This window comes from Procambarus clarkii, chromosome 7 (assembly GCF_040958095.1).
Source record: "Procambarus clarkii isolate CNS0578487 chromosome 7, FALCON_Pclarkii_2.0, whole genome shotgun sequence".
NCBI classification, from domain to species: domain Eukaryota; kingdom Metazoa; phylum Arthropoda; class Malacostraca; order Decapoda; family Cambaridae; genus Procambarus; species Procambarus clarkii.
Genome location: NC_091156.1, coordinates 6,779,020 through 6,851,108, shown reverse-complemented (window position 1 = coordinate 6,851,108; position 72,089 = coordinate 6,779,020). Strand labels below are relative to the sequence as shown.

General features: G+C 37.9%; 1 protein-coding gene across 1 annotated transcript; it reads right to left on the bottom strand.

Annotated features, from left to right (window-relative positions):
• Window positions 1-14,661: 14,661 nt before the first annotated feature.
• Window positions 14,662-59,638, bottom strand: LOC123761326 (homeotic protein deformed). The gene is made up of 3 exons (XM_045747282.2): window positions 59,146-59,638; window positions 21,449-21,469; window positions 14,662-19,512 (listed from the first exon to the last, which is right to left on the bottom strand). The coding sequence occupies exons 1-3, from the start codon at window positions 59,636-59,638 to the stop codon at window positions 18,983-18,985; spliced, it is 1,044 nt and encodes a 347-aa protein (XP_045603238.2). The 3' UTR covers window positions 14,662-18,982.
• Between the last annotated feature and the right edge of the window lie 12,451 nt (window positions 59,639-72,089).

Below are 72,089 nucleotides of genomic sequence, written 5' to 3'. Positions count from 1 at the left end.
CTTTCCATCTCTCAATTTTAATTTTTTCTCAGATAATATTGAACATCTTCACTAATTTGGGTTTCCTGTCCACGTAGTTATGTAAAGTTGATAGACAGAAGTTTTGACAGGGCCGCGCAGGTAGTTAGAATTATGTAAATTATCGCGCTCCGAAAACACTCGGTCTACTCCTCGCGAATCTTGGGTTCGAATCCTGACCAGGGAAAATTGACTGGGCAGCAGTCCTTAACCATTCGAACCCGTTCACCCAGCAGTAATTGAATACCTGGTTGTTAACCGATAGGAGTGTCATGCTTCAGGGAAAAAGACTGGAAGATGAAGCTTACCATTAACAATAGTTAAAGAAAACCGCTCAGCCTGTTAGCAGTAGTTGGAAGTCTTTTGCTTTTATACCAACCTGTTTAAAAAAGAATAGAAATGTGGCTGCTCTCAGTCCTCAAAAGGCATACTCCATATTCCTTCCTTCAAGAATATTCGTCCAAGCATGAGACGAGACATTCCTCTACCAGGCAGATGTTCTCTTTACATGAACAAGAGTAATTTCAATGTTTCTTTTGGCTTCATGTTAGCAACCAGAACATATTCACTTAAATTATTTTCCAGTTAATTTTAAACTGTTAACAGTTCTACAAGGAATTATCATAACCATGTAATAGACAAGTGATTTAAAAGCCATATAAAATATTAATAACAATAATAATAATTCAAATAGTAATAATAAAATACTTAAAATAATAATAATAATTATTATTATTGTTTACAAATGTTGAGTGCCCAAACAAGGCAAACCATGGTAGCATATGTGACACGACACCTTGATGATTGACGTTACACGAGGCCATGGTGGAGGTCACGCGGGGTCATGGTGGTTTGTTAAACAGGACATTGACGTCACACACCACCAAGGTAGTTAACGTCACAGCGTTATGGAGTTTGACATCACAAAATATCATGGTAGTGTACGTCACGATAGACCACGATTGCTACCTGATGACTACCTTGTGATGGCTCTGGGGATCAATGTACCATCGACCCGGTTTCTGACCTGGTCGCATGGTTGATGGTCTGATCAACCAGGCTTGTAGACGCAGCTGCTCGCAGCTTGACATACGAATAACAGCTGTGACTGGTTAACCAGGTATCGTTTGCAGGTGTTAAAGTTCATTTTTGAACACCATGAGCTGTCGGCTAGTTATGCCTCACATATTTAGTGGAAGGGTTTTTGAAAGTCTTGGATTTTAAATTGTTACAGTTGTCAATTAGCCGTGCCAATTACACCTGTGCCTTTTAACGGGTCTATTTTGCACTTCCTGCAATGCCTCCTGGTCTCATTAGAAGTTATTTCCGTGTACTGATTTGCAACCAGTCTCTCTAATATTTTCAAAGAATAAATTATAATGTATCTCTCTCTCACCTGTGCTCTAGGGAATACAAATTCAGGAATTTAGCAGTAAAATTTATTTGCATGTTTTCCATGTAGCTGTTGACGTCATACGAGACCATGGTAGTTGGCGTCAAGCAAGACAATAGTTGCTGGCGTAAAACGAGACCATAGCGGATGGCGTCACATGGGAGTATGGTAGCTAACGTCACATGGGATAACCATAGTGGTTGAAGTCACACGGGACCTTGGTGGTTGACATCACAGGACCTCGGCGGTTGACATCACAGGGAGCGCAGCTAGTACATGTGATCAAGGACAGGTGTGGAAGCTCCCGCCAGGTGTTCCTCGCATCGACCAAATGTTAAGTCCTCGTCACTCCACCCCCTCCTCTTCCCCCTTCCTACCTCCCCTGCTCTTTACCCTTCCCCCTTCCTCCCGCTCTTCTCTTTTCCCTCTACATTAGTTTGTGTATAAAAGACACCGCCTCACTACTCTTCCGGTTTTGTGTACTGTGCCGCACTCAAGCTGATTTCTATGTTTCATCAATTTTGTGTGCGTCATGGGACGTTTTTCTGTACTTCATGACGACATTTGTTGTGCTTCATGAAGCCTTTTTTCCTTAATTAGACCATTTTCCGCGATATATATGGCTTCGTTTTTACTTCGGGATGTCTTTTCTGTGCTTCGGGAGGCCATTTTATTTACTTTACGAGGCTATTTTCTGTGCTTTAAGAATTAATTTTCTGTGCCTAAATAGTCTATTTTCTATGCTTCAATCGCATGTTCTCTGGCTTTAATGAGCCGTTTGCTTTAAGAGAAAGTTTTCTGTGATTTACGAGGCCGATTTCTGTGATTTAATAGGTCATTTTCTGCGTTTCATGAGGCGTTTTCCCCCGCTATTAATGAGGAATTTAGATGTGCCTCATGAGGCCAGTTTGTGTGATCCATGTGACTGTTTCATGTGTTTTATGACCCCCGTGCTGAGCTTTACATATTGCCATACATAATATGACTGCCATAAGCGTATGCTAACATAGATTTTACGAGAGTTGTAACGTCATATGGAGGAAAAAACATCACTACCACCATAACCATTACAAGAAACACCACAATAATCCCCAGTAACACCAGTACCACCATAGCAACCACTACTACAACTACTGAAGGTAATGAGGAGAGCAGAAAGTTACGGGAAAACCTTAGGAAACTTCAGGAGAGGGCAAATAAATGGTTACTAGAATTCAGTCTCAATAAGCGTAAGGTAATGCAGGGGAGAAAGGAAGAAAAGAGACCAAAAGGTATTTATTCCCTATGAGAAAGGTAACTGCATGAACCAGAGAGATAAAATTACTTGGGGTTCATGTAATTCCAAAACTAACACCTAAAGCACTTATAAGCAGGATCTTATTGACAAAATGTGGGAAGCTGGCAAAGATTAGATCGTTATTTAAATAACAAATTAAGGTCTCAAAGACATCTAGACCGACTATGTTACACCAATCCCCTGAAATATGCACCACCGGCCTTGAATTCACACCTTTTGAAGCACAAAAACCTAAATTGAATAGGTGCAAAGGATTACAACATGATTATTGTCAGACCTAAATGAGTTAAGCTACTGGAATAGGCTAAGGGAACCAAATCACACAAACCAGCAGGACAGAAGTAAGAGAGGAGATAAGGTCACAACTTTCAAAATATTTAGAGGAATAGATAAGGTAGGCATTTGGGAGCTACTATATATTGATAGAACTTTTTTCAATATTGAATATTCGGAAATTGGAAACGTAAATGCATCGAAGAAATGTAAGTAAATAGTCTTAACCTGTACGGGTGGCCACCACCATGAACACCGCCACCATTACCATCGCCACCAATACCATCACCACCACTGCCACCACTATCAAGACCACCCCCCACCCACGCCACTACTTCCACTTTCAACTTCACCATCACATTCACACCCACCACCACCACCGCCACCATCACCCTTCACCATTCTCATCATCTTCATATCACCACTCTCCACCATTCACCCCATTCTCACCATCTTCACTACCACAATAACCACCATCAACACCACCACCACTTCCATCAATCTAACCACCACCACTACCACGACCACCACCACCAGTACCAACTCCATCACCACCTTCACAACCACCACCGCCACCATCACCACCACCCTTCACCATTCTCATCATCTTAATATCACCACTCTCCACCATTCACCCCATTCTCACCATCTTCACTACCACAATAACCACCATCAACACCACCACCACTTCCATCAATCTAACCACCACCACTACCACGACCACCACCTCCAGTACCAACTCCATCACCACCTTCACAACGACCACCACCTCAGACCCCCAGCCTCCAGAAGGCATTTGTCAGAGGGGCGCGCCGGGCCAATCTTGTCGACATCTTGTGGGATTAGCGAGCGTAATGCGGGCCGTGGTCCCCTCCCTCACCTCCACACGTATTAGTCGCAGCCTCCCTGGAATTCTAAGGTCCTGGAAAAAGAAGGGAAAAAATAATCCTTGAAGGACTTTCTGAAAGTCTTCTGTGGATTGATTGTTCTATAAAAGGGTGCGGATAGTAATGGTTAGTAACGTATTAACAAGAGTACTAGTTGGAAATACTCCAAGTACTCGTGAGAGTACTAGTGAAAATACTAGTGATAGTATTAGTTAGATTACTAGCGATGAAAAACTTGTAAAGTGTCTGGTATGAGATTAGCAGGTCAAATTTAATATTTTTAATTCATAGGAAGAGTATTCTCAAAAATTTTATTGCTATTCAGAAATAAACTTTTCTTATTTAGATTGCATTAATGTTATTAACTGATTTATAAATATAAAATACCATATTTCTGTCACAATAATTTCCTCATTTACTAAAGACACGCAATAATGCTTTGAGAGTTCTACTTGTAATCAATAAGGTTATTACGAACAAGATGAGAAACATAATGTAGAAAATACATTGCCTTAAAATTCTGTTTTAAATAATTTATCTATATTGATCATTCCAAGAAACTACAAGTCGATTGGCTTTTCTTGAGAGCGCTGGGGTTAAAGGTTACATTAAATTCAGTTCCATATTCTCCACATACATCAAGCATTAATGTCAAGGCCCTTCAGGGGAGTGAAAATATTGACAGATGATCTACATACCTGAACTCATCTACACGTGTATTGCCAACATGACTGCCAACTCAGCGAGACCAATTTATTTAAATTAAGGAGGCTAATGTAAGCAAAGAATGAAATAGGACTGAAACTTTCTTATATGTTTCACTCCAATACAAAACAAGAAGATCTGTGTTACTTACAATTCAATTATTCTTAAACGAGATTGAACTTCAATTCGCTCATGCTTAAGTCAACTAGAACTTTAAATTAGGGAGTCTTGAATTACTTCTGATATAATTCAATCTTAGGAAATAAAATATTCGTGCGGCAAAGGAATTTTCTCCATTAAAATTTACTTGAACGATGTAACTGAAACCATAGTACATATATGCATATATGTACTAATCATATATTTACTTATATATGCATTCCTTCTTAGGTAATATACTTATCAAAATTTTGGAGGGAAGAGTTTGGTGAAGGGTAGTCGAGGATTGGTGAGGGGAGAGATCAATGGTTGGTGATAGGAGCGATCAATGGTTGCTGATAGGAGCGATCAATGGTTGGTGATAGGAGCGATCAATGGTTGGTGAGAGGAGCGATCAATGGTTGGTGAGAGAAGCGATCAATGATTGGTGATGGGAGCGATCGAGGGATGAAGAGAGGGGAGGCGTCAGCAACAAGGGGAGAGAGATGATAAGTAATAGTCACAGACTCCTGGAGTGCAGTACGGGCCTCAGTAGTCGACGAATGCTATGTATATGAACCTGAAATCTTGTGGATCTATTAAGCTAATACAACAATGAGTATAATTGGGAATCACTGAACTAACGTGGAACTAGTTTAAAGAACGCTTGAGATCTAAGGCAATAGGGAATATCCTCTAACAAGACAAGTAACGAGAATAAACCATGTGAATTTTATTTTATAATTAAACACCACCTATCCTGTCTTCAGCTTGGAGCCAAACTAACTTCAAGAGCTACAGACCTCTGATCTATATTTACCTCTGATGTGAACTCGTGTAAACTTCTTTTAAATTAAAAGAACGTTCCATATTAGGAGGGTAATATGTTAATTTCACAGCATGACACATCCTATTCTGTCACTTGAAGGAGTTTTCATCATCAGTAACTTCAGCTCTCTTCTAACCCATGCATTAAATAACAGTAAAACCCTCAGGCCTGGATACAAAGTCTTCAACGTCAACACAATGCTGCTCGGGCTCAGTAGTTCGTATCCCAGTAAACTGGGGTACGGTTCCCTGGTATAAATTTAATCTTACTTAACGGAGAAGCTAATGAAATTAATGATGTATGAATAACGAAGTTATTCATACATAATTAATTCCCTCCTTTTAACCCAATATTAAATTACCCCTTTTACTATATTTTAATCTAGTTTTTAAACTAAATTATGCATAACTATGAATTTACTCTAATTCCCATAAACTCAAACAATCTAATAATTTTAATGATAAACTCTTCAATCACTTCTCATATGATTTACTTCAAGTGAAGAAAATTATTTTTTTTTTACTTAAATTTACTCAAACATGTTAACTAAAACGCCAAGCATTTATTGCGGATAAAACCTAAATAGTTACACAATCTCAAATGAATTTCCTACTTCATAAATGGCACTAAATAAATATATATTTTTTAATTTATTTTATCTGACTTAGGGTTGTGATGTGAGTGCAGAGATGAGGAGAGGAAAAAGGGGAAGTGAGAGGTTAACGAGATAAAAGGTTGATTAGTGAAACATTTGATAGAAAGCGAGAGGCTACGAGGGGAGAGATAGCACATCAAGTAACCAGTACAAAACATGCTAAACAACTACTACTAGACACCATTTATCCGGTTGAGACATAAGACAGCATTATCCTCCATAACAAGTCAACAGACGACGGACAATAGGCCGTCCCCGTCAAACTGACGTACCTGTGGACGATTTCAATCGTTCTTCTCCCATCTCATCCTGATCTGGGTCCAGCCTCCCTGGTGACTGCCTGCTCGATAAGAATGTCTTTTGTAGTATGCTGAGACATATGGCCTCCAGGTAGGATCCATCACCTCCAGGCTGATCCAGTATATCCAGCAATACTGCTTCTGTCGTTCAAGCTTTATTTCCTTTATGTATTGGCAGAAGGTTGAAGAGTCATGGACCTTTAATGTCTACGTTGTGTTATCTACGGAGCCCCGACCTTTCCATTGGATATATTTTACATTTCCTGTCATACCTCTCATTCCAATACGTTTTAATTTCATTGTGTACGTTTGGGTCCAAACTTTCAAGCATTTTCTATTTCCATAACACAAGATATCTCTTTCGCCTTCTTTCCAAGGAATACAATTTACGAGCTTTCATGCGGTACCAGTATTTTAAGTGTTTCAATGCAAGCCGTCATCATCAACAAATACCAAATGTTCTTTAATCCACCCTCTACAACCTCTGTTTATGGATGAAACACACATTACAAATGATTTATAACTTATGACGTACTTTTCTCAGACTGTTCCGTTCACATCCTCTGCTCGAATCGCACCTCTCTGAGTGGGAATACAAATAAATGCCAATAGAACTTTACAACCTAACTTAACCTAAGTTAACCCTAACTATTCAACACATTCTAGTATATAACAGTATTATATCTGAGAAAAATACCAATTTTAAATTCGTCTTTGGGGTCTGCCGCCTCTTTAACGAGCCTAGCATGAGGACAGGTTGTTTACTTATTATGTGCGGGCAATCAAGGATCTTTGTATACTTTCTAGCTCTGATGCCTTGAAAGGGAGGTTACCTTGAGGCTATCTTGAGATGATTTCGGGGTTTAGCATCCCCGCGTCCCGGTCCTCGACCAGGCCTCCTATTTGTTACACACCCCGGTCGAAAGGGAGCCGGTCGGCCGAGCGGACAGCACGCTGGACTTGTGATCCTGTGGTCCTGGGTTCGATCCCAGGCGCCGGCGAGAAACAATGGGCAGAGATTCTTTTACCCTATGCCCCTGTTATCTAGCAGTAAAATAGGTACCTGGGTGTTAGTCAGCTGTCACGGGCTGCTTCCTGGGGGGTGGAGGCCTGGTCGAGGACCGGGCCGCGGGGACACTAAAAGCCCCGAAATCATCTCAAGATAACCTCAAGATAACCCCCAGGAAGCAACCCGTAGCAGTTGTGTAATCTCACAATCCAGCATGTTCTTCTTTCCTCTCCATACCTCACAAAATCATCCAACACGGCATTACATTCATATCAAAATTGCCCACCACATTATTAAAACAAAGGAAACATGTAAGCTCTGAGAGCTTTGGAAACAGAGTATCAAAGATGAACCTCGTGATCCGGTATATCAATATCGGTTTAATCACAAGAAAGATGTATGGAAACAGGAAGTATCAGTTAAAAACCTATTAGATGATTGAAAAGTTTGAAATCAAAATTACGGAGGTGCTCTTTATTGCAATATGTACTGGGAAAACAAGATTAGCTCTCACGATAAAAAGAAATAAATATGTTTAGAATATTGCAGATAATACAGATAGTTACATGGATTCGATCAATAAAAGACTAACAGTAAATGGAGAGAAGATAGTTGCTGCAGTATTATAACCTATATCCACCTAACAAACAACAAGGAACCTTGGCAGAGTCTTCAGAGAGGAGCAGTAATAAAAAATAAACTGAGTGCAAAATTACTAACCGTGTGGACCTTGTTCATTGATAGATAAACTGAAAATCGAAAATCTCAGTGGATGAAGAAGAAATTTGTGGAACATAGTTGGTAGAAGTTATGGAGGGAAAACAAACAAAATGTATAAGATAGCACAAAGGAAAGGAGGAACAGATATATCTTGCCAACTAGACTTAATCTTCACCCAAAATGAAGAGGACATTGAGAACTTCAAGTATAAAACTCCACTAGGAGTCATTGACCATTGACTCCTTGTCATTGACCGCATTAAAGAACTGACGTCAAAGATAAGGAGTAATGATATCAAGGAAAGTAGACAACACTATAGAAAAATAATTCAATAATTCATTGTGTCGCGGGACAGGCAGCCAGAATGTATACACGTTAAGCTTGTATCCGGGGGGGGGGGGGGGGGGCAAGTAATTCGACCATTGGGGGTGCAGGAGGACCTGGAGGATCCCCACCAGGTCCAGTGATGGTGGGTGGGGGTGGGGGGTCAAATCTTACCTTTCCTCCTTGACCTGCCTCCCACACTTGAGTGGTCACGTGGCAGACAGCAGGAAGAAGGTGATGGCTTCTCACACGGTCGGATTACCTAGTCATAAAAGTATTTGTATGTACGTCTGGTACCATACTACATGTGTAAAGGAAGAAATGTAAACGTTTATCACTCAGAATGTTAGGTAATATGTTTTTTTTGTGATGTGTCTATTTATGTATGAACATGTGGTACTGAACGGGGTGAGAATAGCTTGAGCTACCTCATCCCTTTGTGTGTATTTTACCTCAATAAACTTATTTCAATTTCATATCAATTACTGACTCCCCAGGATGAAACCCCACAGCATGCTGACTAACTCATGGGTACCTACTTTCTACTAGGTGAACAGTTGCATTAGGTGATAGGAAATACGCTCAACCGTTTCTGTCCCGTCCGGGATGCAAACCGGAAATTCTCGATTGTGAGTCGAGAACGAACCCGACTGTACTACCGAGACCCTTATGAATTACATAATAAATTATATGTCACCCGAGAATAAGAAAGCATCTAGGGAAAGTGCAACATAAGGAAGAGCAGAGGGACAGATAGTTAAAAAAAAATGAAGATGCACCAAGATTGCAATGATATCTTAGTGCATATCTTGATGATATCTTTATCATCATTGGAGGATAAATTGATGAATGAAATTAACTTTTTTTTATATATAACAAATGGCATACTTATCTTGACAAAGGGAAATAACACTATTTAAACATTTCTGTGATAAAAAAATCTGTTCATCTCCCCATTCCTTATAATAGCAAAAGCAAAAGTATAAAATACAAGTTTAACAGGTGTTGTATTGAATTGGTGGCAGTCTACAAAGGAAAGCTCTGTCACTGAATGAAATCTCAACAATCAGTATTCATCATGGAAGATAGCTGCAGGTGGAGGAGTGACAAGGTGAACAAGTCACCGCTGAGGCCGGAGATCCGGGTGGTTAGATACAAGACTGGAACTTGATCTCCTTCGCTCCTTCCCACTCGCCCTTAATATTTAACATTCTTTGTTAAGAGGCAGAGAAAAATTGTTAACCACTATGTTCCACAGTTTCAAGAACTTTAATTCGTAGGCAAATATTTGGAATATGGCACCGGACATCTTACCACTGAAGTGCAGTTAAAATTTTAACATGCTATATTTAATGGTGACTAATTGTGGACACAAGATATTTTTTCAAAGAAAAGCATTATTAGACAAGGTTTGTAATACATCTTTTCACTCCTAAAATCATTTTCCTGCTTGAGGAAAATAGAGCAGGGGAGCGATACTTTTTGGAGCTTCATTGCTGTCAACCATTTCTTATAAAAGTAAAATTTATTATGTACAGTGAACTTATTTTCCAATTATCTCCATATCAGGAAAGGGGAATGAATCTACTCATTCCATTCTCGTAACAAAATAAAGTCAGTATATGGGATTACAAGCACATCGTGAGACTTCAATAATTTAGTTGCTCAGATGCAAACCAGGGATCAGTTGTCACGTCACACATGAGGGCCTATTGCCAATATAAGCTTAGTGGCTTATTATTTGCTCCGGAGCCTTTCTAGACTTTATTCTAACCCAAAAGGCAGACTTACAGGTTACTAGCTCGAGTGATCTGACCCTATCCAAGCATAGTTAGTGTTTCAGATACCTAGACGTCTTGCTCATTTTTTTTATAGATATAATTTCTCAGCCACATTTCCTTTTTTGCAATTTTTCGAAATTTTAGCGTACCTCAAGTTAATATTCCAAATAAGTTGTTTGACATCTTGTACTGAATGTATATACACTTTGGCCATAAATTTATTTTCCTCGTGTCAATTATAAGGTTAAATATTTCGTGCAGGTTGTTTACATTACGTTTATTTATTTATATATATATATATATATATATATATATATATATATATATATATATATATATATATATATATATACACACATATATATATATATACACACACACATATATATATATATATATATATATATATATATATATATATATATATATATATATATATATATATATATATATATATATATATATATATATATATATATATATATATATATATATATATATATGAGGAGGGGTACCACCTCTGGTGCAAGTGTAGGGACCCATAGCCTCGGAGAAGAAAATAAAGAGTACTCAGAGAAGACCTTGTGGATCCTCACTGAACTTAAATATATATATATATATATATATATTTAATTTTAAGCTACTTGTTCAGTGTGCTGTGATAAGCAAAAAGAATGGAAATCTCTTTTTCTAGTGGGTGGATAAGGGCATGATCTGTACCACTCTGATAATCAGGTTCATTGTACCTCAGACGACCCACTGTATAAACAAATTAAATAATCTTTGTTGTTTGCGTAATATTTGGATGGAACTAATTCCTCAGTTTCTTCCGGTCAGATTTCATAATAAACACATTTAGCATAATTTTCATAAATACTTTGCCATAAGCTCTGCAAGCATAATTTTCTTTCATTTATTATGCGTCTAAAATAGTTCCTTATGTATGATTAATCTTCATACAGAGAGGTAAGGGGAAATACAGAATAAATAATATTTAATCTTGGACAATAAATAATAATTAAAATGAATTTCTCTAGCGCTTTATTCAAAACTTTACAATAATTGAACTATGTTGATTCACACACTATCTACAAATGTATCTCAATGAAAATCCTAACATTTATTATGTCAGTGTTCAATATATTCATCATTTACTCAGTGTGGGTATTATGAAGCGGTGCTGGGGCCTGTAGGACTCATCTCCTTCAGTAATAAATGGCATAATATCAATCACAAAGTTTTCTTAAGATTTACAATATGAACATAAATAGTTAAAAAAGATATAATTTGAAGAAATGAAAAAATATACAAAATCATATATATATATATATATATATATATATATATATATATATATATATATATATATATATATATATATATATATATATATATATATATATATTGAGGAGGGAAAGTAAAAACTATATACATAAATATAAACTAAAATTAATTTAACTCACAGGGCAATGAAAACCAATGCATTATCTGTCTGTTATCACTGAAGGACTTTGATCTGACAGCCTTGGCCACCACGAAACACGGCATGTTGAGCATAGTGTTACAATAAGACCCCCGTTCAATTACAAGTGTTCCCTCTCTCCCTCTCGCCTCACACACGCCTACTGGGTATAAGACACAGCCTGCGTCGAACATCACTAGATACAAAAATTCAGAATGTGTCATGCAGGCTAATAACTCAACACTCGTTTTTATTTGCAAGTATATACATCAAAGCCAAGTACCAAACTGGACCCAGTAAAGGAGCGAGTTTTCAGGGAAAGAGAGACAAACATACAGACTCTTAATGCAAATCCCGATTCACGGGAGTTTGGAAACACAGTTCTCATATACAGGTATAAAAAATTGTTGTGGGGGGATTCATGTCAGAATTTCCCACATACGCCTCTCGTTCAACATATTAGACATTTTCAATGTTAGGCCTCTTTATTTATTACTGTTACATTATTGATCATATATATATCAGGGGTTCTACTGAAATAATTCATATACTTTTTTGTGGACAGCACCGCCATCGTAAAGTTCTGAACCAATATTATATATTAAAAAAAGAAAATGCACACCAATATGTAAATGATCAAATAATCAGAAGATGACAATAATAAAACTGTTATATTAAATAAAAATAATAATAATAATAATATTAATAAACTAAAATAATAATGATAAAAAATGATGATAATCAATAGTAATAATAATAATTATTATATTTAAAATAAAAAAGTATAAATTATAATGGTTTGTCTCTCTCTAAAACATTTATATCATAAATAGTTAACATCAATTTCTCTACACTGTGATGCATGATTAAATTGAATAAGGAACGGAGGCAAACAGAATTATAATGGTATGATGCAAAGGTTCTTATTGGTAATGAATGAGCAATGATGAAATAAATTAAAATAAGAGATATGCCAATTATAATGAATTCGTTGAAAAAAAAACGAATAAATAGGAATAAGGAAAAGGACCGATAAAAACTTTGTCAGAAAGAACCCGTAAAAATTTACCAATATAAGACTGAAATGTATTTTGATTACAGCAGTTTGATGCTATGCTTCATAATATATCAAGCAATCTACACACGCACGCTTAAAAGACAGCTACACCCACACGCTTATACCGTCGCTACACTCACACGCTTAAACCGCCGCTACACTCACACGCTTAAACCACAGCTACACTCATACACTTATAGTATAAATATACCACCACAATACTCGCAGACTTATATCACCGCTACCCTCGCACGCTTATACCGCTGATACACTCACACGCTTTCACCGTCACTACACTCACACTTATTCCACCGCTACACTCACACTTATAACCCCGCTACACTCACACTTATAACCCCGCTACACTCACACTTATAACCCCGCTACACTCACACTTATACCCCCACTTCACTCACACTTACATCCCCACTACACTCACACTAGGGAGTGTTGTCATCTCGAGTCAGTTTCCGGCTTTCTCTTTACTGAATTTTGTACATTGACACGAGGAAGAGTTTTGTTAGGATTTTTTGTCGTCCAATATATATATATATATATATATATATATATATATATATATATATATATATATATATATATATATATATATATATATATATATATATTTATATATATAAATATATATATATATATATATATATATATATATATATATATATGTCGTACCTAATAGCCAGAACGCACTTTTCAGCCTACTATTCAAGGCCCGATTTGCCTAATAAGCCAAGTTTTCCTGAATTAATATATTTACTATAATTTTTTTCTTATGAAATGATAAAGCAACCCTTTTCTCTATGTATGAGGTCAATTTTTTTTTATTGGAGTTAAAATTAACGTAGATATATGACCGAACCTAACCAACCCTACCTAACCTAACCTAACCTATATTTATAGGTAAGGTTAGGTTAGGTAGCCAAAAAAAGCTAGGTTAGGTTAGGTTAGGTAGGTTAGGTAGACGAAAAAACATTAATTCATGAAAACTTGGCTTATTAGGCAAATCGGGCCTTGAATAGTAGGCTGAAAAGTGCGTTCTGGCTATTAGGTACGACATATATATATATATATATATATATATATATATATATATATATTTATATATATACATAAGCTTCGTAAATATTCAAGAGATGACATGACTTTATGAGCACAACCAATATGTTGTCCAGAGCCTATTGATAGTGAAATCAGCCATAGACCTTCACCTTTTGATTTTCTGTGATAAACATTGATAGGACACACATTTTTAGAATTAGTATCTTGTGGTTGAAAAATAAGGAAGAATTTATAATGAGGCGCACATTAGTTTTACTTTTTCATGCAAACGTAAATAAAATTCATGAAATTCATTATATTTGCAGTATCAATGTTGTATTTATATATCTTTATCATAAAAAGTTATTTAATTTAACAATCTGATATCTGTACATTAATAGATTGGTTTAAAACACCTAATAATGTTGGATATAATTTTTTTGGAGACAATGGGAGGGGGGGGGGGGGGGGAAGAAACACCCTGACAATCTAAAACTATGTAATGAGATATAATATAAGACCATTTAATAATACTTTTTTTCCAATGTGTGTGTCTTATGAGTCTCGAGTCATGTAAAAATTTGGGATAGTCCTCAGAAAAATGTTATATAATAATCTATTATTTAAAGATTTAAATTTGAATCCTTTTGAATTAAATATAGTAGTCAATGTTATCAAGATATAAGTACCCTGAATATATATATATATATATATATATATATATATATATATATATATATATATATATATATATATATATATATATGTTAAATAATTAGTAGAAATTGCGAGAAATTCCAGGACACGCATCAAGTTATCCAATAATGCAAGTCACATATTTCTTGAATCATGTCATCTCCTTTTGTCATATCATTTCTTAGAACTTATATTGATGTTGCTTCGTCTGTCAGATTTTGTGTGTATATCCTCACCATCTTTCATTTCTGACAACGATATAATGGGATGTTTTAATACACAAAAGCGATTAGATTTTGAGCTTCTCCTTCCTTGGGGTTTCTTATGCATGGCTTTTAATTAATTATCGTTGGGTTGACTAGCCCTGCTTTTGTAGACTGAGCTTCAGCTCTTTGGTCCCGCCTTTCAACCTATGGCTTGTGTCGTATCTGCATTTGAAGCTGTTTGTGGAATTGGAGTATCCATCTACCTTTTCCCTTCTCAAGTCTGAAATAAGTCTGGTAGCACAACTCCATACTTTTGCCAATTTTGTTTTATATATAAAGAGCCAAGGATTATATGCTGGGGGCAGCAAATTTAGGAATTGGTTACATATATGTGACATACAAGCGAATAATGACATAAAATAATTTACTAAATGAAGTTCTTAAGTTGACCGAACTTGCATCATTCATATGTGTGTGTGCGTGTGAGTTTGCGCGTGTGTGTGTGTGTGTGTGTGTGTGTGTGTGTGTGTGTGTGTGTGTGTGTGTGCGTGTGTGTGTGTGTGTTTGTGTGTGTGTGTGTGTGTGTGTGTGTGTGTGTGTGTGTGTGTGTGTGTGTGTGTGTGTGTGTACTCGCCTGTTTGTACTCGCCTATTTGTGCTTGCAGGATCGAACACTGACTCTTGGATTCCGCCATGTGTGTGCGTGTGTGTAGTGTGTGTGTGTGGTGAAGGGGGTTGATGTGTGTTTGTGTAAGTGTATGCGCGCGTTTCCATATTAAATACCATACATGGTAACAACGCAGCCACTAGGGTCAGTAGAACATTTTTTTTCTGTTGATGCCTAATATATATTTTACCGTGTCCTAACTTTTGTTCTTGGATCAACCACTGCCTTGCCGTATCTAGATAATAGAACAGTCCCATTCTGTATGTTTTACATATTTCCTAATCCGTATTTATAAGATATTTCTAATTCCGTATTTTTAACATATATCTAATTCCATATTTAAACTTACTTCCAATTCTGTATTTTTAACATATTTTCAACTCACCATTTTAATGCACGTTTAAGATTTTATTTTCTTGAATACTGTGAGTAACCGCACTCTGTAAATTTCATTGTTATTGCAAATAACTTCTTATAAAATAACCATTCATTCGTGACTAATGTAATTAAACAAGGACTCGTTACAGCAAAGAAATATACAACAATCTATATATAAATATAAAAAATAGATTTAAATAAAAATAATACAAATCTAAATAATCTTAATTATAATAATAGTAATCATGAAAATAGCAAAAAGATAATAGTTTTAATTATAAACAATTATAATTATAAACAATAAAGTAAAGAATAAAGTCATTTAAATTATCTTTGCACTTCTCATTAAGAGATGGTGAGGTGCTGTTACATGAGAACCTTGGCGGCATACCCTGTGTTCCGAGTCTTAACCTATACCCTCCTACGATCGTCCTCACATTTAGTCTTGCAATATCTTATCTTGCTATATTACAGCAGAGAACGCAAACCTTGCGATATTTTTGTGTATATGTATTCTATGGTGTGCGTGTGGTGGTATATTGTTCTGAAAATGCATGTATATATATATTTTGGTGTTTTTTTTCATGCAAGACTCAATACAATCAACCTCTTCAATAGTTTTGATATGAAAATGGCAATAAAAATACAGTTCCCATCAACCGATCCCTAACGTGGCGTGTCCGGTCCAGGTCACAAAGAGATAGCTCACAGGCCGGAGTCAAATGCCCTCGCGGGAGCAATAAACAGGGACCCCACCGGCTGTAAACCCTAAACTCCTTTTACAAGCAAGGAGGGAGGGACAGAGGTCATGTCAGGTCAGTGGGACCGCCGCCCAGTCAGGTCGAAGACTCAACAGGTCGTCATAAACAACATTAACTCCAGCGACGCCCCCCTTCTTTTTTTTAGTCTATAAACTGCTTGCTTTGTGAACCAACGTGGTGCGAAATCGAGGAATTACTGCAGTGGAACTTGAAAGACGACGGAGTTCTGGAGTTTATATTTCTCTTTCTCCTCTGGCGGGGAAGGAGAAGGATTATGCTGTATCGATATCGTATAGAAACTGAAAGAGATGTAGATGTACATGTATTGTTGAAGAAAGGAAGGGCTGGCAACAAAAGCGGGAGGAGTAGGGTGATATATGCAATATGAAACTACCTTCCTCTCCTTTTCAGACTTAAGACAATCACCTCTTTGATGTAGGATTAAACACAAGTTCGTTTCAGTAGAGCACACGTAAGAGCCTGCCGGTAGAGTCATGTTATGAGTACACTTACAATATGTGTCGTGTGTGTGTACTCATCTAGGTGTACTCACCTAGTTGTGCTAGTGGGGGTTGAGCTTTGGCTCTTTGGTCCTGCCTCTCAACTGTCAATCAACTGGTGTACAGATTCCTGAGCCTACTGGGATCTATCAAATCTACATTTGAAACTGTGTATGGAGTCTGCCTCCACCACATCACTATTTAATGCATTCCAATTGTTAACTACTCTGACACTGAAAAATATCTTTCTAATGTCTCTGTGGCTCATTTGGGCACTAAATGTGTTCCACCTGTGTTCCCTTGTTTGTTTTCCACCCATGCTTAAGAATTTGTCTGTGTCCACCCTGTTCATTCCATGAGAATTTTGTAGGTGATTATCATATCTTCCCTTACTCTTCTGTTTTCCAGGGATGTGAGGTTCAGCTCCCGTAGCCTTTCCTCGTAGCTCATACCTCTCAGTTCTGGGACTAGTCTGGTGGCATACCTCTGAATATTCTCTAACTTTGTCTTGTGTTTAACCAGGTATGGACTCCATGCTGTAGCTGCATACTCCACAGTGTGTGTGTGTGTGTGTGTGTGTGTGTGTGTGTGTGTGTGTGTGTGTGTGTGTGTGTGTGTGTGTGTGTGTGTGTGTGTGTGTGTGTGTGTAAATATACGTGTGCGTGCAAATATGAATGCATGTATGCAAATATTTGTGCGCGTGCGTGAAAATGTGTGTGAGTGTGCGTGCGTGTACATATGAATGCGTTCTCCGGTTTGACATATCCGGAATATTATATATTATGATCCAACGAGTATGCACAAACTAAACACTTCTGTGTTCTTATCAGGACCAAACACATGCCACATGTGTCGTGCGTGTATACACGTAAGCTTCGTATATATAATGTATACACAATACACAACTCTCAACTCTACAATCAAATAATAGAAAAATTATCTCCTCAAAATTTGCCAGTGCTTGAACTGACAAATAGTTCAAGACTATTTAAAAGTAACTAACTTTTAGTTAGTTAACTACTTTTAACTAACTTACTAACAAGTTAGTTAACACTTTAGTTAAAAGTAACCAACTCTTCTCTCTTCCACCGTTTCCTTACAACTCCTACGTTGTCAATCAGCCACACATAATATAATATTACTTCAGTTTCGCCATATTTCCTTGTCTAATATTCAATTTCATTATGTAGTCACTATGTACTACGGGATAATCCGTAACTGACTCTGAGATAAGCACACTCCACTACATGCGATTATTATAATGTTTTTTGTTTGAGTTTCTTTGGAAAACTACACGCACGATACGCTCGAGAGTTAACACACTATTGCTATCGCTCCGAAAGCGGACTCACTATAAGTATCACTTTATGTAGTTTTAATCGTTGAAAATATCCCTACATACCAATGTCTTTTCCGGGAACAAAATAGGGAGAGTTCAAATGTCGGTGACCACAGCGGGGCGATCCATGAGGCTTGTGTATAATCTAGGCAGCACAAACACACACAACCCTGAGATAAGTATCATTTCTTTCACAATCTTGGGCGGCGACTCATCAGCCAGGGGGTTGATGGGTGGGGAATGGGGGATTAATGGGGTGTTGGGGGGTCAGCACCCGGGCATCGAGGCTCCACCGGCAGGTAGGGCGGGCTGACCTTCGTTATTTGTACACCACAACACCGGGGCCGCCGAGTGGCCAGCGCCGCACCTACAGGAGCAGGAAATCGTGTTCCAGGGTCATCACCACCATCGTCGTTTGCATGTTGTGGACTAAACCGGTCGATTTGGGGAAGATTTGGGTTTACACTAGAGCGGGTAAAGCTACTTGGAGGGGGAGGTGCAGGGCGGGCACCCCACGCGGGCGGCTCTGGCCAGCCTTATAGCGTAGTGAGGCCGTAGTCGGGCTTCATGGCACCGTGTGGATACGGTGCCGAGATGGGCGTCAGGCCTGGCGGCATCATTCCCCCTCCCATGTGTGGATAACCCGGGGGGTGGCCGGCCCCCGGGTGCGGGGTCCCCTGTTGCTGCGCCGCCTGCTGCTGGGCTGCCTGTTGTTGCTGTTGTTGGTCTTGCGTGGCGGGGTTTTGCGTTGTGTTCTGTGTTTGGTTCTGGTTCTGCTGTTGGTTCTTGGGCGTGACGGTGGTGGTCACGCCAGCCGGATTAGTCTTTCTCCGAACGTTCTTGGTGTTAGGCAGTTTGTTGTCTTTTTTCCACTTCATCCTCCGGTTCTGGAACCAGATTTTGATCTGTCGCTCGGAGAGACAGAGCGAGTGGGCGATTTCTATCCTTCGTCGCCTCGTCAGGTAACGGTTGAAGTGGAACTCCTTCTCCAGCTCCAGTATCTGGTGTCTGGTGTAGGCCGTCCGCTGCCGCTTGGGCTCGCACCCCGGCTGGAACTGACCATTCGCTGGAAAGAATAAAAATTAACTACCTTAATTATACGCTGAGGCATAAGCATCAAAAAACACTGTCAGTTAAATTACAATTCGTTCCAATGAAAGTCATTTATCCATAATATCGACCACATGCCTGTTACCATAGCGACTGTGATGGACCCCCTCTCTCCTCCAACTCAGCCCCTCCCCTTCCCGAGCCCTCCACCTACATAATAACAAAAGCCATAATATCCAGGAGTTCCCTCCAGGGAATATGAGACACAGGGCGGCCATTACAGGACTCAAGGCAGGAATCCTTGCTCCCCATGAGGCCAGCGGCAGGACTCTTTCTGCCTCTCCCTGAGACTGTGATCCCTAGACATTAATGGGCAAGTCTTGTGAAAACCACTAATTGGACAGGCTTTCCCTGGACGGCGGCTGTAAGTGTCTGTCATCATTGGTCAGGTCTCCGGTCATCTGTTCCTTTATCCTTACACTTCCCTTCTTATTCTATAAGAACTACTGATCTGGACTCCTGGCTTGTTACCTTAAATCATTTGTGTCGATGCATATATATACATATATATATATATATATATATATATATATATATATATATATATATATATATATATATATATATATATATATATATATATATATATATATATATATATAATATATTTGAGTGCATGTATTTATGTACTCACCTAGTTGTGCTAGCGGAGGTTGAGCTTTGGCTCTTTGGTCCTGCCTCTCAACTGTCAATCAACTGGTGTACGGATTCTTGAGCCTACTGGGCTCTATCATGTCTACATTTGAATCTGTGAATGGAGTCAGCCTCCACAACATCACTGCTTAATGAATTCCGTTTGTTAACTACTCTGATAGTGAAAAAATTGTTTCTAATGTCAAAAAATGTCTTAATGTTTGTGTGTGTGTGTGTGCATCATTTTAGTTGCCGAAAAAGCCAACAAATTCCATAATAATATTTGTTTTCGATAAGTTTTTCTATCACATAATCATTCATTAGATTCAACTAATGATATGTATTTCGTGTATTCTAAACCAAAACTAACTTAACAACCTCACCTGATCTAAATTGGTCATTTATTCCTCAGTACTATATTACGAAAGTAAAATTCGACCAATACTTAATAATATCTTAATAATTCATACATATATATATAAATGTCCGTATAACATATATGAGTATATTTGTAAAAATTCCCGCGAATATACAGCGAAAAGAAATACAAGAATCTTCTTAATCGGAAGTTTTGAGTTTAAGTAGTACGGCTCAAAATGTGCCGTGCATTTATATTATTTTTATATTATTATATATTATAATATATATATATATAATATGTATGTCTTGAACTGATTCTATTATTTACTAATATATTTTGGGACAGATTTATTTTTGTTAGGCAGAGATATCGAATGAAAGTAACATAATTCGTTTTGTCGGACGACAGGCAACTTTTGTTTGTACAATATATATTACGCTTAAATCAAGGTCTTCCCAAGGTTGAATTACTGACCCTTCCCAGGATGCAACACCATAACAGTTGACTAACTAACAGGTACCTATTTACTGGCAAGTGATCAGCCGCATTAGGTGAAAGGAAACTTGCCCAACAATTTCTGTCCCACCCGGGATTCGAACCCGGGATTGCTGTTTTTGAATCGAGAAGGAACCTAACCGTACTACAGAGATCCTTTAAGTCAGGCCAGGATGCAAAATTAGCTTGTGCTCATTTTAAACAAAAAATATATAATTCATATTAAATGATAATAAATACATCAATACATAAAGTAAAATTCTTAATATATTGTTTATTAAGGAAATTTAGCTTATTAGGCAACTCCGACTATATATATATATATATATATATATATATATATATATATATATATATATATATATATATATATATATATAATTAAAAAAATAAAATCACTTACCGAATAGAGTTCCCGCCCCTTCTGCAAAGAGAGTAAAAGAATGCGAAAATTATATTGAGTTTTCCATTATGTAAAGATCCTTAAATAACACATAATTATCCTGAAACTACTAACCAGTTCACCACTGTTAACTACTGATGTACACCTTCTTACAGCCCCGTTCAAGGTACACTGTCCTGGAATTAGCAGTGTGCATGTGTGAGTTTGTGTGTGTTTGATAACAAAGTCAATCTATACATAGTATACACCTATCAATACATTATAATGTGAGTTATTAGAATGTTATTTACCTATAGGGAATTAAGGAAGTAGGTGTATTTCGTTTTGGTATACTTATCTCGAGAAAATGGAGTCGATGAACAAATTTTTTTTAAGTATTTTATTCTATCAAAGTTTTCACTGCTATTCTACTCTAAGTGCCAATAAACGCCCGGGTGAGGAGGGACTTGCGATGATGTCATTATATTTATATTTATATATGAAGTTACTGGTATACCTAAAGGTCAAAGTTTGCTATAATTTTTAAACATATGAACTTATATTAAATGTCACGCCAGCTTTCGACCATAAATTATGCAGTGCATTCATACATAAGGTTATAAAACATAAAATACAAAGAATGTTTTAAAAACAATACTTTAAATATAAAGAAAAAAACACACTTCATATTTCACTTTGGGACTATGAAACTACCAAAACAGATACACATTTTATACTATAATTATCAATAATATTAAAGGAAGTGAGAACTATAAATTTCATCTATGAAAATTCAATGGAACAAAACAATATAATTAAAAACAAGGAAGTAACAGAAAGGCAGCAAGCTTAGAACACAATCACATCGATAGTTAAACGATGAAAAAGTTTTTCGGAAGTGCTAAAAGTTGCTCTTAGTAATACAGTTGTTAATTAAATGTGTTCTGTTTCAATTCAAATGCCAATTGTTTTGTGACAGTATTGTATTTTTCGCTTTTTCGCGACATATTTTGTTGTTGCTGGGGATTGGGAGGGAGATGATTGGAGGTAGGATAAGTTTGGGTTGGAGAGTAATACAATTTCCATCTATATTTCCATCACAAAATATTTTTTATTTGGTCTGTTTTGCAACCATGTTGAGTCTTCCTGGCTGCTATACACATACAAATAATTTCCTCTAGCTTGGATGATCTTCCAAAATGAAATTTGCCCTCTTATGAAATCTTCAAAAGAAAAAATAGTTTTTAACTAGCGTTACTAAAGTGTTCAATAAAACAAGTCGAAACCCTAAACCTAACTTGACTTCTCGACGTTACGTTTAGTGAAGGCTGGCAATGCCCTACTAATGCTCCAGTCTGATCTTCCAAGCAGGTATGGTACTGAAAGGTAAGAATACTCTGCGAATGCTCCAGACTGTCCTCTAACCTCCTACAATCTAAACATAATAATATGAATCAAATTTGCCTCTAGTTTCTCAAAATAAGCTTCTAAAATAAATGTCTGATCATGTCAATCGAATGAAGATAAGGTGAATCTGTAACAATTTTCTATTAATTTCAAAAAATTTAATTGAACATAAACTGAAGAACTACATTTAACAGCCCCTTAGGAATTTTACACAACAGCCTCTGAGAAATTGTACACAGCAGCCAATGACAAATTTCAACATCCACTGAGGAATTCAGAAAAACTTTGACCCCAAAGTAAACCATCAGTTAAGAGACAGCCCATTCTAGAACACACTTTATAGAAAATAAATAGTTTAATTATTATCTAGTTGGGTCAAGCCTTTCACGTATTATTATGACAACAGACGACTCACCGAATTACAAACTCAGAAACTCACTAGCTCACAGGCACACTGACCTGCATATTGTTTAATCAGATTCACAGATTCACTGACTCATAAACACGCTGATTCACAGATTCACATATACACTGACTCACAGACACACGGACTTAGAGACACCGATTCACATATTCTGTGACTAAGACTCACAAATTTACTGACTCATCAAGTCAGTGACTCAGATACCTAGAAATTCTCTATCTCACAGTCATAATTATAATAATAAACTTTTCACTTTGCACCAAAATATTTCCTTTAAAATCTAAAAATCAGAATCAGTCACATAATTACTTATATTTAAGACATTTGATTCGTGTTTCTTAAAATTTTAAATATGTAGGCCTTATTTAATTGAAATTCCGTCACGAAATGCCTCGCACAACGCTAACATTTTGTTGGATCAAGTTGACAAGAGATATCAATTATTAATGTTATTAATGTTATTGTTATTATTGTTGTCATAATTATTATTATTTTTTGTTGAAGATTTTAACATTTAAATTGTTTACTAACTATATATGTATATATATATATATATATATATATATATATATATATGCGAACAAGCCTGAATGGTCCCCAGGACAATATGCAACTGAATGGTCCCCAGGACAATATGCAACTGAAAACTCAAACCCCAGAAGTGACTCGAACCCATACTCCCAGAAGCTTCTGGGAGTATGGGTTCGAGTCACTTCTGGGGTGTGAGTTTTCAGTTACATATATATATATATATATATAAGGTGAGGTGAGGTACTCACCTATTAAGGTCAGTACATATATGTATACTCCTTACTAGGTGAGTGTTTGTGTGTGTGTGTATTGTGTGTCGGAGTATGCGTATATGTGTGTATGTTGTGTATCAGAGTGTGTATGTTGTGTGTGTGGTATGTGTATGTGTACGTTTTCGAGAACAAATCTGCGCATCCAGAACTATTCCATTATTTTCGAATTGGGCGACGAGGAGATAATTGTTCACTGACATGAGTTCAATTAACAATTTAAATTAATAGAAAGATAATTTTTTATTAGTTTTTCTGGAAATTTCCATGCCTCTGCCGATCCTGCTATCGAGTAGTACCTGTGTTCATATTACATATGGTCCTCTTACCCCATGCTCCTCTTACCCCATGGACCTCTTACCCCATGGACCTCTTATCCCATGCTCCTCTTACCCCATGGACTTCATACCCCATGCTCCTCTTACCCATGCTCCTCTTACCATATGGACCTCTTACCTCATGCTTCTCTTACCCATGCTCCTTACCTATGCTTCTCTTACCCATGTTGTTCTCATCCAACCTTATATAACCCAAACAAAGACGAGTCAAGCGAGATAATCAATACAATCTGCCGTCAACAGATACAAAAAAATAATCATTCTTTACTTCCTCACCAATAATCGAAAATGATAAAAGACAGGGCAGGGGGGGGGGAGAAAAGGATAAGAGAGAGTGGGACGGGAGACTGAAAGAAAGAGAGAAGGGAGGGGAAGATGGAGAGAGAAGAGGGAGAGAATGTGGAAAAAAGGGAGAGGGGTTGGGTGGCAATGGCTATCCCTCCCCACATCTACCACCACCTCCCCTCCACGCCTGCCAGCCCGATATCCCTCCAGCCACTCCGACAAAATGGCGTCCACTGCCCCCCGTCTCTCTCTCTCTCTCTCTCTCTCTCTCTCTCTCTCTCTCTCTCTCTCTCTCTCTCTCTCTCTCTCTCTCTCTCTCTCTCTCTTGATGTGTGTCTGTTTCTCTCTTTCTGTATGTTTATCTGTAAATCTTTCTGTCTGTCTGTCTCTCTCTCTCTCTCTCTCTCTCACTCACTCACTCTCACTCTCTCTCCTATTTCTCCTTCGCACTCTTAAAATGTTACCAATAACACTATAAAAGCACATGTCAGCAATTCTTTATAATTATTTAAATATACAAAGAATATAGTGGTTCTCTATTTGCTTTGAAACTGTAGGATGGTGGTGGCTCAGCCTGCTTAAGAAGAGGACATGGGGAAGAGAAAGGTTGTGTTGAAGTTACATGCTTTATTGTGCTTCGGCCAAAGCATGACAAGCAGAAAATTTATGTTAATTTTTCCAAGATCACTGCATTGTGTTTTTTATATTTCCATAAGAAAAATAAATATTTTCATATTTTTGTTTTTACAGTACTTGCTCAACGAGTTGTACTTGCTGGAACCGAACTGTAGATATTTATCCCTGATTTAAACCTATCAATTAATTGGTACAATGATTCCTAATTCGCTTGTTCTTTATACTGTCTAAAGAACAGTATAAGTCAAAAGTTCTTTATACTTTATACTGTGAACACCTGAGAGACATTAGGAATAACTGTAGAATAATAAACCCCACATTGTTTGAGTTAGGAAAACACTTTTTGTCAAATGTTGATACTGTTCTTAAAAGATTTCCCCATTTTGCACCCGCAAGATAACGTAAGCTTTTAAGGGTTGATAAATGTTAATCTTCTTGTTTGAGGAGCTGTTCACTTGAGACAGTTAAGCAAGTCCCAGCTGTGTCTGGGCACAAGTGACAGGATGAACAACCCAGCGGGTTTTCTTCCTATTGGGGAGTGTTGTACATTCTGCTATGGCGGTATTTTCACTCACAAGATGAGTGGCGCTGCCCAATAAACTCGCCCCTCGGGGCAAAATTTAAAAATTTAAAAATTTAATTTATACTGTCAAACTGTGACTGGAGTAAGTCTGCAGTCTCTCTCTCTCTCTCTCATTATTCAACACACAAATTGCCCGTGCACTTAAAAAATATTTTATTACGAATCTTAGGCTCATCTAAGTTTCACATCATCATTTGTGCCTTTCGTTCTATTCCTATTTAAACTAAGGAGTCCTAGTCCGCTTTCTCTCTGAGATCTTTCAGTGGTGCGATAATGTCTATTATTTTTCCAGCTAAATTGGCTTCTACGTTATCTTATATCTTCTCTTTCTAAAATTAATATTTTGCCAAATCTCACTTTCTTAAATTTTCGGTCTTCACTTTATTTGGTCCCGCAGTGTTCTAGGTTATTACTTGCTACGTTTTATATTGACTGCTCTTATATTTGCTTTTGTATGGCACAGGTGCTATCTTCTTATGTGTGGCTGTCCATGTTATAGGTGCTATCCTGTTCTTGTGTTTCCCTGCGTGTGCCACAGATGCTATCTCTTTTTAAATAAGTTCTTGGTCATAAAGCTAATGTGATGTCTAGTTCTATTTTTTCGAATCTAAAAGAATTCTCGATTTCGTGTTGTACAGTTTATATGGTTTTATTTCTTCTGCCACAGTCCTCATTAGCTGAATCTATTTTGACTGAATTCGAGTAACCACCAAGTGGAGCTTGTCGTATTTTCAGTTGAACTCTTGTTTGAAATTTTGCCTCCAGTAGTTCCTTCCCCTTGTGCGTTTCAATCATGTGTGTTTCCCTATGCTGGAGAAGTTTTCCCTGTATCCCCTTAGTTCAAAAGTTTCCATTTGTGCCACCTAATGATCCTCTCAAACTTATCAAATAAATAGATTTGCTTGCCACTGAGCTTTCTATTCTTTCAGCGTTATAAGATTCATCTTCTCAAGCTTCTCTCTTTCAGACTCCATTTCTTAGCGACCAATTTGGGCGCCATTCTCTGAATTCTTTTAAGTTTCAATACCTTCTGGAGAAGCTGCAGGTTCCATGTTCGTATTCCATATTCCGGGACTCATCTCACATGGGTGGTATACAGTATCCTGAATATCTCAATGATGAAATATAAAAAGGCTTGCCATTTATTTGTGAAAGTGGCAAACGTCGAAGTCGTTTTTCTCTTTATCTAGACATTCGCTGTTAGGTTCGGTGTGATGTCAACCAAATGGCATTTTCTCCCTCTGATTCCGAATGTTGTGGCGCTCTGAGATCATATGGCACTGCAGGCTTTCTTGTACCATCTCTCAGCTTTATTATTTTGCATTTAATGGGGTTAAACTCGCGTAGCCACCGAGATGAGCTGTCTGCGAAATTTGTGACCATTGGTTTCAACGATGTACACTTCCAGATCCATTTGATTAATAACGTTAGTACATCACACCCCTCCATACCAACCACCCCACACGGCCTGCTCCCCCACCCCCCCACACGGCCTGCTTCCCCACTCCCCCACACACACACACAACTAGGTGAGTACTCTAGGTGTACAAGCACAATTAGGTGAGTACACACCTAAGTAAAGAGACATTTAGGGCGCTTTGCATTGCTTACGTGAGACCAGTCTTAGAGTATGCCGCGCCATAATGTAGTCCGCACCTGAAGAAACACATAAGGAAACTGGAAAAAGTTCAAAAGCTTGCGACGAGGCTAGTCCCAGAGTTACGAGGGATGGGATATGAAGAGCGCCTGAAGGAACTGAGCCTTACGACACTAGAAAAAAGAAGAAAGGAGGGGGGGTGTATAACAGGAACGTATAAAATACTCAGGGAAATTGACAGAGTGGAAATAGACGAAATGTTCACACGGAATACTAAAAGAACGAGGGGACATGGGCAGAACCTGGAAAATCATAGGAGTCACAGAGATGTTAGGAAGTTTTCTTTTAGCGTGAGGGTAGGGGAAAAATGGAATGCACTTAAGGAGCAGGTTGTGGAAGCAAACTCTCTTCATAATTTTAAAACTAGATATGATAGGACCGGAGTCATTGCTGTAAACAACCGATGGCTAGAAAGGCGGGATCGAAGCGTCAATGTTCGATCCTGCAGGCACAAATAGGTGAGTATAAATAGGTGGGTACACTCAGACACATGGCAGAAGCACTCGCACCACAAAAGCGAGAAACGTCAGCCTGGCAAAACAATCTCAGACCCATCACCGCGTTTATCTTGTCAAGAAGAGACTCCAACTCCTCAACACCATGGAGTTAATGATATCAAGGCTCAGTTTCCCATGATACTTCTTTCGTTCTCTTCTTTCTTTTTTACTTCTAATTCTCTTCCTTCTACACTTGTTATTGTTTATTGGGTTTTTCCTGCTCTTCTTGTTCTTACTTTTGTTGAATTACGTCGTTATTTTTAGTTTAATCTTGTATGTTTGATTATTACTTCTTTAGTCTTATGAGGTGAGGTCTTGAGGTGTGGTCTTGAGGTGTGGTTTCAGGTACGGTCATAATGACTGAGTTATTTGGTCTTGATGACTGTCTTAAGTGGCAAGGATGACTGTTTTAAAAAGTTTTGATGCCTGCGTTAAGCAGTCTTGATGCCTGCGTTAAGTAGTCTTGATGCCTGCGTTAAGTAGTCTTTATGACAACGTTAAGTGACGTTGATGACTGCGTTAGTCGTGACCTTAAACCCAAATAACACAAGGTCATCATTTCTCTCACACTGAAGACTTAACGAAGCGACGAAATATACATGACCGTACGTGCACTATATAACGCAAGAGTAAGCAGAGCTTCCCAACCCAGAAGACGTTCTGTAAGCAACACCTACGATAAGTCCCAATAGCGGGGCTAAAAATTACACACCCAACCCACACACACACATCGGGAAATAAAGGTATTGACGACGGTTTCGGTTAGTCCTGGACCATTACCAGGTCGTGTGAATCACTTCATTTATTTCCACATGTGTGAGTTGGGTACCTAAGCAACACTAGCACTAGAAAAAAAAGAACTACATATTACAGTAAGTTTTTGAAGTCAGGCGGGAACTATTACATTCACTGTTGCATTAGTTTGTCTGTCTGTCTGTCTGTCTGTCTGTCTGTCTGTCTGTCTGTCTGTCTGTCTGTCTGTCTGTCTGTCTGTCTGTCTGTCTGTCTGTCTGTCTTTATATCCTCATATTTGTCGATCTGGTCTCTTCACCACCACCATAGACACAATCTACCCAAACACCAGGGCCACCAGAGTCACCACAATAACAAACACTTAAGTCATTGCCACATCTGTTAAGTTAGCTTCAGTCTCTCTGCTGTTCATTCATTCTATCACTCCCCTATTTTTCTGTCGCACTTACTTTTTGCCTGTCTGCCGTCTTTTTTCTTTTCATTACTTCCTCTATCTTATCTCCACTTATTGTCTGCGTCCTCTATTCGTTACTCCGCTGATTGTGCTCGTTTGAGCAATTAGGAAGATACATCAGGAGAAGTAATTGAGGAAATTGCAGTGCGTGATTAGAGCAATGTGTGAATGTTCGTTTGGGCGAACATTGCGTGAAGCGAGTGAAGCAAAGACAACCATAAAAAAGAAAGTTTCGTCAAGGTAAGAGATGATAGGCAGAGAAGTAACCGGACGTTCTTAGAAACAGTGGTGTAGATAGGAGGGAATAATTGTGGGAAAGTATGTAATAGATGCTAAAGTTGGGTATAGGTGTGCAAGTGGGGGAATGATAAAGAATAGCAGAGGATGGGTGGGGAAAGAATGGTGGCGATAATATATTTTAGAAGGGATGAAATAGAATAGTTAAAAATAGTGGAGATTGGAAATAATTTATGGGATAAAACGTAAAATACAAAAATATGTTAGAATACTGAAGATGGATGAGATTAATAGCTGGTAAGGATCTTTGGCATGTAGTCCTTCACCGATGTCTAATGTATTGTCGTTGTATCTGTCGATTATTTCAATATGTTGGTCTGTATGTCTGGGGACGATTTGGTAATGTGTAGAAATTATATATTCTTCAATGGAACCTTATCAAGCTAAGATTCACTTACGAAATGAAGAGTGAAGGTAAGCTGCATTGCAGTGATGCAACAGTGTCGGAAAGTAATGGTGGCTTTCATACTGCAGTCTACATTAAGGGTACCAATATAAGAATGTGCTTTATTGCTAGTAGTGCAACTTATCCTCTTACAAAGAACAACGCATTTCGATCGTATGCGTTACATAAAGCCAACAGTTAGAAGGAAACTAGTACTAGAAAATGGAAGCGGGTTGCGAAAGTGACGTACTGCCCACGTTTTCTGTTTTGGGTCATTTGGTATGTTATGAGAGGACACTTTAAATTGACCGTTTTCTTGACGTTGGGAAGCCTAAGTAGGACGGACTGAGTAGCGAGTACCCTGATTAGTACAAGCAAAGTGTTGTCGACACTTAAATCTACTAGGTTCTCACACACACACACACACACACACACACACACACACACACACACACACACACACACACACACACACACACACACACACACACACACACACACATACAGTTTCAGCTGGAAGCAGGTTGACGAGGAACACAGTAAGGCAGGTCCTAGTCAATAATAGATACTCTAACGGATATGTGCAAGATATCATTAACAGGAAGGTGAACCGCCATGCTACTTCTGATGATACTGTCTACACTTCACACTGTCACCACCCATATTAAAGTATTCTAAAGACACTTTTTATTTTCCTGTAGCGTAAATATTGTCTTTCAGGAGTCCTGAAAAAAAGTTTCGGCAGAAAAAACAAAACTCATGAATGATTAGCTAGAAATATAGGTTTATAATAATTATAATAATTCATTGTGTCAAGGGACAGGTAGCCAGAGAGTATTAATATAAGTTAGACTCATATTGAAGGCCCCTCTCCCCTGCCCCACAACGTTGAATTACTGACTCACTCTAGGCTGTAACCCCACAACAAGTTGACTAACTCCTGGGTACCTGCTTACTGCTAGGTAACAGGAGCATTAGACGACAGGAAAGGAGCCCAACCATTTCTGTCCCGCCCGGGATTCGAACCTGGAATTCTCGATTGTGAGTCGAGAACAAATCCGACTGTAATACCGGGACCCAAATCCTAACTTAATTTTCATCACAATAAGTAAATAAAACATCAACAACCATAGAACTCAAAGCGAGAGAAGAAACACAAAGCTATTTTTTTTATCAACACAAAAATTATTTCTGTAGAGAAAAATACATATCTGGAAAGGGAAAATTAACACCCTCCCCCTGCCTCTTTCTCTTCGCTCCTCCTCTTTGTCTTGGCGCAGTCAAGATTTTCACGGCCATTTGTTCTCACCCGATGCAGAAAATCTCATAGAGCAGTTGAGGAGCGAGCCTGGAGAAGACACAATGGGTACGCATCTGTTTCTTGCAACTGGAAGGGCGTTTCTCAGAAACCAGGAGAAAGGACGGTTTCTGGTTTCTGGGAGACGAGGAGAAAGGGTTGTGGTGTGGTTTCTGGGAGATGAGGAGATAGTTAAGGAGTGAGAAAGGAATAGGGACTGGAGACAGGATGGACAGTAGAGACTGACAGATAGAAGAGCATGAAGGATGGCGGAAATGTCAGAGAGGGACAGCTGACAATAAAATAGGAAGAAATTAGTGATTAGCAAAACAAACGAAATTTGTGTTACACTTTCAAAACTATACACACACACACACACACACACACACACACACACACACACACACACACACACACACACACACACACACACACACACACACACACACACTCGCAAGGGGGGGGGGGCCTTGCTGCTAAGTAGACAGCGCTTGGGGGTCGTAGTCTACATGGCTGGGGTTCGATTCACGGTGGAGACAGAAACAAACGGGCAGAGTTTCTTTGATTCTGATGCCGTGTTCATCAAGCAGTAAATAGGTACCTGGGAGTTAGATAGCTGCTACGGGCTGTTTCCTGGGGATATGTGTGTGTGTGTGTGTGTGTGTGTGTGTGTGTGTGTGTGTGTGTGTGTGTGTGTGTGTGTGTGTGTTTATGTGCGCGCGTGTGTGTTAAAGATAAATATATGTAGTAGACATAATAGAGAAAAAATAGATTGTCTAGAAAGGCCGGGCTCAAGAGCTAAATAGCTCGATTCAGCAGACACAAATAGTAGTAAATACACACACACAATTGAATATGCATCCCCAGCATTGAACCCCTGCCTCAAAAAGTACAAAACAATCTAGAAAAGGTCCAAAGATATGCAACGAGACTCGTTGCTGAAAAAAAAGGATTGATCTATGAATATTGAAAGAACTGGCCTTTCGGACATTGATGGAAACGAGATATTGAGGGGGGGGGACATGATAACAACATATAAGATCCTAAGGGGAATTTACAAGGTAGAAAAAATAGCATTGTGTAAAGGTAGGAACAGCAGAACTAGGGGTCATGGATGGAAACTAGACATGCAAAGGAGTCACAGGTACGCCAGAAAGAAACTTTTCAGTGTTAGACATGTTAATAAGTGAAAAAGATTAGATGCAAAAGTCGACGAAGCAAACTCGATTCCATATTTGAAATGTAAATATGATAAAAGCATGAGAAATGAATCATTGCACTAGTCTAAGAACGTTCGGAGGCCGAGGCTAGGAACCTAGTTCGACCCTGCAAGTACATCTTGGTGAGTACACCTTGGTGAGTACACCTTGGTGAGTACACCTTGGTGAGTACACCTTGGTGAGTACACCTAGGTGAGTGCACCTTGATGAGTACACCTTGGTGAATGCACCTTGGTGAGTGCACCTTGGTGAGTACACCTTGGTGAGTACACCTTGGTGAGTACACCTTGGTGAGTACACCTAGGTGTGTACACCTTGGTGAGTGCACCTTGGTGAGTACACACAGACACACGCAAGACGCTAATTTTCCAGGACGAACAGAAACGTCGTCACTTCCTTTATTTTTCAGCTGAGTGGGTTGGCTTTATATTTTTCAGCCGCGTTATTAAGACTTAATGTCTACACACAAGAATATACGATACAAGTAACATATAGTGCCAGGGCATACAGTGCCAGGGCATACAGTGCCAGGACATACAGTGCCAGGGCATACAGTGCCAGGGGCATACAGTGCCAGGGCATACAGTGCCAGGGCATGCAGTGCCAGGGCATACAGTGCCAGGAGGCATACAGGGCCAGGGGCATACAGGGCCAGGGGCATACAGGGCCAAGGGCACACAGAGCCATGGACATACAATGTTTTTAAGGAAGAAGAGTATTATTTGTTATGTCTTGAAATTTTAATTGTATCCATATTAAATGCCTTTCGTATGTAAATTTGTGTCAAATTTGTTTAATTTAATTAAAAATGCATAGAATGTGAGCGCTTAAGGTATTTTAATGAAGTGTCGCTATTGTTATATTAGTTATAGAGCTCTGCAGACTGTGTACGTCAAAACTTTTCATATAATACATTCTGAAGCTCCCTGTATTACTTTGCTGAAAACTTCCATCGAAGACTAAAACTTAAGATGATTTATACATAATAGGAAGTAGTTTAGTGAATGTTCATCTAGTCATCCACAATATTTGCACTTTGTTTCTTCTTAAGAGGTGTTGATCGCATTCACCTAAATGTATATATACAGTCTAGTTGCAGTCTCGTATGCTATCAGTTCTTCACCCCCCCTAGTTGCGTCAGTACCCGAGATCGAAGGACTTGTACTGGTAAACAAGAGGCAGCCAGGCAGTACAGGCAGGCAGTACCTTGTCTCCGTACCAGGCAGCTGATGGAGGGGATTAAGGAGCCTGTATCTGACAACATCTCTGCTTCTGGTGAGCAGGGATGTTAGACAGAGAGACGTGTGTTTCTCTGTGATACGATGTTCCATCCTCGTTAGAGAGTTCTTTGTAAATGCCTGTTGCTGGCTGAGAATTACAGAAGACACCAACTGCAATCTTTTTACGCGCTCTCTCTCTTGCGCGTTTGTCTGCTATTATTAAAGGATCATTCAACGCCAAATGTACAAACAATTTAGCAAAATCTAAGTATTTCAGTATGGCCTCTTAACAGTGAGGCGCCTGCTTATATTCACTGCCACAGAGGATGGAGGATCGTACTTAAGACAACGGAATTCAAGATTTTAATACATATCTCTTTCAGTCTACTACATGTTACATTGAATATTATATAAGTAATATTTAACTGACAAACATTTACAGTTTTAAAAGGCGTGAGCAGTTAGGTTATGTATTTTGGCAGTGACACTGCTTCTGTTGTTCACTCCATAAACAACTGAAAGTAGTGTCATGAGAGCATTGCTCATGTAGAAAATCATGCAATGATGTTCACTACATGAATATCTCTGCTCCTGGTGAACAGGAGCATTGCTCACGTACTGAACAACTTCTGTTGTTCACTACATGAACAATTGTACACTGAAAGCCTGTCTTTCAGTGTACAAGACTCACGGAACTGGTTGCATAGTTGCAGTTTTATCGCAATAAGTCGCAATATTCCGAGAGTTGTGGTCGTGGTGAATCACGTAGAAAAGGATGTAGAAAGTTGGGACCATTTCTCCCAATTTGTTTTTTATTCCACGGTGAAGGGATTTGGGTCTTGTCAACAATAATGATCTTTGAATTTACTTATTCAAGTGATAATTAAAACAAGAGGTTAACATTTACTGGCTTGAAGTAGCATTGATGTATAGTAATTATCAACTAATCTTGACTTTAATTAAAACTAAGCAATGGGCCTTTAAATTATGTTCAAAGAATGTTTTATTTATATTTGTAATATTGAATTAAGGAAGCAATCATCATTTAAACGTCTTCATATTTTAATATTCATTATAAATCTTGTTATCACTTGTAAAGCTTTACAAAATAAAATAAAAACCAAAATCAATAAACAGACCTTTCCACACCTAAAACCCACTCACCCCCCTAAAGATCCATTAGCACTCCTTCACCCCCACCCCCGGAGACTCTCCCAACCAAAACTGAAGAAAATCAATAAAGACACCTTTTCTCACATCCACTTTCCACCTCCTCTCAGATAAAACAAAATGTGCATCACACACATTCTCCTAAAAGCTGACAACATCACGATGTAAAAGCGAAATTTCCAACTTTATCCAATTCCCAGTGAAAGAACAAGTTGGTCACCTGTCCCCTTTGATAATGTCTCCATGTGTCGCAAACGCCCCGACGCGTTATGTCAGGGTCTTCAGCATATGCCCGAGCGGGTACCAGAGGGACCGGCTGGCAAGGAAGGGGGGAAGGGGTCTCGCTGGTGAGGGCCCTATAGCTATCTTGAGGTTATCTTGAGATGATTTCGGGGCTTTAGTGTCCCCGCGGCCCGGTCCTCGACCAGGCCTCCACTTTATCTCCAGCTCTTATTTATCTTTATATCTTTATATTCAGCTTATCTTTATCTTTAGCTCCAGCATATGGGTGAGCCGCCTCCTCAAGGCTGGAAGGTGCTGGGAAATCGTCTAATAGTTTTAGAATATGGCGGAGCTGATATCCAGCACTCTTTGTGTGGAGGTATTAGAGCCGCGCCAAAAGAGATGCAGCACGCGTGCTCCTCTGCTGTGAGTTAAACATGTTCATATTTTAAACATTTATTCAGAAAATCAACATAAGCAGCGAGACATTCACGAGGCAACGGAATAAGAAATTCGGATTATATTTGAAGTTGAAAATTTATGTGCAAGCTGCAACTGAGGTAGGATTTATGGCAGACTCTCTCGGGCGCATGCACAGGAACGCAGGTAGGTAACCTATCTATGAGTCACTTACGCAGTTGATCAAAACATAATGAAAGTCAAGAGGATTGAACAAGATTGGTTCTTTACTTAAGAGGACTTAACAATGAGGAGAAGTTGAGGATCTGACCCTAATCATAATGAAGAAGAGACGAAATATGTGACTAGATAGCTATAAAATTGATCCTAAAAGGCAGTGATAAAAAAAACTTGGGTAAAATATTCAAATGAAAAACAGCAAGACGAGACTACACAGAGGGAAGCCAGGCACAAAGAAGAGCAATAAAGATGCTATGAATAACTTTTTCATTGAACAATGGGAGTAAACCAGTGGAATGAATCCGAGGAAGAGACAGTCGAAGCTGTTTCAATATAGATTAAAAAGTAGATATTTTAAGAAATATGAGACTCAAAGAGACACTGCATTATAAAATTGAGAGCTTGATAAAATGTGCCCAAGAACTAATGCTCAAGTATATGTACTCGTAACTTGGTGAGGACAGGGGCATGCAGACCTGTGTCCCGAAAACATAACTCAAGTATTGACATAAGCTTAGCAATTATAAATTAAGGTTGGGAGTCGAGAGCGGGTAGTGGACGAGGGATGTTGGTGGGCTGAGAGTAAGGGAGTAGTTCTGGGGATGAGAGCAGTTGGAGGTCGAGGGAACCTGGAGGTTGAGGAATGCTGGAGGTTGAGGGATGCTAGAGGTTAAAGGATGATGGGGTTGAAAGGGTGGTGGGGTGTGCTCAGGGACTCAAGGGATCGAAAATAGATCATCATTCAGAACCCCCAAAATTATGACACTACTGTCTGACTTTTTTATAGCCGTCGGTCTTCTCTTAAGAAGGTTTTGAGATGATGCTCATTAAAATCTCATTATCCTAAACAGTAGCCGATCAGCCGTAAGCGCCGCCACTCTGTAAGTCGCGGTTGAGTGTGAACACGCCCTCGGGGATGAGGGTCAGGTTCAGTAACATTCCAACTGACATTTGATATTATATCTCGTTTCTCTACACTCAAAGATGCAGCTTTGTTATACGTCAACCAGCAACACAATGAACGCACAAAACCACAGCTCTAGTTTTCAATTTTTATGGTGAAATGTGTTTTTTTTTTTTTTACTTTTTAATTAGTGTTTTAAACAATTGCTAATCTTCTGGAATGTCGATAAATAGTGCATGATCTACAAGCGTTTGACTGCGGTGGCGCAACCAGGATTTGCCACAAAAGCGCAACGGAGGTAAGTAACACATAGCACGCATGAATGTAAATACGTTGGTCAGAGGACTGCAGGCAGGTGTGGGCAGGGCGGATGTTTGCGATAGAGATGACCAGCTGAAGGGCAGCTCCCAGCAGGCAACACCGAACGCTGCCGTCTGCGACGACAGATTAACGATGTAATCAGAGTGAGCACGAACAGCAGAGTTCAATAGATATCACAAGAAACAATTCGTGTAAACCTAATGCTATTAGTTCCTATATTAGCTTGTATTCTTCCTAATTAACTTCTATCCAGTACCATTGATATATATATATATAAAAACAAACATATATATATATATATATATATATATATATATATATATATATATATATATATATATATATATATTAATACTTTCTTATAATCAAGATAGATCAACATGACAAAATAAAACAATTTAGCACAAAAAGCAGAGATTCCTCTAGCTCATGGTTTCTTAACTGGGGGTATCCCTACCTCTAGGGGGTTAAGGGAATCACATAACGTGCGTATGGGACTCGGTCTCTGAGCAAATTATATTTAAAAAGTTGTCGTTAAATTAAAATTATCTTCGTTATCAATTCGGATCGAGGCGGTTCCATGTTTTTATTACACAAATACAACAGCGAAAATCCTCACTAGTTCTAGCTAGCTCATGTATTTCAGATTGCCTTTTCTCCATAAATATGAAAAAATCCTTAATATTTTCTTTCAGCTGTTATTTACCTAGCAATCTAAATGTAAAGTCAATCCAAACTATTGACTTATTTTCCAGTAATATTGGTGAGCAATGGGACTGGTGGTGATGATGATCTCGACAATCTGGCGAAGGGAGAATGGGGCCATGTTGGGTAGTGCACGGTCTGTCTGTAACCACAAAACAGCCTACGAGCCGAGGCAGGTGCATAATGGATAATAGTTACATGGGCTATGTGTGTACATCTATGTGGTGTATATTTCACCTATTATATTGTAAACAAATTAATTGTTATAATTTACGTCTCAAAAGTAGTCTGCAGAATCAGTTATATTTCGGCACAAAAATATTTGACTTTAACTTATATGTTATATCACTTATTATTTATAATGTATCCATGAATGACAATAATATAGAAAAAAATTACTGTTAACGGAGCGATTTTTGAGTGTTTTGAGAATTAAGGCACTAATAACCTTTAAATTTGATTACGCAGTATATAATTGTAATTATTATTAGGACTTTATTTGAAACAAAAAAAATATGTTTATGAATAAATAAATTATATATAAAAACATCATTTATGAATAAAGACAACCCATTCTCCTGTTTAGATAGTTACCAAAAATATTATGTGGACTGTCGTACATATATTGGCATAATAGACAATTTGACAGAAGAATTCACTTTACTGTTCACTTTAGAAGGTACTGTTCATTTTACAGTCCGGAAAAGAATTCGGCTAAAACTAAACATATATATTCCTAGGACTAGTATTGTAAATACGTGTACTATATTAGGTCTCAGATAGCGTGTAAAAGGCCTGGAATCGTTAGGCAAGGATAGGTTATATTTGCAACATGAATACAAAGCCTTTTCCATTTTGTCCAAATTTAATAGAACCAAATAGTTTTGTATTACGTCAATATATATGCACGATGATCCATATGGTAAATTTTAGAACTATCTAAACAGAAGGATAGAATGAATAAATAATTAAATTAGATTTTATTTCGTCAAGCTATTGAAGTAAGAATGAATATCAGGCAATTCAGCCTATAAAGAGGAGACTATCACTTTCGACACTATGACTACGTGACACTATTTTAGGATCCGGCTAATAAACACAAAGCAAACGCAATAAAACTTAGCATACAGGCATTAATCTTACGTCTGAATAGTTCCTGATTAGCCTGAGGATGCTATTCAGATCAGGCGGTGCCTGCGGTCTTGCAGTTACCTTATCCTCCCCTCTTGTTCCTGAATATGTCCTTATAATGCATCTACTATATACCAGAACATATTCCTGAACACATGCCCTTGTATGTCCAACCATATTGCGAAATGGGCTCTCGACACAAACTATGTAACTCTTTATACAGTCTTGGGTAGCTGCAGATATATGCATGTATGTTTGAAAAAAAAAAAAGCTCAGGCAGTGATGGTCTTCCTGTGAGTGCCGATGGCCCAGTGCTGCCATCCAGTGGAGGGTGGCACCCTGCCCATAGTAAATCATCATAATCGACGAGTTTACAACTCTCTGAGTGATTTATTTGAGGAGCACTCGAGGTGATGCAGAGTCCACATGACAGCTGGGGGATAAGACACCAGCAGAAGAGGTAGGTGGCCAAGGGTTCCTTGAGTGCTTCGAGAAGGTGAGTGATCGAGTACTTGCGATTCGGGAGCTAGACCTGCTTATGCCAACTCGTCACCGTGGAGAGAGAGTTTTAAACAATTATATTTCCCCCCAGTTTGCTCAGCACATACGATTTTAAATATATATATATATATATATATATATATATATATATATATATATATATATATATATATATATATATATATATATATATATATATATATATATATATAATATATATATATATTTATTTATGAGAGTGTGTATGACTACGGGCTGCGTCCTGTATGTGTGTGTGTGTGTGTGTGAGTGTGTGTGTGTGAGTGTGTGTGTGTGTGTGTGTGTGTGTGTGTGTGTGTGTGTGTGTGTGTGTGTGTGAGAGTGTGTTTTTGTGATTTTGTGAGTCAGCACGGGAGTGTGGACTCAGCTCAGTAAATATTAGTGATAGCTGAGGCGGGCTTTCAGTAGTTTCCCGAGGATCAACACGCCTTATTGGCAGGCCTTGTATTTACAAAAGTTAAATTGGCCCGAGGTGTGACTTAGTATATACTGGTGTGTGTGTGTGTGTATATTGTCAAGTGCAAGTTAAAGGCACATGTCGAGTGTGAGTTAGTTGCATATATCTAAAGTAAGAGTTGCTCATGTCAACCTTGAGGTTACCTTGCGTTTCTCTTTTGAATACTGTGAGGGGTTGGCTAGTTATGCCCTTATGTGCAATGGAAGCGCGTTGATCAGTCTCGGGCCTCTGATGTGGACAGAGTTCTCTCTCAGCATACCTATCGAACCTCTGTTTTTCAACTGGGGGATCATGCACCTCCTGTCATGTATTTTGGTGTCATATGATGTTATTTCTGTGTGCACATTTAGAACCAGTCCCTCTAATATTTACCATGTGTAAATTACTATGTATCTCTCGCGCCTGCGCTTTCGAGAATACAGATTTAAACATTTTAGTTGGGCTTAATAATTTAGATGTCTCATTGAGTGGATTTTTAACGATACAGGATCTCTGCCTTTTCTCCAGGTCAGCAATTTCTCCAGCTTCGAATGAGGCTGTTAGTGCACAACAGTATTCCACTTTAGAGTGCATAAGCGTCTTGAAAAGTCTCATCATTGGTATGACATCTCTTGTTTGAAAGGGTCTTGTTAACCAACATAATTTTTCTTGCAGTTGTGACAGCTGCTTTATTATGTCCTTTGAAGGTAATGTCTTCCGACATGATTACACCCAAATCTTTTACATTGCTTTTTTGTTCATTGGTATTGACTATGTTTTGTACGTGGTTTCCGTTTTTACATTATATCAGGGGTGAGGTAGTTGCATATCTTCTACCGCATCATCAAGTAGTCTGGCATAATCTGTATGCTCAATGCGTTTTTATGTGACATTAGTGTGACAAGCAAGAGATAAAACAGTCAATGTGAAATTGAGCCCTAGCACAAGGGTGGTATAATGATTTCATCCTTTGTATTCGAGACATATTCACGTCTCCTAACTGCAGACAACATTGACATGTAAAGTAGGGCAAGTGGCACTTATTTCTACTGCATTGCAAACACCTTATTACATGCAGCGTCGACGATAACGTTCTTTGTTTATTAAATAGAGACTGCTGCAGTTCTCGTTACCAATATGAAGACTATATTTAAAATAATAATAGTAATAATAATAATAATAATATTATTATTATTATTATTATTATTATTTTTATTATTATTATTATTATTGTTGTTGTTGTTGTTGTAATTGAATAATGGAGTAGCATTTCTCCATCATCAAGTAGTCTGGCATAATCTGTATGCTCAATGCGTTTTTCCCTCACTCCATCCACCCCTCCACTCTTACACCCCTCCACTCTCTCTCTCTCCAACCGCCAACAAAACCTTCCCAGACCCCAATTCAATAAACAACGTGCAATCAGTAACCCGTGCGGACCCAGCTACGGCCTTGCGGTTCGCCGAGACGTAAACTCTCTAGAAAAACTGTTTGAACCACAAAATGCTGCCTTTCATCTGCATTACCTAACTCTTGAGGGGAAATTAACTTATAAATACCAGCGGTTTTCTCTTATATTGGTTGCCTCTCACTGGTATGACCTGTAAGGGGTATATTTATATATTTTACTTGTATCTATTTATTTATATACATACAAGAAGGTATATGAGGTTGTGAAAGTATATACAATGGTGTTTCAGCGTTACGTTCTTGCAAAACACCTAAAATGTAAAGAAAGAAGAATTCTTTGTCTGCTAATATGGATTGAAAAATGCTCAACGAATTTGTTATTAAACATTTTCTCGTGGGGACATTAGATGCCGTATATCCCATATTTACTGTAAAATATTGGAGAAATACAGTTACGCACATAAATCACTATAGCGTGAAGCACAAGGGCCGTGTGGATTTGTTCATTGGAGAAATACAGCATTGTTTTTCGATATTTATAGCATTACTAATGACATACACCATTATACTGTATAAGATATTTACAGTGTTGAACAGGAGATTTACAGGATTTACGTTCCAGAACAAGGGATGTATACACCCAGAGAGCACTCTGCCATGCAACTGCTGTCTCCATAATAATCGAACCTATGTTAATGGGCCTAAAAGCCCAAAATCAAACGAAACATTCTAGGCTCGCCTTAATCAACTCTCCCCAATATACAGGGAGGGACAGAATAAACAACACATTCCCTAATATACTTCTATGTATTTATCACATGTCAATGTATCCTCCAGCATTTACAACTAAATCAGTGTTAAATATCCATGTCTTGCAGTATTCTTGTACGTAGATTAATGTTCAGACATATTATGTTCGTACATATATTTTGCCAGCATAAACATTTATAAATGCATGTATACAAGTAATGAATATGTAGATGTAGATTATTAATAACACGTAGCTACGGGCTGTATGTAACTAGCAAGGAGCTATTCAAACAGCTGGTGGCACCCCAAAATCTAGTAATATACACCGAGTAACTTGTCCTCATAGCAAGTGAAGATCATACCCCCTTCAAGAAGTACAAGCAGGTCTGAAACATTATAATAAACAGTTGTATGTAGAAGTATAATTTAAAATTTCCACTGAAAAATCAAAAGACCTCTATTAGATTTAATCTGCATATATAACTCGTTGTCCAATAGACTCGACTTGATAATTAACAAATATTTAAGAAGGTGTTGTGCCAAGAAAAATATCTTCGACAAGCAATTACGAAACATAATGGAGAGGACAACTGGACACCCAAATAAATCTAAGCGAAACATTCTCATGGCTGTTTAGACCATATAATTAGGAACATTTTTGAATATGCTATTTCTTCATCTCACTCGCTCTAAGGTAAGATTTTAAACCTTTGAAACTATACGAAACAGAGCTATTGAGAGCATCACATGAGCAACAAATTTCACAGTAACAAAATTTGTTACTGGAAACAAACTTGAAACCTCTTTGCAACTAGAATTCAGACTCTTAACATCCTCTCGAGCACTCAAGATCTTCAGAAACGAAACAGGAGACAACTTTCAAAAGAAACTCTAGAGTAATTACAAAATCAAGCAGTTTCTAGAAGAATGAAATGCAAATGAATTCCATTTCTTAAAACTTAAGCACAATCAAGTATACAATATCCTAGAAAAAGAAGGATGTGCTTTTACTACATCGGACAACACGTCACTGCATGAATGCATATGGGCGTTGTAACTAAATTCTTCTGAACAAAAGTAAAGGAGATGGCTAGTTTCGCAATGACTCGCAACGTACACCTCAGCAGTCACGTACTACACGCGTGGCTCTGTTTATCAACAACATACTCAAGTAGCAGCGGCTTTCTACTTCTCGATCTGATCCACTTCAGACAGAAATAGTTCACAATCAGACTATACAATGAACATGCACATTGATTATCATAATAATAATGTGATAATTATTACTGGCTCCAAAAGAATCATTTAAACTTAAAGAAGCAATAAGCCATCAAATAATAATACTTATTCACTTCAGTGCCCTACTGTAGAACCTTTGGTAAAAGAGAAATTAACTGGGAATTCCCAGTCATGTGTAGATTTAGGACATTTAACTTTCAAAGTAGCCCGAGAGGATACACGTAGATGTCAATATCGCTATCTACACCAGTCAACTACAAAGAACTATAAAGAGGCTAGAAAAACAGATTCCTGCACGAACACCCGGCATGGTCTGATACATCTCAATCAGCTGCCTTGTACTGATGTATGTGACAATAAGGCCACCCACCTTCAGTACAGAAACCACAAGGAGTGAGAGGAGTGGATAGCACAAACTGGGTCTAATCAACCCATGTGCTCGGGAAATTGAGACGAGCACGACACAAAAGAAAAACGAGTGCATATTTTGTAGGCAACCACACACACACACATTACATATGTATGTATATATATATATATATATATATATATATATATATATATATATATATATATATATATATATATATATATGGGGACAATTTTGTCCCCATCGCTTCTGAGACACTCGGCGCCTGGGGTAAAAGTGCTACCAGTTTTTTGAAGGAACTGGGTTCTAGGCTCATTGAAACAACAAGGGACCCAAGAGCTGCAAGCATTCTTTTCCAGCGCCTCAGTGTGGCGATACAGAGGGGAAATGCGCACTGCATACAGGGTTCCTGCCCGCCATCTGAGGAGCTGGAGGAACTCGGCAACCTATGATAACCATCTTTGTAACCCATTTGTAACCCATATGTAACTCCTTTTTTGTAACAAAGTTCAAATAAAGTAAATATATATGTGTACATACAAAAGAATGGGGGTGGTAGGAGAAGATAATATTAGTGTTCAGTGAGAAACCACAAGGTCTCCTCTGAATACTTTTTATTTTCTTCTCCGAGGCTATGGGTAGGTGGAAGCTGTGGGGTATAAGGGTTGGATTTGTAACGAGGTATAAGGAGCAGACAGAAGGTCGTCATCTGCAAGGAAACTTAAGTGTGGGTTATGAGAGTCAAGTGAAGCTAACTTTAACAGTAAGAGCAGCACTGAAGTGAAGTGAGAAAGGATATGTATTTAGTGGACTTGTTCAATACATATACTTTCATCATTAATACTTGTTGTTTATTACGGTCTATATAATTTTTTATTGATTATTATTATTATTATCCATTAACAGTGACAGTTGTAATAGTGTAACAGAGGTGGGAGGAAGAAAATATTAGTAATGGAAATACAGTACTAGAAATAAAGTAGAAGCTTTACAAATGTTAGTACAGAATTGTATGTTGGTACAGAATTGTATGTTAGTACAGAATTGTTTTAATGTAATAATACAAATTTATATTCTTAGCTTTCTATTGTCTTTTCTTTCTTCCTCTAATTATTATTATTATTATTTTGATTATTTATAAAATACATTTTTATTAAAATCAGCGTTATTATTAAAGTCATTTTTAAATTTGTTATTACTTCCAATATATACATCTTAACATCTGAGCTCATCTATCACAATTTTTGTTTAATTATTTCATTATTTTTATTATTATCATTATTAATAAAAATGTAAAATACAGTTTCTCTTACATTTTAAATGATGTAATGAAAGTGAATTTTCTTTGCCAAATGAATTTTGGAAATACGAAACTTAAAAATGCATTTTAAAATTTGTGGTGAATATGTAGGCTTCTTCTTATTCTATGTTTTTGATGTCTTTGTGCTCATTATATTAGCGGTCTCTGGATAAATATGTATTCGTTAATAGCTGCATGCGAATTGTATTGTGTTAAGTTCAATACTCATTGCAGTGTCAACAGTATTCATTATATAATATATAGCTTCATACTCATTGCAGAGTACGATGCAGAGTCACTGCTCATTTTACACAGTGCATTTCTCCGTTTTACTTAATTGCGTATACAATGCTCAATGCTCTTTACATAATAAATAGCTCAATGCTCATTAAAAAGTGCATAGCTCAATGCTAATTATATAATGATTAGCACAATGTTTCATAGCATATAGCTGCATGCTCATTACATTGTGTATTGCTTCGCATTTTTATATATTATAAAAATTTTGATTGTACTTGCAAGGACGGCAACATTTTTAATCTCACATTTCATTATTTATTACTTTATTTATGACATTTGTTCAGTGAAAATGGTGCAAATAGAGTTAAATTGTGCAGGCGATGAGTCACAATAACGTGGCTGAAGTATGTTGACCAGACCACACACTAGAAGTTGAAGGGACGACGACCGAAGGGACGGACCGAAACGTCGTCGTCCCTTCAACTTCTAGTGTGTGGTCTGGTCATGAGTTAAATTGTCATCAAGAAACAGTTTTGTGTGCACTACCAGTGATGCAGTTTCCTTTTGTATGTTGCTCCGTAGTTAATGAAACTAATTACAGTTTAACCTGGTTATATATATTTTATAAATATATATATATATATATATATATATATATATATATATATATATATATATATATATATATATATATATATATATATATATATATATATATAGAGGGTACCACCTCTATATAGCCTCGGAGAAGAAAACCTACTACCTACTTATCTTCATTACACTTCCCCCTCCTCATACTTCCCTCTTAAGCCTCACTACGGTTATATTCTGAATACCTCTCCCCAACCCCCTTCGTTTTTAAGTCTCACAATAGTTCCCGTCCTCATACCTCACATTTAAGCCTCATTACAGTTCAGTCCCTCATAACAAATAATATGAGCGACTTCACTTAACTTGATTACAGCTTCCTCTCTCAAGAAAGAATTCCCAAAGAAGATGCACCACACGTGACAACCAGATAGATATTCCTCTTGCACGAACGCGACCCGGTTATTTAACATGTCTTGGCAATTAAAACAAATTGGAAACGAATGGCAAATGACACAGAAAGTAAATAATAAAATATGGAGGACTCTAACCTCATCTGGTTGAAATGTGTAATGTCAAGGCAAGACCCGTATTGCAACATGCAAGTGCAATTGCATCAGTCCCTCTGTACGTGATATTAGTTTAAGTCACTCACTAATTATTATGTGCTTACAGTAATGTTGCATTAGTAGGAGTCTTGATTCCCCATAAAAAATTCGACCAAGAAAGTTACCTGCCACTGAGGTGTATGTGGCAATGTAGGCCACATTGCGCATACTATAAGTATGGTATTTAAGGATGTTTTGTTGAGCAATATTTCCTGATGAACCACATCAAGAGGTCGTGCTTATACAGATTTACTGAAGCAAACCTAATCTCATCTTCCCTGTGGCCCTGCCTGTCTCGACGCATCCATTAGGTATAGCTGGTAATCTTAGCAAAATTCCCAGTCATCCTACCATCAAATAAAGGTTTCCAGTGCAACAACTCTCTCAAGACATTAGATGTTCACGAAGTTGTGTATGAGATCACTAACATTGGCAATGAAACCCCAGATGTTGGCAGATATTAAGCTGATAGATTTACTTATGTTTGCTTGTTATTAGACAATGCAGATATGCTTGGTGGCTGCCATAGTTACTGACAGGCTAGCGGTGCTAAGGTCTGTTGTGCTAGAAAAGGCACAAAACCACTTATGGAATTTTGTTACGGGCATCAAGGTTCCTGACGCGAGCGTGTATTTAAAATTTGAGTATTTCTTTGACGTGTCCCAAATTAGGCCTCTAAACAATTATTCTTGTCGAACCAATTCCTTTTTTTGGCTCGATAGGTATCTTCCTGATCCACTCTTAGGTGGTAGAGATGAAATCTCACCCGCAGGTTTCAGCAATATGCTCCATACGATTGCAATTTAAGCAGGACCTAGCTACCGGGATGGGAAGATGCCAGTGCTGATCACCAGCTGTACTATGCCGCCGATCCATAAGCTGAACCCCGTATTGAGTATGCTGCTGACGTTGATATGTATCAAAAGCTTGCTAGTAATGCTGCTCTCCCCCCCCCCAGGCTATGATGGTTATTCGGTTTATTGTCTGGAGTCCAATAATGCTTATTAGGGTGGCCATGCCTTCATCCTCTTAAGTCTATTCCGGCTGGTAGTTTTGATTAAAAAGTGGGTCCAGTGGGCACTTTTCTTGTCAGCTATAGGCTTAAGAGGCTGTGTCTCCCGGTTGGCAGGAGCTAAGGTCCCGTTGTATGCTGTGTTTGTGCTGTCATGTATAACCACAGTTGGCGTGACAGATCAATCTGCGACTCAGGTGTCCAGCAAAAGGATTTACAGTGCTGTAGTTGTGTTTGTCGTAGTCTTCTCCCTCTCTCTCTCTCTCTCTCTCTCTCTCTCTCTCTCTCTCTCTCTCTCTCTCTCTCTCTCTCTCTCTCTCATGCCAGACAAACAGGATGCTAAGATAAATAAATATACTAAGAGACCAAGCCACTCTTGCCTTGCTCGTATCGTCCACGGGGTGTGATTTCCAAGCTGTATGTACTCTATAGTAAGGGTTTATGGACTAATGCAGTTAATTAACCATGCTTCTTACCCTCTCATCTCATTAAGCATGTGTACTGAACAATTCAAACTGTGTAAGTAGTTAACGGATGATGATTTCAAGACATGCTACACTGCTTGAAGGAATTGTTGATAGATGAGGTGGAAGTGATGGCATGTTTGTAGCATTCTGTCAGCGCCTGAACCAAGGCGTGTGTGCTTGTGGCTGCGTATATTTATGTGTGCGTGTTTGTATATTTTGCACGCGTGTGTTTGTATTTTTATAAATGCGTGTGAGTGTGTGTGCGAGTATTAACCTAGATACACTTTCATGGTCGAACATTAGCCCCGCCATACCAGCTCCCAATCAGTAAATAAAATGAATTTTCATTTTCATCATACCTATTTATTTTTTTAAGCTGTTTACTGAGATCGCAACTGCCATTTCATTTAGCTGTCCATCCTTCTTGTTTGCATTCCCTACGACGAAGACTGTTCCTGGTAACTACGACCCAACTGTGGCTTCCACTCGTGTCTTCTCGTCAACCTTTTCTCATTTTAACTCTGGATGCATGTAGTGTCCAGAAGGCCTCTTTGTCTATGGTCCCGAAGGGTACGCGGACATTTGCCAGCGTAGCGAGGGTTACATTATTTCGTTGATGTATTCCTCAGGTGCCAGAGTTGATGTATTTTTTCCAGTTCCTACTGGTTTTTTCTTTGTTTCCGGGAATCGGCTTCCTTTTAATCTTCATTGTTCTTGGGGGTCATCTTTTTCCCCAGTTTTTTCCCTATGAACCATATATACTTTGCATTTGTTTTAGTTAACATCAATTAACCATTTTTCGACACCTATGGAGTGCATCAGAGTCTACCTGTCGCCTCACAGTCATCTTTTTTTCTAGTTCCCATCCTCAGCTTCCTAACACACATTATATTCTTTGCTCTGTCAGATAATTGACATACACCGGGAAGAGCATGAGACCTTGTACAAATCCCAGTGAAATGCCACTTGTGTAACCTCTCACCTCACTGACCTCCGCTCTGAAGTAGGAGGTCAGTGAGGAGCGGCCGAAGATGTACCTAGATTTAAAAATAAATCATACGAAACCCGCAAACAAATCTGAATTTACTCTGTCTTGAAAGGAAAGTAATTAGAAGTCCTTTAATACAAGCATTTAAAATAACAAAACTTATCACAATCTTGACTCGGAAAAGCTTAATTTGGCATTTTTATTACTTCAAACATTGGCTTTAAAACAGTAACTCCAACATAGAAAAACTATAAAGCTATTATCTGACAGAGTGAATGGAATAGAAAACTATGTTCTCTTAATTAGAATTGTAAACAAATAGAATAACTTAGGGGACTAAATTATATTATTCAATGTAATATATCGATTTTTGTTACAGTAGATTACAAAAGCACTCAGATCTGAAACTTAGGTTGTTTATAACACAATATAGTTCGTATCAACAATCAAGTTTTAATATAATACTTTGTTGCTGTTTGAATTTTCTTGTAAACGTTAATGGAATCGATATGAATTAGAATTCATATCGATACAATCGATATATATAATCAAATTTATATGAATGTGTGTATGTATGTTTGTATGATGTAGTTGTATTTTATTTTTTTTAGCTTCCTACCAGAGACTGATGTATTGATATGCTCAAGGATATGCTAGATGGTGGGCGACCACCACAGGTGCACCAACTCCACGCACAAGGCTCACCAGAGCATACAAGTAATTGCCCTGTGCTTTAAGTCGTTCCGACCCTCTGCTGCATTCTCATACCTTGGTAACCTTGACGGATTTCTACCAGTAACAGCAAAAGCACGGAGGATAATGGGTAGCCTTTCAAAATGGGATATATAATGGTATCTAAGAGGTATGCACGTGCAATATTTGATATAATTAGTTGTTATTAGAGCCCCCTTTGCTGATATCGTCCATTGAATTATCCGGAATGTAACTGATTTCCGCCATTTTGTTTTATTTCACTAATCGCCATCATCCTCGTCGCAACCGTTCACTGTATTACTAAAAACTCTCAAGCAATCGCATTAGCACGTTATAACCAATCATTTTAAACCATTTTGTTTGAGCTTTCCACCATTTTCTCATCATCCATTACCTTCCACACTGATAAAATAACATATCAACACATATCTACTACATGATAATAACATATCATACACATATCGCTCACTAGTAAACATATACTATCACCATCACATGTCCCGTCTCGCTCTTCGCCCCCAACCACAGTCACAACTACCTGGGAGCCGGTCGGCCGAGCGGACAGCACGCTGGACTTGTGATCCTGTTGTCCTGGGTTCGATCCCAGGCGCCGGCGAGAAACAATGGGCAGAGTTTCTTTCACCCTATGCCCCTGTTAACTAGCAGTAAAATAGGTACCTGGGTGTTAGTCAGCTGTCACGGGCTGCTTCCTGGGGGTGGAGGCCTGGTCGAGGACCGGGCCGCGGGGACACTAAAAGCCCCGAAATCATCTCAAGATAACCTCAAGATATACCCCTTCTTTCCCGTTAAGTTCTCCATCACACTCGCTTCATTCCATCAACCATCATACAACAGTTCCCCCTCCTTTTCCTTCTTATCACTTTCCCTATCATCCACAGCATCGCCTGTTTTTTTTACTCTCTTTATCTCTCTCTAGCCCCATTTCCCCCATCTTCACTCCCACCTTTTCCTTTCATACTGCCCTCTTTACCTACCTACCCCCCCCCTCTTCTTTTCGTATCTACTACCTTATTTCGTCCTCTCTCTACACACCATCACTATTCACCTCCATTGCCCATCTACACTACCTGTCTACAGTATCCACCCCACACAACCTGCCCACACCCTGCCCACACACCCTGCCCACACAACCTGCCCACACAACCTGCCAACTCACCCCACACAACCCACATAAACACTCTACCTACATAACCAACTAAAGACCACCCACACACACAACCCACCAACACGACACATAAACAAAACCCACCCGGAAAACCTATCCACATAACTACACCAACACTGCATCACTAACACTCTCCTACCATAACTGTTGTCACTAACTACTTCCCTCCCACTCTCCCTCCGTCACCCATTCCCCCTCCTTCGCTACTATTAATATCTATTCCTCTTCCCCCCTCCTCCCCAACTTGTTGAAGATTACCCTGTAGAATACTACCCCTTCCCCCCAACTTACCCCATCACATATTCCCCTCCCTCCCTACTATGACTTTCCCCCCTTCCCCCACATCTGGCCCCATAACTTTCCCCCAACACTTCCCACCAGACCAGGATCTCCACTGATACTCCCGTCTCCCTGATACCGACCTTCGCTAAGGAATATGCTGCCTGGTCGCCGTATATTCATACTTATGCTAATGCTGCTGCTATCTGATTGACAGTCGCATCGATCATGAGAAACACGTCTATTTGCACCGTAACACGTTGTTTCAGAATCGTTCGTGGCTGCGACAGAAGGGAGGGAGAGAAGGAGCCGCTACCCCAAGCTGTGTCATTTTGAAAGACGTTCAGCGTCTGTAAACGACATGTTGGTAAGGACAAGTGGTTGAGAGAGATGCAACATGGGCTGAAGTTATACATTAAGTCGTAGTATTAAGTCGCGTCGTAGTACATTTCCATGGGATTTGTTCTTGAAGAAATTATTCATATTCATAAATTTATTAAAATTTTCTATACTGTCCTAGATACCCTTTTCCAGATTAGAAAATTTTCAATATTTAAATATTTGTTTTGATGAAAATTCTTCGGGATTTCGAAGCTTCCAAAGATATATTTACGTACATATATATATTCAAATTCATACATATAAGTTTTTATGTAGTATGCCAAATTTTAACGATTTTTGTATATGAAAATACGATGCACATTAATGATGTCTTTTTAAGGTTAGCTTCAACTCATTTACTTGTTAGGAGAAGGCTTAGAAAAATATTATTTCAAACATGCTTCGTGTATGAACTTGATTTGTGTTAGAAGAAGTAAGAAAAGCATATCTCCTATATAAAGAACATGTCTCCTGTATAAAGAACATGTCTGGTGTATGAAGTACATGTATCGTGTACAAAGAACATGTCTCGTTTATGTAGAACATAATCCATGTATAAATAACTTGTCTAGTGTTTTAAGAAATGCTTCGTTCATGAAGAATACATTTATTTCACCAAGAACATGTTTCGTGGATGAGAAACATGATTCGTGTTTGAAGAATGTATTTCATGTATGATGAACGTATTTCGAGTATGGTGAACGGATTTCATGTATGGTGAACATGTTCGTGTTTGATGAACATGTTTGTGTATGTTGAACATGTTTTGCGTTTGAGTTACGTTTTACTGGATTAGAAATGTATTTTCTATATAAAGAATCAACTTGGTGAATGTAGAACGTGGATCGTGTATGAAGAACATGATTCGAGTATGAAGAAAATATTTCATGCATGAAGAACATGTTTCACCTCATTGTGAAAATCCCGTGATAGACATAAATACCATTATTACTGATTGAATAACGCAGATAGTGAACAGGGCTTGAAGAACAAGCTTGGTGAGTTGAGATCTTAAACAAAGTGAATAAATAAAATGGATAGTGAATGGAAAACCTTAATAGTATATAAATAATATGAATGGTGATTGACGAACATGGATAATGTATACAAAATATTGATGGTGCATGTAGAACGTGAATTGTACATACAGGAGATGGATGGTGTATGCTGAACATGAATAGTGTATGAAGAACATGGATGATACTCGATGTCTGATGGTGCATGAAGAATACGGATGTTTCATGAAGAACATGAATGATGTATGAAAAACATACATGATTTATGAGGAACATGGAGGTGCATAATGAACATGGTTCTAAAATGAAGAAAACTGATGGTGTGTGAAGATTTAGGGTGTATTAAAATCATAGATGGTAGATGAAGAACATTTAAGGGTGCTTAAAGAACATAGATGTTGTATGTTGATCATCTATGGTGAATGTAGATCATCTATAGTGTATGTAGAGCGCATATGGTGTGTGTGTGTGTAGATCATGTATAGTGTATTAGGAACATCAATGGAAGTTATAGAACACTGACGGGTTTGTAGATTATCTTACAATGAATCAAATCTACCATGCTAAAAAATCTATAAGCCATACATAACCACAATGGGCTTATAGAAACTATCTCATAATTTACCTAATTGTGTATTTTCAAACTCCAATAAATAAATTAAAAAAGAGACAAACATTCATAATATATTTTTGACCACATGGCTATTTTCCCCAACTTCAGAAGAACTGACAACTAATAGCCGACTCAAAAATAAAAAGTAACTCAACTTGGGTTCTAACAATAGATTAATTAACCACAAAAGGGGGTTCTACTTGTTTAACAAAAAAGTAATTAAACTTTAGTACTAACAATATATCAATTTAACACAAAATGTATTCTACCTGTTTAACAAAATAAAGTAACTCAACTTGGGTTCTAACAATAGATTAATTAACCACAAAAGGGGGTTCTACTTGTTTAACAAAAAAGTAATTAAACTTTAGTACTAACAATATATCAATTTAACACAAAATGTGTTCTACCTGTTTAACAAAATAAAGTAACTCAACTTGGGTTCTAACAAAAGATCAATTTAACTCATGATGAGTTCTACATGTTTAAAAGAAATGTGAAACAAAATATCATTTCCATTCTATCAAACACTGTGAGCGATATTTCTAGGGAAAAAAAGCAGAACAAAACGAAATATGTTTACTAATTAAATAATTATCTCCTTTAAAGTGCAAACATTTAGAATATTTAGTTGTTTAAAGAAACAAATTGCTAAAATTGTAACCTAGTGTTCAATGAAAATGTATATATGAAAACTGATTATTTAATTTTGACGGAAAATTATTTGATTATAGTCCTGCAAAACAGGTTTTAGTAAACGATGATATTATTACATAAATGCTCTGACAACTTTATAGACATATAAAGAGATTCATCAATAATAATATCGATCATAATTCAAATTAATGTATCCTATACCACTAAATATATCCATTATTAAGTAATTTGACTAAAGATCTGTAATCGCGTTGCGATGGCAGGTTTTTTATTATTATTAAACACCAGTTATCAGATTTATGAAACAAATTAATAAATGAATCACCTGTGATTTTAATATTTAGCATTAAAATCCCAATGATGGAATAATTTGTCTTAAGCGTCTATAATCGATTATTGGAAATATTTTAAGAACACGGGAAGAACACAAGACTTAGGGAGGACCTCAACTAGTTTGTTTGCTCGTAATAAGTACTTTCAGTTAAAACTCAAAACCTATTCTATCTTCTTTAGTTAAACTTGTTAACTTTGTCTCAAGAATGTCACCTGGCAGCCCATTATATTTATACACAATCCTTATTTTCAAACCTATGTACCTACTAAAACTAAACCTGTCCAGCTTGTAAGATAAAAATCTATTATTAATATTTTTTTCCGCGAAGTACAAATACGAACTTAGGACTTCAAAATATTGGCTTTCTACAACGACTAATACAGGCAATAACTAGTAGCATTTAAGATATTTGCAAGAGTATTCAAACCTGTACTGGAAGGCCCGAAGAACTTCACATCACATCAAGATATTATTGCTTTAGTAGTATGCATACCATACCCATCCTGTGAGTGGTAATGAACCATCCTTAAAGTGGTAACGAACCCATCCTTTATGTGGTAGTTCAGCCCCATACTCATGCTGTGTGCGGCAGTGCACCCAGACCCATCCTCTGAATGGTGGTACACCCACACCCATCCCGTGAGAGGTAGTGTATCCTTTACCTAATCCTGTGATTGGTAGTGCATCCCATACCTAATTATATGTGTGGTAGTGCACCTACAACTATTCCGTGAGTGGTATCTCTCCCCATACCGACCCTGTGAATAGTAGTGAGGACAGTTATAGAGGTTCGTAATGGTTTTAGGTTCTGAGCCCTGAGTTTTTATTTAACTAAGTAAGTTACAACATTGATAAGCTAGTCACAGAGTTTGTTAACGGAAGTATCAACATTCTGTTCATAATTTTGGCTTATTTAAACTTTTTTACATAAAGATTAAAGTCACACAATGGGTTCAGGAACTGAGCACCAATATTCTGTACACTCGGCAATTTGCATTTGTTGTGCATTAATTAAATGCTTCGTTGCACAATTTTTTAAATAAAGCTATAAGGGAAGCGATCTAATATCATTTATGAAGTTAATATTATGGTACATGGTCATAACATAAGCCAATACAAGGCTTGCAAGCAGTGCGCTCTACAGTTTGTTCACTCTGCAACAATAGGCTATATTGGAAGTTCTTACAGGGATTCTAGGTAATATTTCATCTTGGACAAAATACATGGGTACGTCTAGAACACTAGGGATAGAGACGTCTCTGAACTTTTCAAGTTATTCGCATTAAGTTAGGTAGTAAATGGTTTTGCTGACAATGTTTATATTTGGTCAGATGATATTCAGCAGGAGATGCATACTCACATACTTGAAACCGGCTGAGAGCCTAGCAGTAAAGTCAAGGAGTCTGCTGACTTGACTGCATATCTCATAGATATGGGGTCCTTCATGCAAATAAGTATTGTGAAAATGGAGTAACTAATGTAAATATCACTTTGTCTCAGGTCTAGTCAGTCTTGCTGTAGTTCTCGACATCAGTAAAATCCAAATTTGTGTAACCATCATAGCACCTTTATTGTCTTTACAACGACAGAAAATCCAAATTAAGAAACAGCAAACGCAACCTATTCGGCGACATATTATTTTAACAGGCGCCTGTAATGGGATCTCGACGACATATTATTTTAGCAGACACCTGTAATTAGATCTCGACGACAAATATTACCGGACACCTGTAATCGGATCACTACCATACTCCCTAAAATCCCTGCTAAATGGCACACGTTCCCCTCCACAAATCGTATTATAGGCACGCACCCCAGCCAAGAGTCATTAGGTTTTATGACGTGTTCTCCGTAATGAGTGTCGTATCCCTAAGCAGCCCTAATATAGTCGTAAACACCTGGAAACAGGTTTCTGTGGAGCCGGGAGTTGGATGCGACGGATTCCTGTATGACGAACGATGACGGCTAGCGATGCCGAGCAAAAAATAGGTGAATCATCGAAAAAAAAGAATGCCAAAGCAAAATAAAAGCTTATACTAGCATTGCGTTTTGTGTAGTTAATGATATTTATTATTATCTAAATAATAAAGCAGATTATGAAATTTGCATGAAGCAAAATTTATCATCTAATTGAGAAAATAAGATTTATGTATTTTCTTAATTAGGTATATGGGCGTAAAACTGTACAACATACACAAGTACACATAACGTCAATAGGCTCTGATATGAATCTCTGTTGCATTATAGTTTACTTCGATACAAACACTCGTCGAATAATTTGATATTTTATTCATATTATTGGGGTACTACGTTTTTTGTATTTGACAATACAATGAGAGAGAGAGGGAGAGAGAGAGAGAGAGAGAGAGAGAGAGAGAGAGAGAGAGAGAGAGAGAGAGAGAGAGAGATAGAGAGAGAGAGTTAATATATCATCATATAAACAACAGATAAGGAAAGGAACATTCCAAGCGACAGAACTCTTAGACAGTAAGTAATACTGCTGCATACCTCACGATAATAGCTTAGTTATACCATCTTATACCTGCTCTACGATTGTCCCAAATACCATCCCATGGGTCAGTCTGTAAGCTGTGGTCTATCGCATACCTCTCCAGCCCACTGATTGTCCATCAATCGTAGACCGTCCAAAAAATCACATTCCTCCAAATCCGGTCCACTCCTCGTTCATATATACTAGTATATCCATTTCTAGAATCCCCCATATCTCTTCTATGTTACATTCTCTTACGAAACCATATCTTAAGTAGTGTAATTAAACAAACAATTGTCATTACAGCCACATGAAGTGGACCTGCTTGGCTCACCCTCTGAACGAGCTGTAATCGTTTTCTGGCCGTATGACAGACCATACGATACTTATCTCTGAATCTCCTGACATCAAGGCTACGGCTAGACGAATGACGATTACAATTGTTTAGATCTGAACATAAGTCAGAGCCGAAGAAAGACGGTAAAAAAATAGAGGAGATGGAAAGAAAGAGAAGGTGAGGGGATAGGAAAAGTGAAATGAGAGAGAGAATGATACTGATATTAATCAATAAATGTTCATTATTAATCAGCCACATGATAACGAAAGGAAGTATTAATAACATTTCTTACTCTAGTTATAATATAACAAATTCTAGCATACATCATGCGGCTTCAGGAACGAATTTCCTCGAATCAATTTACTTAACGTGTGCATCAATAGGACAAAGCAACACGATGTGATCAGTCTTAATAAGAAGGCAAAGACAAGTTCGAAAAGGGGTAAATGGTACCTACTTCTCAAAAGTAAGTAGACCTAATTTAGTTAATTAGACAGCAGGGGCAATATAAAAGGGGAATAAACAGGATAAGCTTAATAGCTGTCAGTAGGCATATAGCAGTGGTCTTATGCCCTTAATGATTATTGTGTTATTGAAGATTATTCAGTTATGCGCAGGCCTTCTGGGATAATAGTAAATAACCTTTTGAACAATGCAGGGGTCAAAGGGCATAAATAATTACGCATAAAAATATAGATTTGTGATAAGAGACGTTGTTTATGACGGAAAAGTGTAATTTACTCAAAGGAAGAAACAGTCAACTAGAGAAGATTAAGAACTTTTGTGTTAGAGAGAGAGAGAGAGAGAGAGAGAGAGAGAGAGAGAGAGAGAGAGAGAGAGAGAGAGAGAGAGAGAGAGAGAGCGAGAGAGAGAGAGAGAGAGAGAGAGAGAGAGAGAGAGAGAGAGAGAGAGAGAGAGAGAGAGAGACAGTACACACACACACACAGGAAGATCTTAATGTGTGTGTTTACGCCCAGCTCGCACCACCCCCCGTGAACGACGTCTCCTGCTCCAGCTCCTCTCGTAAATAATTCTTGAATTACATTCCTTAACTCGGTTCACGCGTGGTCTTCCTCGCCTGGCCAATTTATTGCTTGAAAACACTATGTATAAGTGTCTGATTTCCTCCACCTACCATCTGTTTTCTATTGTCAATTATTTTATCAGAACTGCTATTATTTTATCCACAGGAAGACATAAATAGAAACCAACAAGTATTTTAGCACTTGAAATGAAGGAAATACATTTGTAAGGTTTTCCTGTTCAATTGCACTAATAATTATTCTCATCTTATTTCTAACAGCTGCAATGCAAGTTAGGCGCTGATTTGTAGGTATTACACAGTACGCCCAGTATTTGTATTGCTGTTTTCGTTTATTGCGGGGATAAGTATATTAATATACACTCTCACGGTGTTCCATGAGGTTGTGTTAGAACTCCACGAGGAAACTACTTTTGATATATAACGATGCGGGGTCAAAGCATATATATATAAATACATATATAATATATATATAAAATATATATATATATATAAGTTATATAATATATATATATATATATATATATATATATATATATATATATATATATATACATACATACATACATATATAGATAATGTATATAAATTTTTTTTATCAAAATGGCTATCTGCCCACATTTATTATGATATTTGCTTACACCATGATATTGTTTACAATATAGGAATATATATATACATATATATATATATATATATATATGTATATATATATATATATATATATATATATATATATATATATATATATATATATATATATATATATATATATATATATATGACTATACAGAGTAATCATGCATGACTTGGATATTTAAAGCCTCTTCATCACTATCTTTATAACTATTTGTATGAGTGGAGGCACACGGCGTCTACCCTGTTCTTTCTTACACATTTAATATCATTTATTTCCCCCTGGCGTCGTAGCCAGGAGTGCCAGTCCCCTCCGGCAATGTGATGCGGCTCACGGCCAGCTGGTAATTCGAGAATCCTTCCCCTTAAGGGTAGCGAGAATACGAGAGCTTGACAACGGGGAAAGGGGAAAAGGCGAGGGGAAAGGAAACAAAAGCTTACGTGGATTATGACACACTCAGATGTTTGTTAGCCGGGCGGCTTTCATCCAGCTGAGGGAGCGAGCGGTCCGCCTCGCGCTCCAAGACTTTACCCGCTCGCGGTATTGAAATCTCCCGAAGTTAAAAAGACAAAATTCTTTTTTTGAGTTGTGATTGGGGTGGGGGGGAGATTATGTGATTTTTTTTGTATTTCTTCGTAGAAGGAGAGGTAGTCGGTTCACTATTTATAGAGAAAGGTAAATAATCTTTCTAGTTAGTGTAAGGAAGACTTAGTGTGCATGGCATTAGTGGAGGCTTACCTGACCCGGCGACGTGGATTTTCTTCATCCAGGGATAGATGACGGGCTGGCCGTTGGCGTCCAGCTCCGTGACCGTTTCTTCCGGTGAGCCTTCGACGCCGCCTGCACCCATGTGTTGCGCCATCTGGGCGCCCATGCCACCTCCCCCGCCCGCGCCGCCCGCAGAGGGGTCTGGTGACGCCACCGGGGACCTTGGCGGCACTTGATGCTGCTGTAGGGGACTGTGGCAGGGCGCGATCTGGGGGCTGATGTGGGCGGCCATGGGCTGGTGTTGGGGCATGACGCACGCCTGCTGGTAATAGCCCGCATGGTTGTACTGCATGGCATCGCGCCCATACTGCATGCCAGCCTGGTGCATGCCATGGTAGGGGTAGTGTTGGGCAGGGTTGTAGTAGTCACTCTGCGGCGGTATGTAGGAGTTCTGGCTGTATTCCTCCGGTGGGGGAAACTTGGGGTCCACGTACGGTCCCGAGTTCATCAAAAACGAACTCATCGTCATTAATTTTTGGTGATTTGGACCCAAATAATATTACTTGTGAGTAGTGCCTCGACCGTTGGGTTTGACTCCTCCTAGCACCGACAATTAGCATACCACGTGACCTGTGAGCACCAATACGAGGGGCTCCGTGTGACCCGCGCTGGCTACGTCACCATGATTAATGAATGGAGAGAACGAACCACCAGGGCTGGTCGGGCTCTGCGCGCGTCCCGACCCGACCACCCGACCGATCGCCACAAGTCCCCGATAAGCACTGAGCCCGGGGGTGGAGTTCTCCTGACGACGGGGCAGCAGCAGCTGTAGGGCCCGGGGGGCGGGCACCTGGGCGAGGCTGAGGGCACTACTACCTGCCCTTACACCCACTCTCACAAGGCTCACTCACTGCACTGATCGATGGCCTCTGTTCACGTGTGCTTCGTCCAACAGCCAGACGATGATTGGCGTTGATTTACTGCCGGCCGGGCCCCATGTGTGTGTGTGACCTGCGCACTGCCACTGCGCACCTCCAGGCAAGGGTTAACATGCCCCCTCCCCCCCTACTATTCTTACTTAAGACGAGTGTGTGTGTGCGCGGGCGATGATTGGCCCCCCACCCCTCTGTTGGATCCGCCACTCAAGTGGGTTGACTTGGTCTGCCTGCAGCCGCCATTGGCCACACTTGCTCTTCTGTTGACGACGAGAGCACTCGGACCAATTTACCCCGACGCGTCCGTCGCCGAGGTCCAGCGGTAACTGCTGCCGTGTTGTGTTCCAGCTGCGTCACTCTGCAAGGCGGACACACAACGCCTCTGTCACGGCTGAACCACAACAGTATCACCAGCTTACACTTCCTCGTGTGTGTGTGTGTGTATGTGTGTGCCTCTACTGGCGAATACGTCACGACCCGTCCGTCCGTCCGGCTCTCACCGATACAATTAGCGAAGTGACAGAGGGCGGGGGAAGAGCGGCGTAGGCGAGGCAACAGGAGGAGGGGCTCCGTACCTCACCTGCGGCTGCCGCCTCTCGTCTCGAGCCCCGGCCCGCGGAACTCCCCGGAGACTAGCTAGTGAGAAAAATTAACCGATTGTATCGGTGAGTGTTCCCCCACATACCTCCGTCACGTCTCCTGTGTGCCCACCATCCTGCTGGCCGACCATGTGTATTTTGTAAACCATCCTCGCTTGTCATGCGCCCTTAGAGCGTGCGTGCATGCGTAGGTGTGCTTGTATTCTCAATGAAGGAAACTAAGTTTTTTGTATTATTATTACCAGTGCATGGGAATGTATATTCTTCACATGCATAAGTGAACATTCTTTGAAATATATTTGTATGGTGGGCGAGTGGTGTAAACATGAAGCATATTCCGGCTCACGGAAGTGGAGGACGTGCTAATTTCTCTTTACGATCTGTCTTAAAAACACAAGGTAATTTTGCAGCAGTGTTCATGGATATTATATCGCTTAATTGGATACTATTTTAATGAACGTCGGGTATTAATGACGCTTGACCCCCGCAAACCACTTATTTTTTGGCCCACATTACTGTAAGTGCAAATGGATATATAGGTTCTACTTCATTATCGGTACTTATATCATAATATGTTGTAAGTAAATTATCCGTGCCATTTTAGCACGTCACAAAAGACACAAAATTCCCTTACTCCTACATAATTATACTGTGCAAATGCAGCTAACAAAATACGTCATAAGTACGTCTTTTCAATAGCCTGTAATTATTCCAACCACTTTGCCAGCACGAAAATGTCTCCCCCTTGCGCTTCTAAGAATACAGCTTAATATAAAATTGTCGCACGTATTTTGCATAATACATGGTTTTGTTTCATTTTTGCAAATTATACGTTTTTATTTTGGCAAACTGTTGAGACAGTAGTGGTTGGAGGTGCTGCCGGACGGTCGGGCCGGAGGAGGCATGGCCGGACACAGTCCCTTTGCTGTTTAGAATTACCGCAAATGGCAAGAGACGCCCATCGGAAGTAACTTGGTTCCTCCTGCCATGTAATTAACTGAAACTTGTACCTGGAAACCACATGCTAGTGATCTGTTGTTCCCTCATTATACCGTACCGTCCTCTGTCTCTCTTTCTCTGTCCTCTTCCTGCCCTGAATGTGTGTGTGTACGCGCTTCACAGCCCCGAATCAACACCAACTTCATCGTCCATGAACTTCACCTGCTCACGAAGTAAAGAGACTAGGATTTAAGTATACTGTGTTCTTTCTTTTCCTCCTGCGCGTAATTCCTCCGTCGCATAGCGCCAAAGCGATCATTTTACTCAGCCATTGAATGGCGCCTACGAGATCCTTTAACTCATCCGTTCAATAGCAACACCAAGGTTATTAACTCTTTTGTAATGTAGTGACACTTCGGCGTTTTAACTCAGTTTTGCAACATCACCGTTTATGCGTAACTCCCCCGTCAAACAGTGACATCACGATCCCGTAACTCATCCGTCAAGTAGCGGCACCTCGGCGCCGTAACTCATCCATCAAGTAGCGGCACCTCGGCACCGTAACTCATCCGTCAAGTTCCGTCACCACTATCATCTACTCCTACCTGGACCTCCTCATGCTCCTCGTGGGTACTGCGATAAGGCACTCAGTGCCCATCAGTTTGTTGGCGGTAGAGCTAACTGCTGAAGACTATTTGCTCTATCTGTCTTGGTGACTTCTTTTTATAATTACGTATTTTACAACTCACAATGTAGTGAAATGTAAAATAAGTAATTCCCACTACATTTACAATGTAGTGGGATTTTTATATTTATAGTTATATCTCATAATGACTTTATTTTACTATAAATTAAATTCTTTTCCGGGTATATTTTGTTTAGTAATTTTATTTTACTTATATGCATTTTTTTTATTCATAGACACCTCGTTAAAATTCACAAGAGGAATAATTCTTCATTTATCCCCATTTTTATTTAGATGTATTCATTTAATTATAACAAGCAGCAATAAATCGTTACAACTTACTTATTTCTCATTAGTAATGTTTATTAAAACATTATGTAACAAAATCAGCCGAAATGAGTTCAGCGATAAGAAGCCTTGAGCAGTCTTCGCGAAAGTCCCTTCTGGAAAACCTGCATTATTATCCCTCCAGGAAATATGCACAATCGTTTATTTAGAAAATACGGCATTATTGTCACTATGGAAGACAGCATTAATGCCCTCGCAGAAAAGTCCGCAATGGTCTCCCTTAAGGAAAAACAGAACTAATCCTCCCTGTAGAGAAGAGGGCGATTTTGTCCCTTCAATAAAGACCGTATTATTTTCCCTTCAAGCAAGACCGCATCTTCTTAACGAAACAAAAAAATAGAGATATATAGTGTCCCTTCAGAACGTGTGCCTCCTCTAATGACCTTAAAACAGAGTCGAGGAGGGGGAAAATGTATCAAGAAATTACCTTGATGACTCGTTACAGAAAGTGGGCAATTCATTTCGTGGCTGGGTCGATAAGAGGGTCTCAGAGGTACAGTGATTACCTTGAGCTTAGCTGATTACTTTTCATCACCACCCACTTAGTTTTGATATTACCTCTGCAATTATTTTTAGGATTTTCTTGAATTTCGATAATTATTTTTTTCGGGGGGAGGGTGAGGGATATTCCCTTTATCGTGACTTACAGAAATGTGCTTGGCCTCTATATATTATCTTGCATTTTCTTATTTCGTACATTTCATCTCCATTTAGACTTCTTTTATTTGCTTTGTTTCGTTTCCATTGACCGTTGTTGTTCATTTTTATCCTTGATTCTTTCACCTAAGTTTAATATTATTTTTAATTGAAGCTAATTATTTTATCACGTCCTCTATCTGTTAGATATAAAACATTTATGAGACTATATATATTATTGCCTCAACATTTGATCTAATTATTTCTAGCATTTGTAATCTGTTCTAGTATTACTGTCAGAGCAATTCTAAGTATTGTTTTATTAATTATGTTTCTCAAGTGCATACATAAATTATCACCAGATTGGTATTCACGACTTTTTTCCTAACATTTTGATATGGGTATTATTTGAGTCCAGCATTACACTTTCCTTGTTTTCTTTAATAACATGTTTTCTTGTGTCGTAATTAAAGAAAAAAATGGTTTAATTTGCATCAGTTTTCTTGTGGTATCGGCTCATATTTTTTTATTCAGGTAGCTTTGCTGATTAATTGATTAATTTTGTAAACTTCTGTATGTTTAGTAAGATTTTTGTCTCTGATTTGTGTATGAACACAATTATTATTATCCAACATTCAGTTTGAGATTATTCTGCTAGTTTTCCAGCGTTTTAACAAGTCATTCTCCTAAAGGAATTAATATAATACCACCTTGAGATGATTTGGGGGCTCAGCGACCCCGCGGCCCGGTCGTCGATCAGGCCTCCAAACTGAAGTCCAAACCCACACCAGGACATAATATTTAGATCATACCGCACTAGAATATTCTGATCTGTGTTTTAATTTTCCTGAGGTTTTCCCAGTTTGGAATTCAATACCAGGTTCGACTTTTTATTTGATGTCACAATATTCACATCAGGAAATATTTGCATTGATTACAACTATCATCAATATTATATGCAAAAGCAAATTAAGAAAAATTATATTTAATCATCTTGGTTGTTATAATCTTGTTGTATATAGATATATATTTTGCTCTAATTAGATTAAATATGTTAATAATAAGTGTATGTTAATAAGTTAATAATATGTATTATGAAAATATATTTGATCTCGTGTTGTGCTTCATTGAAAGAATATAGTTGATTTTATTAATTTTCAATAAATTATTATTATCAAGATTCAGTTTTATGTAATATAATAACAATGAATTAAAAGATAAAATTATATAAATTGTTTACATTTTTATCCCTGTTCAAAATGCATCTAACACTTATACATGTGACAAATGTGTAAAATTATATGCACGTTAGTATAGCTGTATGCAAAACTCTTTTATCTATTCACAGATCAACATCACGGATGTTATCAGTATCTGTATAGAGTCGTTGGTGCACTGCACTCTGACCCCTTGCAGACAGAACCTTTTAATATTGTCATTACTGTATATAAACAAGACAAGACCTCTTCTGCTCACTACTGACGCTGCCATATCATCAGTAATCAGTAATACACGTTCCAATGTTGGTATATTATGTATTCTGTTAAGTTTATTAGTTAATGAATGATTAATAGATCATCTAATAGATTTCTTGTGTCCAAAAGATCGGAAATACTTAATAATATAGCTGATACAATTGTTTCTCGCTTCTGGCTATTTAAACTTCAGGCTGCTACTGATTTACTGCTTGATAATTAGTGTTATCAGCTTGTCGATATGTTAGCTCTGTTACTGGCGTATTTAATATATATATTATTGCCTCTTTATATACAGAGAGTTGGCTTCCTCTGAATTTGTAATTGTACCTGACTATACTAGACAAATACTTGACAGTATTTTAGGCAAACATGGCTGATGATGCAAATAGTATAAACTCCGTTTAAAATTTTATTATAAAGTCGGAAGTGTATAATTGAAATATTATTGGGGTGAATTTCATCACTCAGAATTAATTTATAATTCATTGTGTCGGGGGACAGAAAGCCAGAGTGTATTCATATACGGTAGACTTATATCGAGATCCCCCATCCCCCTCAAGGCTGAATTACTGACCCCACCCAGAATACAACCCCAAAACAAGCTGACTAACTACTGAGTTCCTACTCACTGCTAGGTGAACAGTTGCATTAGATGAAAGGCAATGTGCCCAAACATTTCTGTCCCGCATGGGGATGAAAAATAGCTATATATATATATATATATATATATATATATATATATATATATATATATATATATATATATATATATATATATATATATATATATATATAAAAATATATATATATATAAAAATATATATATATATATATATAAAAATATATATGTATGTATATATATATATATATGTATATATATATATATATATATATATATATATATATATATATATATATATATATATAAATTTTTTTTTAAAAGTTTGTGAGGGTATATATATATATATATATATATATATATATATATATATATATATATATATATATATATATATATACATATATATATATATATATATATATATATATATATATATATAAATTTTTTTTTAAAAGTTTGTGAGGGTATATATATATATATATATATATATATATATATATATATATATATATATATACATATATATATATATATATATATATATATATATATATATATATATATATATATATATATATATATATATATATATACGGTACCACTACTGGTGCAATTGTAGGGACCCACAGCCTCGAAGAAGAAAATAAAGAGTATTCAGAAAAGACCTTGGGGATTCTCACTGAACACTTTAATATTTTCCTCTCCTACCACCCCCACTTTTATTTAAATTTTATTTTATTATATTACATTGCTACAGTTTACAAATAACTCACACACACACATATAACATATCAATGTTCGATGACCTCATCCAGTTCATATATTATATATATTGAAATTTGCTCGTTTATATCAAAGTATATTAATGTATAGAAATATCTATAAATATTATAGGAGAGATAAAATAATAATTGTCATAAATTCTTATATATTTCCGGCTAAACATACAACATGAATCGGAATAAATTTCACAATTTTGTATTTTGCACTTGTAATATTTTCATTGCAAAAAATATTTAAAAGGTGCACTGCAAAATGATTTTCCATAATACATATTTTTTTATACAATAAAGTACAAAATGACAACAATTACATTAATAATGACGAATAAAGGTGATTGTGATGAAAATAATAGCAATGACGATGGTGATGATGGTAGTGGCAGTGGTGATGATGCTGGTAACAGTGGTGTGATGGTGGTAATGATGATTACAATATTTGTTTGGATTTAGACCGGAAACCTGGCATTAAAACGAAATGAGTAATTCAACGCCATCTGTTGTGTGTAAGTGTGTGTGTGTGTGTGTGTGCGTGTGTGGTGTGTGTGTGTGTGTGTGTGTGTGTGTGTGTGTGTGTGTGTGTGTGTGTGTGTGTGTGTGTGCGTGTGTGTGTGTGTGTGTGTGTGTGTGTGTGTGGTGAGGGAAAACGAAGGATTGTTTTTGTCGTTTCTGAGAGTCTGTCATAAGGGTCCAGCGAGAGTCTTGGGCCGCCAGACCACGACCGCTGCTCGTTATTAATTACGTCTCTGTGGCATGATTTATATTAGATTCTGATATTCCTCTTATCTTCCATTGTGTACCTCATTTGGCGACCCAAAGGGAAGATACTCACGGCATCCTCCATTCCTGCCTATTATCCGAGGAGATCCAAGATATTTAGAACTTTTAAAAAGGGAAAATTTTTAGTGTTTTACCTTTTTGTAACCAATAAATTTTGTTACAACTAAGCATACAGAGAATTAATGGTGTGGGAGAAGACAACGTACAAGTGTATATGCAGGATCCAAAAGAACTATTTTTAGTGTTATTTATATTTTCTTCTCCGATACTAAGGGTCCTCACATATTGTATTGAAGGTAGTACCTACAAAACGACTGAGTATGTATGTGTGTGTATTTGTACTCACCTAGATGTGCTCGCAGGGTCGAGCTTCGGTCTTGGCCCGCACTCGCGTGCGCGTGTGTGTGAGTAATTACCAAAGAGTAACTACAGAATGAGAGCTATGCTCGTGGTGTCTTGAGTACTCACTTAGTTGTACTCGTCTAATTGTGCTTGCAGGAGTTGAGCTTTAGCTCATTGTTCCAGCCTCTCAATAGTTAATCAAATGGAGTACAGATTCCTGAGCCTACCGGGTTCTATCCTTATCTACATTTGAAACTGTGCATGAGGCAGCCTCCACCACATCACTGTCTGTGCTTTCCACCTGTTAACTACTCTGACTCTGAAAACTTTATTTGTAACGTTCCTGTGGCTCATTTAGGTACTCAGTTTCCACCTGTGTCCCCTTGTTCGCGTACCACCCGTGTGGTGTTTTTGTATGTGTTTGTGTTTGTGTGTGTGTGTGCCCTCTTCTCAACTATCAATCAACTGGTATAAAGATTCTGTAGCCTATTGGGTTCTATCAAATCTACATTTCAGGATCTCACACATCTGTGTGTGTGTGTGTGTGTGTGTGTGTGTGTGTGTGTGTGTGTGTGTGTGTGTGTGTGTGTGTGTGTGTGTGTGTGTGTGTGTGTTTTCTTAAATATGACCGTGAAAATTAATTACCAATAATTCTCGCACGGACGTTGAAAATTAAATCACAAGTATCACTTCACACTTTTAATGGGACTGGCATGTTTCGTTAAGTATAATTTTGGCATCTTTAGAGGCAGAGTTAATACGATCTTACAAACACAACAATACATAGTCTCTACGGGTGTGATGAAAGGTTACCAGGGGCAGAAAACATGGTCATCTGTCCCTGCATTCTCATTGGTTGACTTGGGCTGGGGGGGGGGGTTGTAAACTAGCAGGTCTATCTTAATTGAATTAATGCAAGGACTTTTGATAACTAAATAAAGAAATGTGAAGTAAATCTGCTAAATCTAGAATCATTTTGTCGCTATATATGATGATTAATTCGTTGCTGGTGGTCGGGCCTTTCTTGTGATGTTCTGGTTGTGTGTAGACATAATGTGATATTTATTGGACCCGAGTTGTTTGTTCATTATCAGGCGCTTGAAAGAGATGTTTTCGTCTTGTCTATATTGTGATTGATGGGGTGGCAATCCCCAAGTGGATATCTAAAGGCATAGCCGCCAATTGCGTCGAGAAAATTCGTCATAAGCCGGATGGGATCTTATTCTTACTCCTGAATTAATTTGTCATTTGTATCTTCTGTTCAGTATTGGTGAGGGTCACGTTTCAGTCAATAACCTCTTCCAGGACACTTTCCTCGCGTCTTGGGAGCCGTATAAAGTATATATTCCAATAGATAGGATAGATTCTGGAGCGTTGGGTTTTTGATCAGTAGGTGAAGAATGAAGAAGTCAGCAAAACAAAAATTATCTTCTCTCTGAAGCTCTATTAGAGAATCTACTTATTTCGGCTCATAAGACATTGCTCATGTCACAAGCGTGAGGAGCACTAGAGAAATAAGAGGAAGACAACTCTATCCTTCCCACACCGTATAGAAATTTCTTGTTCACGAAGAGCGCCAAAAAATTACTTATGTAGCAATTGTATAGGTTATTTTCGCTAGATGAGAGGAAGAAGTAGAACAATTCTTGGGGCTCTCACTTTGGTCTGTTCAGGAGCTAAAAAATCACTGAAAGTGAGGATTTTGAACGTGAATAATATTTGTTTGGTTTCATCGTGTGTAATAATCGCGAAAGCAAGATATGTTTTCAAAGTATTTATAATATTATGCATGCATTGTAGTCGGAGCCCCCTGTCGAAATCACTAAGGAGGGAAGCGTAATAATATGTTCTCTGATACTGGTGTCAGAAGATATCTCTTCTATTTTAATAGTTACTGCAGACGTTATCTTCCCCTTATCTAATGAAGAGACTTCAAAATTATACATCTGCGTATATTAATGTCTGCTGCTTGTCTGTTATATATCTAACATAGATGTTTATCCACGTTTAACTTATTTACTTCTCTGCTGTGAGAGAAGGCTAAATGGGATGGTTCCATCAGATTTTTCTGTCAAGCTTATAACCACACTTAAGTTAAATTTGCACGACGCACAAACATCAAGCAGCGACAAAGTAACTGAAAAAAATACACAGCCCACCAACATGAGCCGTAGGCCGTGTGGCGCTGAGATACCATCACACTTTATAGGTTTTACGGCGAGAAGAGCGACAGTAGCATTACTAATTACCCCCGGGGGTAGGGCCCAGACCCATTCATCTGTATGCACGTGAATGAGTCCGTAGTTCGCCAACGTCGTCGTGAATTCTTGATTGGCTTATCAGAGTACGTGGGTTGGCCATTAGGCAATCACTATTGTCCAAAGGGAAGGTCGAGGCGGACCCCCCTCCTGCTGCTCTCCTCCCCTTAAGATGACTTATCAGAAGGGGAAATGATGCGCGAGCCTCAATAAACATTCTTTATTGAGTCTTATTCTTGTTGTACACCGATGTTTTACTAGTGTATACAACTTATTAAAATGGTATGCATTATTCATTCAACTGATGATATATATATATTTTTTAATTATAGTTATGAGGTCCAATGAAACTGTGACGTGCCGCTGTGGATACTTGGTGGAGGGTGATGGCGCTGTATCTTTCTTGTGTTTCCTTAGTATAATTTAAAGTGAGTGTACAGGCATCATCTTGAATATGTCTTACATACTTTCTCAGTACTATTCTCCTAGTTTCTCCAGCTTAACGCCTCCACATTGGATAATAATAATAATAATAATAATAATAATAATAATAATAATAATAATAATAATAATAATAATAATAATAATTACTTATGATCATAAAACATTAATATTTATTATAATTATTAATTTTATTTTAATTGCTTTAATTATTTTTGTTTGTTTTTACTATTTACTATCAACCGTACAAAGGAATGGATTCGAAACTTTTACTGAATACAGTTGTGTGTTATTTTATCATTCATTTGCAAGATTTTTTATTAGTTGTTGTGTCAGTCGGTTTTGATGGCCAGCCTGATCCTAAATTAAGATCAATAATTTTGAGTATCTCGTGTGATAAAGCGCTGAAATTGAGTTGTTAGTGCAACGGGACGTACTATCTGTTAGTTATATATCGCACCTCTTGTTTGGTGAGTTTCATCATGAATTGTGGAGAAACTAAATAGACATGCAACTGGTGAACATTGTGTAGGAGACTCTGGATGTGCGGCATACGGCCAAGCACATTATGTTTACCAGACCACACACTAGAAATTAAAGGGACGACGACGTTTCGGTCCGTCCTGGACCATTCTCAAGTCGATTGTGATATATCGACATATATATATATGTCGATTGATATATCGATTGTGACAATCGACTTGAGAATGGTCCAGGACGGACCGAAACGTCGTCGTCCCTTTAATTTCTAGTGTGTGGTCTGGTCAACATACTTCAGCCACGTTATTGTGACTCATCGCCTGCACATTATGTTTGCCTGTCAATACATGCACGGCCCTGTCTTGAATTTCGACTAACAGCTTTAGATCAGAATGTGGACAGGAATACCAAGTTAGTGGTGAGTACTTCATCATAGATCTGATGAGCGTGTTGTAGACTGGTATTCATCCCTTAGCATCTAGGTGCTACTACAACCCTCCGTAGACAAACTAGTTTCCTAGAGCATTTGGCAGCAACAGTTTTTTTTAACATGTTTTCTGAGAGATAGATCATCAATTTTAATTCTTAATATGGTAAGTGCATTGATGGATTGTTTATTTGTGCGTTCTTGTTAGTCTTCTGATGGACGGTGTATTTGATGCCTCGATGAGATAGCTACCTATTGGGTTTTATAATATTAATTTAATTATTATCATTAAAAAAAAAATTTAAGTTTTATTATTGGTACTACTATTATTATTTCATTCCATATCATAACAAGTTATAGAATATACTTTATGCGGTAATTAGCAAACTTTAATGCATGTTATATTCTGTTTTTTTTTCCTAATTGCTAACTCCTACAATTTCTTACTCCCTATCCTTTACTAGTATTATATTAATTATTATATATTAAAAAAATATGCAATTAATAATTGTATAATTTATTAAACAAATTAATGTATATCTTCAAGTCTTATGTATCAATGTAGGATTTATTATACAATATATCTAAACTAATAACAAAAGATGTATAATTTGCATATCCAAAAATACATAAGGCAATAATATTACATAATAAATTTCAGTGGCAAGATTTGCCGGAAACGCTTCATGTTATTAAGGGATTTGTAAAAATACACTTCAGTATGATCATATGTATATATACACCAGCTGGGTAATCATATTCCTCACAATGACTGTATGTATGTATATCCCATTTATGAAATCATTCACTATATATATTTGTATATAGCAGTTCTGTAAACATCCGCCTTACTCTGTATATATATATATATGTAGGTGTCACCTCTGCATCCGTACACTTTAATGTGATCATATATATGTATACATCAGTGTGTAAATATACACCTGGCTGAATATTTGTATCGATATATGACCTGTGCATTCGTAAATCTTACTGTGATCATACGTATATTCATTTTATATATATATATTATATATATTTATGTGTGTGTGTGAGTGTTTGTATGCACAATCTCTCATCATATATATATATATATATATATATATATATATATATATATATATATATATATATATATATATATAATTAACATTTGTATTAAAGTGACTCTTAGTCCATGGAGGCAACACATTAATACACTTAATGCACAGGTTCCTCCTTTTTA

What these genes read in the sequence shown, in the direction of transcription:
- LOC123761326 (XM_045747282.2), bottom strand. Translation starts at nt 59,638, where the DNA reads ATGAGTTCGTTTTTGATGAACTCGGGACCGTACGTGGACCCCAAGTTT. An exon ending in AATCCACGTCGCCGGGTCAG is followed by an intron (nt 21,470 to 59,145) that starts GTAAGCCTCCAC and finishes CTCTCTTTGCAG; the next exon opens with AAGGGGCGGGAACTCTATTC. An exon ending in AGGGGCGGGAACTCTATTCG is followed by an intron (nt 19,513 to 21,448) that starts GTAAGTGATTTT and finishes TATTCTTTCCAG; the next exon opens with CGAATGGTCAGTTCCAGCCG.